General features: G+C 39.6%; 3 protein-coding genes across 11 annotated transcripts in view; 1 reads left to right on the top strand and 2 right to left on the bottom strand.

Moving 5' to 3' along the window:
- Window positions 1-5,122, bottom strand: part of TMBIM4 (transmembrane BAX inhibitor motif containing 4) — an 11,506-nt gene extending 6,384 nt beyond the window's left edge. The window contains exons 1-2 of the mRNA XM_042469933.1: window positions 4,805-5,122; window positions 743-851 (exon numbers count right to left, since the gene is read on the bottom strand). Coding sequence (XP_042325867.1) covers window positions 743-851; window positions 4,805-4,901 — 206 coding nt within the window. The 5' untranslated portion in view covers window positions 4,902-5,122. The remainder of the gene's footprint in view (window positions 1-742; window positions 852-4,804) is intronic.
- Window positions 5,123-15,845: 10,723 nt separating this feature from the next.
- Window positions 15,846-46,066, top strand: HELB (DNA helicase B). Of its 3 annotated transcripts, XM_042468144.1 has the most exons (15): window positions 15,846-16,131; window positions 19,555-19,929; window positions 22,080-22,270; window positions 24,038-24,094; window positions 25,999-26,883; window positions 28,459-28,630; window positions 31,832-31,973; window positions 32,464-32,594; window positions 33,362-33,446; window positions 34,853-34,912; window positions 38,220-38,466; window positions 39,370-39,504; window positions 40,717-41,169; window positions 45,061-45,159; window positions 45,802-46,066. In XM_042468144.1, exons 1-14 carry the CDS (start codon window positions 15,936-15,938, stop codon window positions 45,154-45,156), a joined length of 3,225 nt encoding a protein of 1,074 aa, XP_042324078.1. In that variant the 5' UTR covers window positions 15,846-15,935; the 3' UTR covers window positions 45,157-45,159; window positions 45,802-46,066. The 3 variants fall into 3 exon arrangements, with proteins under 3 accessions (XP_042324078.1, XP_042324079.1, XP_042324080.1); XM_042468146.1 differs by lacking the exon at window positions 15,846-16,131 and adding an exon at window positions 16,278-16,425 and having other exon boundaries at window positions 45,061-46,066; XM_042468145.1 differs by lacking the exon at window positions 24,038-24,094 and having other exon boundaries at window positions 15,849-16,131; window positions 45,061-46,066.
- A 498-nt stretch (window positions 46,067-46,564) lies between these two features.
- The window catches only part of GRIP1 (glutamate receptor interacting protein 1), a 308,504-nt gene continuing 282,979 nt past the window's right edge, over window positions 46,565-72,089 (bottom strand). For 3 of the 7 annotated variants that reach the window (XM_042468137.1, XM_042468141.1, XM_042468140.1), the window contains 9 exons: window positions 69,349-69,526; window positions 66,886-67,025; window positions 64,979-65,164; window positions 55,571-55,727; window positions 52,997-53,099; window positions 52,797-52,841; window positions 49,388-49,621; window positions 48,523-48,669; window positions 46,565-48,201 (listed from right to left, as the gene is read on the bottom strand). In XM_042468137.1, coding sequence (XP_042324071.1) covers window positions 47,965-48,201; window positions 48,523-48,669; window positions 49,388-49,621; window positions 52,797-52,841; window positions 52,997-53,099; window positions 55,571-55,727; window positions 64,979-65,164; window positions 66,886-67,025; window positions 69,349-69,526 — 1,427 coding nt within the window. In that variant the 3' untranslated portion in view covers window positions 46,565-47,964. Of the gene's footprint in view, window positions 48,202-48,522; window positions 48,670-49,387; window positions 49,622-52,796; window positions 52,842-52,996; window positions 53,100-55,570; window positions 55,728-64,978; window positions 65,165-66,735; window positions 66,739-66,879; window positions 67,026-69,348; window positions 69,527-72,089 lie in introns of all 7 variants that reach the window. The other 4 variants (XM_042468138.1, XM_042468142.1, XM_042468143.1 and 1 more) reach the window with 3 other exon arrangements.

The raw sequence follows: 72,089 nt of genomic DNA, 5'->3' as shown, positions 1-72,089 counted from the left end.
AATTTCATTCTGGAACATAGCTAAGGAAAAGAAAAACATGACCACAGAATTCAGTGGAAGACAATGATTTATATGTGAGAAAGTAAATGTGCTGCAGTCCAGGGCATCTTCATAGTAGGAACAACCTGGTGGTCTTTTTGTTTCATTTTTGTTTTGCCCCAACACAAGTATCAGGACTGCACCCAATGCCATATAATTTGTAAGGGTCCAACTTAGTAGTGTTTCTTTTCTTTACAAGTGTCAGTCTCTTGACTGGAAAGAAATAAATAGTTGCTCTAGGGTTTGACTCAAGTGGGCAAGATCTTCCTTCCTTCTGCCCTCTTGAACATGACTTGTTGGGGCAGATTCCTGCTTTCTCTAGCTCAAATATATCTAGCTTGAAAGCAAAAATCTTACTCTTATGTTTTTAACAGTATCCTGAAACAAACACTAATACATCATAGTTTTATATGCCATTAAAAGATAGTAAGCAACATGCAGCATTAAAACTTCCTTTGGCAGAATGGCAGAATCCAGTGGAAACAAAAGGGTTGGTCGTTCCTCCCTCCAGTCAATCCTGCATGCACCCCAAATCCAACTTATATGAGAGCTGAGAAGAGATGGTGCAAAGAACTGCAGACATGGGGACTGTCCCATTGTGCCAAAATTGCAGCACCAGGACAATGCTGGATTTCAGTCATTCTGTCCATACTGATTGTACATTAAAAACGTAAAAATAAGTAGATTTGCTAAAGGACTTTACCTTTCATGCACAAATGTTCGAATCGTACTAGAGTACAGAAACACCGCAGAGGTCACTGTGGTCAAGAAAATTTGAACTGAAAGTATGCTGTACACTTTGCGCAGGAAAGCTAAGATACAGGAAATAAAACATATCAATTTAGTTTAGTCACTGATCAATTTCCTTTTAAGTGATTTATAAAGACAAGATGTTGTTGTCGTCATTATTTTATCTATTTATATCCCACTGTCTTCCAAACAATGGGACTCAAGGTGGTAAAACAATACAGATTAAAAACGATACCCAAAAAATTGATAAAAGTATCTACAAAGCTGACAATTGCCCAAGAATGAGATGTTGGAGTATGACCTATAGTTATCCAGTACAGTGAGATCCAGGGAAGGTTTTTCAAGAGGTATTGCAAACAACTCCTTCAGCCAGTTAGGACTGTGTCCTATTTCAAACAGGCATTAATCAGTTCCTTGCCCACTCAGTCAGTCCTCCCCTGGCCTGTTTAATAAGCCAGGAAGAGCAATGGTCTAGTACACAAGTGATGGCTCTAACCACTCCAAGGAGTCTGTCCAGATCCTTGGGCTGCACAAACTGGAAAGTATGCATTAATACTGGAAAGAGAATCCTGGTGGCCAAAACTGGGATTACAACACATACCAAGTCAGCATAGTCATCCAGGATCAAGTCCTGAATGGCAACTGACCATTCACCAACCTGGCATTAAGCAGCAGCATTTTCAGCCCAGGAGCTTGAGGTCATGGCTATTCAGATTATTCAGAATGGGAGACAGTTTGAGGGTAACCAACACCCTTTGGTCAACTCTATTCCCAGGGTAGTGCAATAATCTGTATCTTGAATGAAGCGTAGAACTGACTGAGCAGGTCACCACACAGGTCAAACCAGAAGGAAAATAATTTTAACACAGTAGTATACACAGTTCCAAACTGGTTATTACAGGTTAATGCTAACCTTGGTTAGCAGTGATAAAGTTAAGCATCAGCGAGGCTACATGACTGGTTCAAGTCATTATTTCTCTGCTCCATTAGTTCACTACAGTGGTACCCCGGGATACGAAAGCACCGCCTTACGAAATTCCCGGGATACGAAAAAAATCCATAGAAAAAAACCGTTCCGGGTTACGAAGGTTATTTCGGGTTACGAAAAAATTTTTGGTGCTTTTCGGCGCTTTTTCGCACGAAATCACGGCTTTCCTGCGCTAGCGCCTATGGCTTTTTCGGCTTGCGAAGGTTTTCGGGTTACGAATGGCGCCGCGGAACGAATTAAATTCGTAACCCGGGGTACCACTGTACTTGCTAAAGAAAATGGAAGAGGACACAATTGCTACAAGGATTTACTGTTCTCATTGGCCTGTTTTGCTTCTTTGTTTCAGTTCATTCAGTAACTTCAGTTATACTCCAACTGTGTATTAGTTCTTTACACACACCTTCTACCAAAACTCATTCATTAGGAGTATAAATACTATAAATCTAGCTTTATTCATAAGTTACAATTCTACAGAAGAATGTGGTCTGAGCCTTCCCTTAACTGGCTCTGCACGGCCCAAAGAACTTCTCACTTTAAACTGATTTCACAGGACGATTTCTGTCCTTCTAAAACCCCTCCTTCCTATATGGCAGTGGTTCTCAACCTTCCTAATGTCATGACCCTTTAACACAGTTCCTCATGTTGTGGTGGCCCCCAACCATACAATTGTGGTGTCTTGGTTCCTAAGACCATCGGAAATATGTGTTTTCCGATGGTCTTAGGTGACCACTGTGAAAGGGTCGGTTGACCCCCAAAGGGGTTGCGACCCACAGGTTGAGAACCGCTGCTGTATGGGGATCTAAATCCCCCTCAAGGCTTAACCCTTACTTCCAACTGCACTGCTGGCAGTTCTAAGATGCATTCATACCATCACAATGGCTCCTACTCCTTTTTATAGCCACTCATCAGGCAAGCCCCCAACTTTTTGCCAGCCTAACTCCGATTTGTTGCTCAGAACATCCCATTTGCCAGTGTCTCTCCACAGTGATCTCTGGTTCTCCAGGTATTTTGGACGTCAACTCCCAGAAGCCCCCCAGCCACCTTGGCCAGTGTCCAGGAAGCTTGAGAGCTGAAGTCCCAAACACCTGGAGAATGATAGTTTGGGAAACCACCACTGCTCCAGGTGTTGCTTAAATGAAACTCCCAGCATTCCTCACCACTGAATATGTTGGGAAATGCTGCCGGGAACTAGAGCCCAACAACATCACAATGGATGAGTCAGATTATGAATAAACAGTAACTGGCTAAATCTGCTATTGGTTCAAAGGTTCTCTGTGCCTGCGTAAGAACGCCTTGCAGGTTTATTGTCATTTTTACTAGTTCTGGAAACACAGAGGCAGCTTTTCGTTCCTGCTTTGATCAAGCTATTTGCTTTAGCTGTTTACTCTGTGTGTTGGAGGTAACACTTAAATGTTACTGCTTAAAGGAGATGAGCTAGCTTTCTTGTTTTCCAAAAGTGACAGACATGGCTCCTTGTAGCTTTGCCTCTGACTCATGTAAGATATTTTCTGTATTAATGAAAAAAGTCCTCAGGGTTTAAAATCACCATTTGAATTATCAGGGCATTTGGAGTTTCCTGACAAGGCAATGATGCCAGGTCATTTCAAATATCATTTGTCATATTCATTATACGCTCGTCCCCCAAATTCGCTGGGGTTAGGGGCGCAGGAACCCCGTGAATATGGGAAAACAGCAAATAACAAAAATATTGTGTTTTTACCTGAGAGGACGCCTCTCTAGGAATCTCTAGGTCCTTTGGTGCAACTTTTGGTTAAGGCTGACCATAGAATTGCGCTGGAGGACCTAGAGATCCCTAGAGAGAACATACTAATACAATCCATGAATCAAATCCGCAAATGTGGAGGGACAAGTGTACTGTATTACAAATGAATAAGGTACACAAAGGAAACATAACTGGATATTGTATGAACCCAAGAGATCCTGATTTAGTGAGATTAATACATAGAGACATGCTAAATAATCTTTGGACATCAGAGCCGGATGTCTAAAAAGCCAGATAATGACTGTCACAAATATAATCTGAATAGCAGGCCCAATTTTTTCCCATCCTTTTTCTGTTAGGGCACTTCTGTCCTTTATTATTATTATTATTCCACTTTTCTCCCAAGATTGGGACCCAAAGTGACTTACAGTCTAAAAAAACATAGTACTGTACAGTTAAAAGCTTGGAAAGCCTTTAAGTGTTAGGCAGCAAGGGACAAATTCTGTTTTTCCTTTCACTGTCGCATCTTTGTGCCAACAACAGGACCTTTTTATCAGTTTAATTTCTGATTAAAAAAAGCACAAAAATGAAAGTAAAAGTATTTAAGGCCAAGGCAGACACTTGGGTTGTAACCTCCTCAGTCAACTTGATTAAACAGGCAGCGGGAGCAGCAAAGGAGGGTATGTTGGGGCAGGGGGACTACATTGAATAGGCTGCATCCACACTGTAGAAATAATCCAGTTTGACACGATTTTAATGGCCATAAAATGGTGTCAAACTGGATTATTTTTACAGTGTGGATGCAGCCTTGGTCAGAAGTTAACTGAAGAAAAGGGCTCACGTATAAAGCCAGGATTCAGGGCGACAGAGCCAACCTGGCTTAGTGGCTTGAGTGTCGGACTAAGACTGTTGTTGTTGTTGTTGTTGTTGTGTACCTTCAATAGCAAGTACAGTGGTTTCAGCACTGGACTATGGCTCTGTTCGCCATAAATCAGGCATGACCCCCCTGGGAGACGTTAGGACAGTCACACTCTCTCAGCCTCAAGAGGGTGGCAACTCTGGAGAAACCTGCCAAGGAGACCCCATGACAGGGTTGTTATAAATTGGAAATGACCCTCTGAGTGCCTTGGGCAAGTCACACTTTCTCAGCCTCAGGGGAAGGCCATGGCAAAGCCCCTCCGCCTCCAAACGCCTCGAAGGCACACAACAACAACAACAACAACAACGCCTCCCCCTGAACGCCGCCCCGAGGAAGGGGGCCTCCCTTCGAGGCTGAAGAGGCCTAAAGGAGGGGGGCTCTTTACCCAGGCGGATGTGGACGCTGGCCGAGGCCACGTTGGTGCCATAGTTGAAGTCGTCCTCGATGGAGGCCCTCGGGTAGCTGGGGCTCTCCGCGGCCATGGCTACTGACCCCGACGCCGTTGGCACTCGGCTTCCCTGCTTCCCAAGGAAGGCTTCTTCTTCGGCCGTTCTAAGAACGTCACGCCAACTGTCCTTCTTTTTTACAAAAAGACTACAACTCCCACAATCCTTTGCCTCCTCCAGAAGGCCTGAGGGGAGATTGTGGCACTAGACTCTTATAGTGCTGCTGTTCCACTTTAACTGCTCGGGCTGCCTCCTCTTGCATTCTGGGGTTTGCAGTTTAAGGAGGGGCATTTAGAATACTCAGCCAGAGAGCTCTTAGGCCTCACTGGACTACAAGCCCCAAAATGCAACGGGAGGCAGACAGGGCAGTGACAGTGGAATAGCTGCACTGTAAGAGTCTAGTGCAGTAATCTACTGTACTTGGTCTCTCACCATTTCTGTATGCCAGTGGTTCCCAACATTTGATCCTCCAGGTGTTTTTGACTTCAGATCCCATAATTCTAGACTGTTGGCCAAGTCTGCTGGGGCTTCTGGGATCTGAAGTCCAAAACAAAGAGTTGGCCCAAAGGTTGGAAACCACTGCTGTGTGCTGTATTCAATACGTTTCAATCAGAAGCACTATGTCCAATATATAATTGACCTCCCAGCAACTGAAGCCTACCTCCATCTTCCTTCACTTTGTACCCTCCAGTTGTTGGGACTTCAAACTCCATCAGCTCCAGATGCATCCACACTGCAGGAATAAGCCATTTTGACACCGCTTTAACTGCCCAGGCTCAGTGCTATGGAATCCTGGGATTTGTAGTTTGTTCTAACACCAGAGCTCTCTGGTGAAGGAGGTTAAATGTCTCCAAAAACTATATTTCCCAGAATTCCATAGCATTGCGTCATGGCAGTTAAAGTGGTGTCAAAATGGATTATTTCTGCAGTATGGATGCAGCCTATACTGGCTGGAGGTGACACAGCAGTGCTTCTGACTGAAAGCAGTAGACTTAGGTCCAAAACACACTGCAGCAATAGTCCAGTTTGAGGCTACTTTAACTGGTTCAGTGCTAGGGAATCCTGGGAATTTTAGTTTTGTGAGACATGTAGCCTTCTTCATCAGAGAGTTCTGGTTCCACAATAAATTACAATTCCCAGGATTCCCTAGCACTTAGCCAGAGCAGTCAAAGCAGTCTCAAACTGGATTATTTCTGCAGTGTGTTTCAGGCTTTACAGTAGTTGCACTTGAAAAATACAAAGGGACACATAATAGAAGAATAGAAATATAGAATTGTAGCATTGGAAGCAACTGCAAGGGTCATCAAGTCTTAACCACTCAGAATTGTATGGAATGTGAGCTTTAACCAAACTCTTGGTTTAATCAGCACATCTCAAGATGTGCTGGATTTTACTGCACTCTGCTCAGGGCTGGTAGTATTTTTACAACCAGTCAAATGGAAACAAAATGAAAACACAGCAGTGTGATGAAGAACTGTTGGTTTACCCAACGGATCTCTTCAGCAAGCCTGAAACAACCTCACACTTGCTTTATGTCTAGTAGTAGTCTCAAATCAGGCATTTTGGAATATGGTGACACCTTCTCGTTTTAAAATGTTAGGTGAAAATGAAACCTTGCCATCTCAACACTTTTAATCAGGAAATCCAATTCAGTGCTAAGCAAAGCACAAATTAGAAACGAGACATTTATTGCTTTTTGAGAGCTACTTGAAATAATAATTTTCGTTATTTATTATTTTATGAGAAACTGGATTCCTAGCTCATAAATTCCAGATAATCAGTTTCTCTCAGCTGAGTTGGGAAGGAGAAGGCTTCTTCGGTGCTTATACAGTACTGGCTCCTAATTATAGGAGACAACTCTTAATGTATCTTTTCAGAGCTATGATTTTGAATGCACCAGCCATGGATTTGCATATTATTTTAAAATGTATTAGTGTATAGAAACAACAGTGTAGAGGTAAAGATAAATAGGAAAAAATAGGCATTCTGTCTGTGAGTGGGTATCACACATTTCCAGATGTTGGACTTCATGTTTCAGCATTGGTTATTATGCTGGTTGTGGCTATGGGTTCTTGCAGTTCAAGATATGACTTGTTGTCCCATTGAGTTTAAGATGTTGTTCATGAGTTCCCATTTCCAGCCATAATACCAGCTTATTTTTGTTCTGAATACAGTCAGCCCTTCTTATACATGGATTTTTTATACATGGATTCAAGGATCCATGGTTTGAAAATATTCAAATTTCAAATATCAAACCTTGATTTTCCATTTTTATAAAGGACACCATTTTGCTATGTCATTATATTTAATGGGACTTGAGCATCAACGGATTAGGGGATCTTGGAACCAAACCCCAGTGGATAACAAGGACCCACTGTATATCTCTAGGGTTAGGAATATGCTTGCCTTCAGATTTTTCAGGCTTTTATATGAATATCTGCACTGAAATAGACAGTGAAATCTTAACATTATCTAATTACACCAAGTCACACAAAGTAAAAGCATGAAGAACGACTATAGTATTTTAGATTCAGTCACTTTCCTTTAAATACTGTTTTTTTTTCAGACAACAAAACAAAAGAAATATTTTTAAAACAGGTATTAATGGACTAGAAATAGCCCTTCCATTAATCAGTGCACTTCCAAAATGACTAATCATCACTAGTGAATATTTATATTGCATGATTAGAGGTTTTTTTGTAATTTTAAGTGTACTTTGCTTTTTAAATGGGAAGCTTTTAGTATTATAGAAGCATAATTATTCTTTAATACATCCTTTTAAATTTTAGGAGTTAGTATTTACATATTTCAATTCCAGCATCAAAGTATGCATTAAACAATAAAAACATTGGAACTAATGGAAAAAGAATAGTTTTCAAAAACTGAATGCAAATTTTGTTAAATGCTGTTCTTAGTAAGCAAAAGATGGTTAAATCTACCTTTTTAAAATTCTATTTTCTATGGATTAAAAAGACTATAAACATAAACTTTACGTTTGAACACAAATTACATCCCTTCTGTCTTTCTGTCCTAAAAAATCCCCTTCATGTGTCTTACTCCCAAAAGCATAGCAGCGTACTTCAAAGGTACAAGATGGCTTCACTTGTTTCTATGAAGCTTCTCTCCCCTATATGTGGCTGCCACGTACCCTACTAACTGACCTGCTGAACCAATATGGAGCACAATTGGGTCCACTGAGTTACTGGGGGACCCCAGTGGCAGGCAGTGGTCGGGTGTAGTGGTCAGGGACCATCTTCCTAAGAAACACATGTTTTTCACAGGCTTTGGGAAAAGGTACAAGACTTGCAATAACAAGTATGTACATTTCAATACTGCTTATCAGTGCATTTAAACATTCTCTAAGTGTACGCTAATTGCCCCCCAATAAGCTGGGTTACTAATTTTAGCACCCTATGAAAGGATGCCAGGCTGAGGCAACCCTGGAGTCCTGCCTGAGGTCGAATTCACAACCTTGTGGCTGTGAATGGCTGCAGAACCAGCATTTAACGGCTGTGCCACCACCTTGGTTGGCTAGTGGTGGGAACAGGAAAGCTAAGGCATAGGCTTCACTTAAGTCTGGGCTTGGGCTATATAAGCCAGGTTCTGATACTTCCACCAGTCTTCTCGGGAGTAGGGTTGTTGTGTTCCACTTCTTCAAATCCAGTTACCTTATTTGCACATTATGGAAAATAATCTAATTATGCAAACCACTTTGATTTACATTCTAATTATGCTAGTTCAGCATATTAATTGTTGCACTTTCTCCTCCACTATGTTTAACTTTCATATCATTTTAACAGTTGCAACACTTATCTGATAGAAACAGTACAGACCAATATTTAAATTATGTTTTATATTGAGTTTTAATCCAAAATACCTTAATGGCAAAATATATTTTGGATTAAATTCCTTCATCTCTGTTGTAGCCATGCCATTTCTTTCTGATATTTATTTGCTAAGGACACAAAGCTTGTCTTTGGAAGAAATTAGTAGGGGATTGTTTATGAGGACAGCTGTTTCTGATGCAGATGGAGAGAGAAAAGATAGCTATACCACTGTGATTTACTGTAGCTGCCATAGCTGGATCCTGTGGGATCCTGGAATTTTTAGTCTGGTCAGGCACTGGAGCTCTCTGTCTGAAAAATCTAAATATTCCTCTATGCCAATCTCAGGATGCCATAGGATGGAACCATGGCACTCAATGTGGAATAATAGTACTATAATTGTTTATTGTGAAAGGATCATAGGTCAGTACAAGAATTTCTACATATGAGTTTCAATAGTCAAGGACAAGCAAAACTAAAATGTGCTTAACCTGGGAGAAGATAATGACACTGAAGGATCCCTTCAAGAGCAAGCTATTTGTCCTTAAGCAACAAGCAGTTAAATGGCTATTATTAATGTTATAGAAGAGGTTTCACAGAAGGGAGAAATGTTCTAAAAAGCTGTTCAATTTTAATTTTGTTCTGTTCTTAAGATTGGGATAGCTGTCCCATATACTGATGGACCACAACGTCCATCATCCTTGACCACTAACCATGATGGCTAGGGCTGATGGGAGTTGGAATCCACCAATAAATGGAGGGCCTCAACTTCCTCACCCATCTGTTAAGTAAAAATTGCCCAGGCCAGAGAGACAGCAATATTTATTAAAACACACGTTATATTTATGTTGCAAGGCTCAGCACACTATAATAAATACCTCAGGAAAACAGAATAATACTGAACTATTGTTTTCTTTAAAAGTTCAATGTGAGAGTCACAGTGATTTTCCTTCATTACATATAGTATAACAAGATTGCTAAAGAAATATGGCAGAGGCTGAAATGCAAGATAAATAGTCTAGGAAACAAAGATGGGGGGGGGGGGGGGCTCATGCACTTTTGAACATGGCTCCGACCACAGAAATATGTTTTGAATTCTCAATCCTTACTTTATGGTCCATCAAAATTTCCATTAGCACCCAGCAAAAGGGCACATTAAAATTACAGTTTTAAAAACAAACATAAAACATTAATGAAACATGAATAAGAAATTGCTTCTATTAACTATAACAATGAGTTCAATTTTTTAAAGCAAATGACTGTGTGTTTTATTACTTTATTTCATTAAATCTTTGTAGAGGAGTTTAATGTGAAGCTAAATAAGCCAATCTAGCAAAGCATATTTTCACGGAGATCAGCAAATGTTCTATAATAATAATAAAAAACAGCATACATCTCCATACTTGCCAAGACTTTTCAGGAAAAGGTTACTATACTTTGGCATGAATGTTTAACCATCACAAGAATACCTGTTAACAAAGCCTCTGACAAGAAAGCTCCTTTTTACAAAACTGTTAAACATTCACTCAGCCTCCTCTTTTCTTTCTTGTCCTCTGTTGAGCTAGAAGATATTTAGAAGCATCAACATCAGAAAGATGGTGAAGGAGGGCCAGAGAGAAACATAAACTTTTGGTGTCAGGTTCCTGCAATATGTCTGTAGTAAACAATGCAATAAAATTTGATCTGGGAAAAAATGGGTTCTTCAAGTATACTTTTCTCTGTAATTAAATTTTTAATTTTGCTTCTAATTTTATTTGGTTTCAATTGTGGATCTTAATTTTTGTTTTAACTGCATTATTACATCCCATTTTTGGGAGAAAGTTTGAAAATAAATCTAGAGTTTAAGAAAATTTTATATTTTGGACTTGAGTTCCAATAATTCCCCCAGCCAACATAGCCACTAGGGGCTTATGGGAGCCATAGCCCAAAAAGTACTTCTGTATTAAATGAATAAATAAAACAAAATGTATATGTATAAATAAATAAATGGTAGTGTATGGAGGAGGGTGTTAACCTCTTTGTGCACATTCCCAGAATTGCTTTTCCTCTAACAGCTGTTGCAGGGGAGAGATTCTGACTGGGACCTTAGTGAAGGAAAAGTGTTGTTGTTGTTGTTTTGTTCATTGTATCTTATTTATATAAACCCTCTATAAATGCTACAAGGATTTCCACCCCACGTTTCTAGTCCCTTTGCTTACCATTTGAATTTGAATTGCCATAAAGTGCTATAAGATACAAGGAAAACCAGCCATACAAGTCTAAAGACATTAATAATGACTAGCAGCATCACAAAATAAATGCACTTTTGTGACTGTATTGATTAGTTATAAGGGCATTCCTAAATCGAAGCAGAATGTCTTAGGCTGACAGGAAAGGGATGCCTTAGATGAAAATTATAACTGTGAAACGGATAAATAGTCATTAAATGTGTACAGCAGTAGCCTTGGATTAGAGGTTAGAATGAAAAATAGCCAATCTTCTGACTACCTCTGAGCATGTATACAGTTCTGTGTAGTAGTCATAGCTCGCTGCTAGAGCACATGCTCTGTGGACAAAAGGGCTGAAGTTGAGTCCCTGGCATCTCCAGGTAAGACTAGAACATAATCCTCCCTGCCATTGGCACCTCCTGTGACTATTGACGATGCTGAGCTGGATGGACCAAGGGTCCAACTCAGTATGAGATAGCTTCCCATCTTCTAGTATTTGTACAGAAAACTTCAGAAGGGTTATACATAAGGTTGGCTTGAACCTTTGTGGCAATGTGGGAAAAATGCTTAAGGCAGCAATCCTGTACTCAGATTATTGAGAGTAAGCCCCACCGATATTTGAACAGTGGGACATTTTAGCAGAAATGTATGGGCTTGCACAATAGTATGTCAAAAAGAATGTCTGCCAAGTAGCTTTAAAGATCGTCTGATACAAATTTCAATGTTATTAATGCTGGGCAATAGCACATAGTTAACTCTCTTGAATTATAAAACAATGATTTTAAAAGTACTTAATCTTGGCTGGATTGTCCCCATAGCTTAGAAATGACATATTGAAATATACCCATGGAAAGTCTTTTGAAGAGGGAAAAATTATGAAGATTTTGCACATAAAAAAACTATTCTCCACTTAAAATTATTAGAACATAATTAATTTGGATAATTATACCATTTTAGCTGTCATTTTGACATGCCCTTTTAGAAGTCTCTAGAAATGATTAACCACTATTTCAGCATAATATTAATTTGTAGCAAATGTATTAACATGACCAAGTGTTTCAAAGTTATTGCTAAACATCTGTGAAAGACTATATTTTAACCAAATAAATGATCACAGCTGGAGGGCTGTAGAAATTACAATGACCTTCATGAAAGATAGCCATGATCCAACTTGAATATTCAGATGTCTGCATTAGTTAACCACAGAGTCACTATTACTCATGGACAGGGCTGTTCAGCATTATTATCCTCTCTGTATACTGTACGTTTATTTTCCTAATCCGTGCATTGATAATTTATAGACTAATGTATACTCTATGTGAGATTGACTCTGAAGGTTAGGAAAGTACCAGAGAACCCGTTCAAAACAATTACAATGCTATCTTCTGTATTTAACGCTAGACATTAAAGATACCTGGTTATCTCTTTGTTTCCTGGTCCTCAGATCAAAGTCCTGATTCTGAGGTGCTATTGTTATAGGGCAGTGAATATTCTGCTGCCAGTGTCTTGCCCTGTTCATATAATTTTAAAGGAAAAGTAGGCCAGTTACAGACGGGCCTTTAAGTACAGACTCAGTCTGTACTAGGGTTAAAAAGGGGCGTCACTTCCGGATGCCCCTAACCCTAGTACGGACTGAGTCCGTACAAAATGGCGGCGCCCCTTCCACATAGGGGCCGCCATTACGACGTCACGACCGTGCCGCCTCTGCGCCAGGGCGTTTAGTGCGCCCTTTCCACGGAGCAGGAAGGAGCTCCATTTCGGAGCTCCTTCCTGTTTGTGTTGCTGGGTGCAGCCTTTAGTGGCCCCTTTCTCTTCCTCCCCACCGCCGCGGGGTGTCCTTGGGGCTTGAAGCCCCAAGGACACCCCTTTCCAGGCTGCAGGGAAGCGGCCTTTTGCCGCTTCTCCGCAGCCTGCAAAGTGGCGGATCGAGGCCTTGGAGGCTGCCGGTCTGGCAGCTGAGGCCTCAATACACCGGGGAAAGCAGTGCCTACAGGCCGCCTCAAAGGGGCAGTCTGTAATGCGCTGTAGTTTTGGAACATGTGATGCTTCTCGAAGAATGAATGGATTGCTTAACAACCATACAATAATGGATTCAGACCACAGGACAGGACAGTGTTTGATATACCATGAGAAAGAATTCCACTGTCTCCTAACTTTAAATGCCTATGCATCATGGGAAGGATAATGATTACTTTTGGCTAGACCTATCAGTTATGGTAATTTGAAAAAGGAAATCATGCTTATTGATAGGTGGCCTTAAGAAGTTGGGTTACTTAAAATGACAAAGTTTTATTTATGCAAATGCATGTAAAGCACTAGGTTTGATGATGATGATGCTAGATACTGATGAACCAGAATGCATGTTTAATGAATAATATGTGTAATAATATGTTACAGCAAACAGCACAGATGTGTCACACCAGATGAGCAGAGCAACCAGAGCTGGCAGCACTCTCCATGAACACAATGGAAACAGGATAGCACTCTTCCAGACCTGATGGGACACTGAGACTGATGGTCTGTTCAACTTCAAAGAACTGAAACACACACACACACACACACACACACACAGAGAGAGAGAGAGTGAGTGAGTGAGGAGTCCACATGACAGCCACAGCCACAGAAAATCCATGAAATACTCTCCATAAGAGAGATTTTATATTCCCATTCCTCAAGGTTGATTTTTACTATCTGATTTAACCACTATCATGAGTTGGGCACAAAAGTGAGCATAAATTGATGGAGATGATTCCAGAGAGAATCTAGAACTGACAAATGGAAAGAAACACTGGTGGGGAACCACACCTGTTTCACTTTATGGTCTGATGGAACATCTGGCATATATTCATACTTCAGATGATCTTTTAGCTACAGCAGATCTGTAGTGGTGCCTAAATTATAGAGTTCTCTGACACAGAAGATCACGCAGCATCTTCTATGATTTCAATTGAAATGTTTTTTGCTGACATTAGATTTTAAATGGAGGAATTGGATTGAATTGTTGTATGGGAAATTGTCAGAAGACATTATAATAGTTATCATCCTCAATTAGCCTCCATGCTCAGGCCAGCTGAGCCTTTTCAGTTGCTTGTCTGCTGTGTTTATATTAAGCAGGATGAGAGAACTTTGGGAGCATCTGACTAAATAAGCCAGCTAACACTAATAGGTAGCTGATGAGCTATGGAAATTTTCATCAACATTGACAGAAGTGGAGAGTCAGCCCATCAAAACTGTTGCAATTAAGATTTGTGTGCAAACACACATGTAGTCCAAAGACAGGTATGTCCATCCAGACTCTTCAACATAGATACTGATGGTGCTGTGTACTTGTTACCCCACCGTACACTTTGTGTGTCTCCTGTATGGAGTTCCTTAAAAATAGAAAGAAGAACACAAGATCTTTGCTTAGGAAGTACAGTACTACCATGTTAATAAGATGAGCAAGTAAAAACTGTCACATGTTTACTCTTCAGGAAGACCACTACTAAAGAAAGCAGCAAAGTGCACCTCTGCAAATGTTATTTACAGACATTTTAGGCAGAGCTTCTGTGGAACTGAATCTTAGGAAAGTACTTTGGCTTTTCCAGGTTGCTAAGGCGCCAAGTGATACCTTGGGTATTAAAGGCTGCGTCTATAATATAGTCTGCCTCCACTTTCACTGCCATGACTCAGTGCTATGTAAATCTAAGCATTGTACTTTGGTAGAGCACCAGAGCCCTCTGACAGAGAAGGCTTAATCTCCCATAAAACTACAGTGCCCAGAATCATAGTAGTTAAAGTGTTGTCAAATTGCATGAATTCTGCAGTGCAGGTGCAGCCAAAGGCTTCAGATTCAGAATCTAGTTATTCATGATCTGACATATGAGTTGTGGGCATAGATGAAATATTTATTAAGTACAGTACTCAAAGCTGGTAGGTGATATTTAGTACTCTAGACTCCTATATTATTGGTATGAGCTGGGCTTTATTTTAGCCCAACGCTGAGGATAATGATAAACTAGCTAAGACTGGTACTTTCTGATAGGAAAATACGGAATTAATTCAGATGTATTTTTATGATGCCGATGACATTAAACAAGCATTTTGGAATATATGTTTGCTCATTTCACCCTTTTAACATCAGTTCACTGACCTCTGTGTTTACAGCTATAATAGCTATTGGATTTATTTTCTGTCAGCCTCAAAGCTATCATTTTGGGAAGTTATTTGAGAGGCCTTTTCTCTGATAATGAGCCAATATAAGTGTCAATTGGATGAAGCATGGGCACATCTTACTAGCACTTCTAAACTGAAGCAATCCATTAAAAAAAAGGATCTAACTTAATGTTATCTCAAGTTTATGAATTACTACGTTTGCTACCTTGCCTAGTACTGAATCTGATTTTAGCACAGAAACAATTGGGTTTAAATATTAATTTGCCTCATGTTTGCATTTCTCATGTGGTGATTTTTGATAACTTCAAACATATATTAAATACAGCTGGAATACAGGAGGACATTTTATTACATTTCTTTCACTGCTTTGTTTCCAGCCTCCTTATAGCCAAGAAACAAACACTGTGGCTTCGACTGCGTTGCTTCTCCTCCATGGCCACCATAAACCCTTGATCTAGACACTGTACTAATATTGACGCAGCCTAAAATCGCATTGGCCTTTTTAGCTGCCGTGTCACACTTGATAGTTCAACTTTCGTTTCCAGACTTATTAAAGCCCTTGCTGCATCCACACTGGAGAAATAACCCGGTTTGGTCCCGCTTTCACTCTTTGTCTGGCTCTTTGCTATGGAATTCTGGGAGTTGGAGTTTGTTGTGGGGCCCAGGGCAACTCCAACTCCCAGAATTCCATAGCCTTGAACCAGAAACAGTGAAAGCGGGACCAAACCGGGTTATTTCTCCAGTGTGGATGCAGCCTCCCTTGCTCTCCTTCCGTCGCAGAGTCTGAGGCGGAAGAAACGTAACAGGCGCCATTTTGTCGATGAGGAGGAGGAGGACGCTTTGGGCGGGAATTCTGAAAACTGGGGCCTAAAAGAGAGCGAGAGATGGCTCTGCAAATGGCGGCCTCCTCTGGAAAGCGTCGGCCGCCTTTCGAGCTCAGGGGGCTCTTGCTGCCGGTGAAACAGGACGAAAGGGCCGCCGAGGAGGAAGAGGAGGAGGACGACGACGACGACGCAGAGGCCTTCGACGTGGCCTCCGAGGACTACGGCCAAGTCCTCCTCCGCCCTGCGCGAAAGACAGGCAAGCCTCCCTCCGACATTCGGGAGTAACTAACTACAGTACTGTGCCCTTTAAGAGAGTGTTTTTGTTTTTGGACTTCATCTCCCAGAATCCCAAGCTATTGGCCCACATGGCCGAGGCTTCTGGGAGCTGGAGTCCAAAGCCTCTTTTAAAGGGCGCCGTTTGGAGACTTATGGCCATATAGATCCTTAATATGGATGTTGAGATTTTGTATGGAGTTTTAATATGTAAGCCGCCTCGATTATCTTTGATAGAGAGGCGGGATACAAACTAAATTTATTTATTTATGCAAAGGTGGGGTATAAATAAAATTTATTATTATTATTATTATTATATAGCAAATCCAATAGCATCCAAACAATGATACTTTTATTGGGCTGACCAAAATGCAGTTTTTACCTCCTGCAAGCTTTCCAAGTCTCCAAAATACTATATTTCCAAAATATCTCATATATATATATATTATATTTATATATATATAATATTATATATATATACACTGTGTATATATATATATATATATATATATATATAATATTCCAAGTCACACTGGTTTATTCATCAGGCAAACAGGAGAAAGGAATGGAAGATGTCAGTCACTTTGTATCTAATGCTTTTGTTCTAATCCGCTTTGGTTTCGCGAGGAAAAAAAAGCGGAATAGAAATATATTATTATTATTATTACTATTATTATTATTATCATTGGCTTGCATTTTTCTGTTTCTGGCCTGATGAAGAAGAAGCCGGTGTGACTTTGAAAGCTTGCGACATATAATTGTGCATTTTGGTTGGCCCAATAAAGGTGTTGTTGGTCCAAAACACACTGCAGAAGTAATCCAGTTTGAGACTGCTTTAAATGCCCTATGTGCTAGGGAATAATAATAATATAATAATAATAATATGATTTTATTTATATTCCACCTTTTCCTTGCAGAATCAAGGCGGATTACAAAGCAAAAGGAGCAAAATACAAAGTAATGGGAGGGCACCAATTACATCCCAGCAAACATAATACAGTAGATTAATTATACAAGACGTAAGTCAAAAATACATAGAAAAGTACAAATTACAAAAAAATCCAAAATACATGACATACTAACTCAGTGCTAACTAGGGAATAACTAGGGAATAATAATAATAATGGTAATAACTAATAATAATTATAACTAGGGAATAATAATTCAGTGCTAGGGAATACAGGGAATTGGGCTCTCTCTGACAGAGAAGCCTAAATGGTTCACAAAACTACAGTTCCCAGAATTCCCTATCATGGAGCCAGGGCAGTTAAAGCAACCTTCAACTGGATTATTTTGTCAAGATGTAGCTGTTCTCAGGTACATTTTGACCAAATGCACTCTTGTGACTAACACTGTCATATTTTTTTTAAAAATCCTATATGATTTTTAACACCTGTTGAAGAAGCCAACGGATATAATACAATATAATAATATTTATTTACTTATACCCCGCTCTTCAGCCAAGGCTATCAGAGCAGCTTACAAATTGTTAATTAGACATTTTCCTGCCCTTGAAACATGCTTTTTGTACATTTTGGTTAGTCCCATAAAGGCATCACTGCTTTGTGGATTTTGGATGTTATTGTACTTTGGCACATGGCATGTTGTTGTTGTTGCTGCTGCTGGTGGTACTGTAACACAGCTTGTTGTTGTTAGTACTGTACAACTATAGGAATTCATATAAAAACACAGCATGCAAATCAGGATTTGGTAGATTCTTTCAGTTCACAAATATAGCAGCCTAAGCCTATAGTCGATGTAATAGAATCAAAATCTCCATCGTCTCATCAGCCTAGTTGTGATATATTATGGCAAAGGTGGGCAACTGAAATGGGAGAGGGACATGTTCCAGTTCTGGAAAAGTTTACAGAATCACTCCTGCCACATTTCAGTTTCTGTGCACAGGCACACACCACTGATCATATTTGTTTTGTTTTTTCAGGGTTTTTAGTGAGTAGTGGTGTAAAAGTGTTTGTGTAATTTTTGGGGGTATAGGTGTATTGAAAAATGGGCAGTTTTGTTTAAAGGTTTAATTTCAACAGGCTTTGGAGGCATCCTTGGAGGGTTTCAGGGTTCACAAAATGCACAAGGCCCATTGGGCTGCATTTTCGCCACTTTGGATTACACCTTTGTGCAAGTGCTTATACATCATAGTACAAGCTCTTGGTTACCATGTCTGTGCTAACTCTGAAAATGCACAATTGCCAGTTCAACAGCCCTTGCATTTGGACAGTGATTTTATTAGATACAGACCCTGGTTTCTACTCATACATTAAATACAAATGTAATAGTTACCCCTCTAACTGAGCAGTTAAGGCTAGTCTAGTGAATAGTTTCACAAAGCCGACTGAGCAAAATTAACAGGCATTCAAGTCATTTTATATGTTTCTGTTAACGAGCGAGCAAGCATTTGCAAAGCACTTTACTGGTTAGCTACTAATTTTCAAGTCCCATCTGGTCTCCTCCCAAGCGCCTCTGAGCCAAGTGCAACTATCTCTTCTACTGCACATGCCACACCTTGTGCCAATATCCATTAACATATTTAGGGGTGTTTCAGTGGGGTGGTGGTGGTGGTCAGTCAACCTGGCTGCAGCTTTTTTGACCCACTGAAATTTCAGAACAAAGGCAGCCCAACATAAAGCACATTACAGTAGTTCAAACAGGGTGTAATCAAGGCATGTGTCACCATAGACAGATCTGGTCTCTCTAGGAATAGATGCAGCTGGACCTCCTCAACATTAGGAGGAACTTCCTAACAGTAAGGGCTGTTCGACAGTGGAACACACTTCCTCGGTTTATAGTGGAGTCTCCCTCTTTAGAGGTCTTTAGACAGAGGCTGGAGGGTCATCTGTCAAGGATGCTTTGATTGTGATTTCCTGCATGGCAGAATGGGGTTGGACTGGATGGCCCTTGTGGTCTCTTCCAACTCTATGATTCTAAGAAAACCCTGTGATAGGTTCACCATGAATTGACACACAACAACAGTACTGAAGTAGATGGTTGCTTTAAACATTTTTGGAGGTTAAAAGTCATCAATAACAACATGAAGTTTTGTCTTAAAATAATCCATCATTCTAAAAAAAATTCTCATGTTTATAGATTTCTGAACATTTGCAGTTTCTCCATTGGAAAAAAATAAAAAATAAAAAATAAAATTAAAAAGCTGAGTTGGGTAGGTGGAAGTAGAATAAAGATGTCCCTATTTATTCACATTTCTTGTCTGCATATGAAAATAGCATCAGTTTATGTCAATTTGTTTTTTCAAATGTTTCTTAAAAGTATCTGGTTTGTCCTGAAGCTGCATGAACAATCGTAGATTTAAAAATGAGTCAACATTTATTATTTATTATTATAAAATCAGTATGATTCAATATTGTATTGATATTCTCCTTCTACATAATTGCAGTTAAAATACAAGAGGAAAGATCCAAAAAGGAGTATGAAGTGATTGGACGGTTTCCCTTTGTTGGCCCTTGGTGGAAAGTGAATGTTAAAGTTAAACAGTTTGGATCAAAGTATTACATGGACGGGTATCCATCTTACTATCTACAGACGGATGCTGGGAAAAATCAAAAGGCCATCATTTCACTTTTCTTTAAGAAATGTTGTGTTCCAGAAATATTTCGAGATGAATTTTTTGAGTGGCTTCCTAAAGGGTCTCCTTTAAGCTTTATACATCTGGAAGAAATATCAGAACAGTTTAAGCTGTCAAAACTTAGGAAAGAACAAGTATCTAAAGACACCAAAGATTTTGACATTTGGTATTATATTATCACCTCATGTAAGTATAAACATGTATCATTTATTATTTGTTGATTATTATTGTGACCAGTTCATGGTTTTGATTTAGCTATAGAAATCTGAACTGATTTAACTGTGGTCCGAAACACATGAGCTGACAGGGATGGCTTCTGGCTTCTCTGGGGGGCGTGGCATTTAGAGAATGCATGCCCCCGGAAGCCAAGCCAGAGCCACCTAAGGTGACCCAAAACCAGCACCAAAAGGAGCAGATCTTTTCTGTTCCTTGCCTTGGTCCGTTTGGGACTCCCGCAGGAGGCTCAGTATGTGTTCATTATGGCCCTGGGGCAATCGGGCTGGGAGTGGTTTCTGGTCACTCCTAGATGCCTGTCTGTTTTGGCCCTATGTCTATAGTATGATATAGAGCCCGTACAGACAGGTCAAAATAAAGCTGATTTGGATCACATTGGAGGTGTGCCTTTTAAATGATGTATGCATCTTAAGAGTCCGGAAGCTGTGCCAAAGCCACGCTCCAGTCCTTAGGACTTGAGCGTGGCTTTGGCGTGGTTTCTGGACTCTTAGGATGCATGTATAATTTAAACAGCATACCAAACCTGCCCTTGACTTATACATGAGGTTGACTTATAGTCAAGTATATACAGTATGTTCCTTCAAGTCACTAGTCGACTTATGGTGACCTCAGGAATTTCATAGAATTTTCTTAGGAAAGAAATACTTACAGGTTGTTTTGCTTGTTCCATCCTGTGAAAGTTACCTAACTTTGAGTGAACAAATACACACACACCCCTACATTGTAATTTTCCAGACTGACCTATATAAAGGTATTGGGAACAAGGAATTGGGTTCAAGGTAGAGGCAGTAAAGATGGTAATTTCATAAGAATAAGAATATATTGGAGATGTTTAGGAATAACATGAAACTTCTGAGGACAAAGCCTATTTGTATATGATTGTCATTTGTTTTCACAAATTTAAGCACTGAGAGCATACTGCTTCTGATCATCATATGTAGGATGTTTTTCACCTTTAGCTATCTTTACATGCAACTGAGATGTAGAACTCCCTTTAAAGGAGATACACAAGTTGAGTTTCCCTTATCCAGAATTTCAACCCCCCCCCAAAACAAAACTTTTTCATCGATGGTTGAGATAGTGACACCTTTGTTTTCTGATGGTTCAGTGTATACAAACTTTGTTTCATGCACAAAATTATTTAAAAATATTATTTAAAATACCTTCAGGCTAGGTGTATAATGTATATATGAAACATAAATGAATTTTGCGTTTTAACTTGGGCCCTTGTTCAAGATATTTCATTGTGTATGTACTGTTGGCCCTCCTTTTGTGTTGCGGATCCGTTGCAGACATACACACCCCGTGAAAATGGAGGCTCGCGCATATTTAAACCTCAAAGTCTTGAATAGGGCGTGCCCCTGGGCACATGACCCAGGCATGCATCATTAGAATTAAGGGAGATTGCCCCTCTGCGCATAATCAAGGTTGTGGATCTGAGATCCCTGAATTTGGAGGGGCAACTGTATATGCCTACAGATCCTCCAAAATCTAAAAAAAGTCTGAAATCCCAAACACTTCTGGCCCCAAGCATTTTGGATGAGGAAGTCTCAACCTGGACTTGAGTATCAGAACCAAACTATACTGGCTACTTCTGTAATTGTATTCAAAGCACATCAGGTGTTAATCGAAGGATTAGTGAAATTGGCTTAGTAGCTAGTCTTGAGATACCAAGAATTAGTCCTATCACACAGATTCCTTATGTTCTCATCCTTTTAAGCAAAGATATGTACAAGCCTTTAATACGTACATTGGGTCATCTTCTTGTCTTCTTCCATTCTGTGGAGTTTGTTTAATATTACTTATTTATGAGCATTTTAAACTAGTTACATTTAAGATTTAAAAATGATATAGCAAGAATAAAATAAAAACTGAAATAAATATTACAACATTTACTTTATCCATAAGAATAAAGAATGCCATAAAAAACGCACCAGGAAGGCTTGCAAAAATAAGTATGGTATCTATTTAATATATACCTAAAAATAAAAACTGTTGGAGCTTGTATGATATGAAAGCAAGGGACTTTAAAAATTAAATGACATACTAATGCCCTGCATTCTGTAACTTTTTGTTTGGCTGTTTGTTTCTTGTTCCTATAGGTGCAGGAAAAGCTGTATTCGCAGCTTTACACTTTCCAATTGTATTGGAATACTTGCCCAAACTTCTGCCATGTAATGTTTCTGATTGTATTGACTGGTTCAACCACAGCGAAATAAAATGTGAAGATGATCGATTGACAAAACTGGATAAAATCTTAAAGAAAGATCCATGGAAACTTGGATTCAGAATAGTAAGAAAATATATAGAATATGGCACAATATTGTAATTGATTAAAAAACAACAACAAGGTAGCTCCAATCCAGTTGGAATGGATGTTACAGTTCTAAAAAAAGTTGCATTTTACTATCAATAATATAATAGTTTTGTAAACATACAGAAGAATATTATTTATAATGACCTTTTTATGCCTTGCTTATACAGTGGTACCCCGGGATACGAATTACCCAGGTTACGAATTTTTCGGGTTACGAAAAAATCCCATAGGGATTTATTGTTTCGGCTTACGAAGGTTTTTTCGGGTTACGAAAAAACCCCGGCGCTGTTTTCAATGGAGCTGCGGCAGAGCCGCGGCTTTTTTTCCATTAGCGCCTATGGCAATTCGGCTTACGAAGGTTTTTCGGGTTACGAAATTAGCCGCGGAACGAATTAATTTCGTAACCCGAGGTACCACTGTATTGACATTCTGGAGGAGAATACATAGTGTTCTAAAGGCCTAGTTCAGGTAATTTGCCTTCATATGGACACAAAAACAGGGTCAAGACAGAAATATGTTTTCTTTAGTGCTTGTCTTATCTGCAGGAAGTAACCAGCTGCAGAGGGAGTGGATTTTTTATATTACAGTGCCCAGGTGCCAAATCAGTTGGATGGATCTTCTACCTTGTCTCTATGAACAAGGACGGAGTTAATAGGGAAGAAAATTACTTCTCTTACTGCATGGTAAGATCTGTTGGCAAGGGGAAGGCAACTCCTGTCACAGTCTGGGGATAGGTTACCCACATGCAGCCAAAACAAAAACAAAAAACGTCTGGCTATTGGTATTGGCAATGCACTGACCACATTTCACACAAGTAAGAAGACAGTTCACAGACATAGTTGATTCATCCAGAGTTCTGGAGGCTTTTATCTTCAGTTGCGTTGTGTACAGTATGATACATTATGTATACACTCCTCTCAGTCAACCTCCAATCAACTACACCAATATCTATTTCAACCAACTCCAAAGTAACCCACAACTGCTCACACTCCTGATCCACTTATATAGAGTGTTGGCTCTTAGTCATCACTCAAGGTTACATATCATGATGCAACCTTGCAGCAACCTTGCATCATGCCATGTGCTCTGACAGCAGTATGTAGATGTCCCATGGAATATGTGTCACTTATCAATCAAAATATTTTCCTTTTTGGTCTGTCCCCCTGAATCTCTCTTGCTTTGCTCTTTGCAGCCAGCCAAAGAAAAAGAAAATTTTCTTTCACAACCCAAAATATCCCCACTGTATAAATTAAAACAATTGATCGGTATCCGGGGAAGACCCAGTCTTTTGCCTTCCAGTTAACATAAAACAGTCACGCAGGTAGATGAAAGGGGAGAATCAGCCTAGAGAATCTATAGATATCAAGAGTTTTTTGGTTTCTGTAGCTGTTTTGCCATGCCTGTTAAATATTTATAGAAAAGCAGGGGGTGGAGAAGAGGTTGGATTTATCAAAGAAGCTATATGCCATTGCCTGGATAATAGCTAGAAGCTAGGATACCAGACAGTATACCATCATATATAAGCAATATTAATTAATCTTCCTTAATAGTAAACGTGTTAACTTTATTATTGGGGAAAAGTATTTTAAGACAGTGTTAAATTTTATTTCAGACCAATTCTGTTCTAATGGTGTATTAAAAGATAATGTCGATTTTTGTCACCATTTTATTAAAAAGAGTTTGGAACCTGGGAATGCATGGGAATAATGCGTCTCATGGATTGCATGTTGTTCCCTCCCCCAGGATTTATTTTGGCAAGATGTGTTGATGGAACCGTGGTTCTGGAAGCCTCTAGGGGATGTGAGTCTAAAACAAGGCATACACTCATGTTTCAAAAAGGAAATTAAAAAAAATACAAATCAACCAGAAGTAGCCTTCTGGTATTGTCTGGTAGGGTTGGTATCACTTGCAGAGGGTCTAATATGGGGGGAAATGGCCCCTTGCTTCTCCAAGGTTGGGCACCCTAGTTTGTAGCTTCATTATATAGTACAGTGGACCCTTGTTATATGCTGCGGTTTGGTTCCAAGATCGCCCGTGAATAACAAAATCCATGGATGCTCAAGTCCCATTAAATATAATGACATAACAAAATCATGTCCCTTATAAAAAATGGAAAATCAAGGTTTGATATTTGAAATTTATACTTTTTTTAACATTTTCAAACCGTGGATGCTTTAATCTGTGTATAAAAAATCCATGTATAAGAAGGGCTGACTGTATGTTGTGGAATGGATCAGCCACAAAGAAAGCCCTTTGAAATGTTATAACTTCTTTAAATTCCAACAATATTATGGCCTGTTACAGACAGCCAAAATAAAGCTGCTTCGAGTCACAATGGAGGTATGGTGTTTCAATGATGCATGCGTCCTAAGAGTCCAGAAGTCGCACGAAAGCCACGCTCCAGCCCTAAGGACTGGAGCATGGCTTTGGTGTGGCTTCTGGACTCTTAGGATGCATGCATCATTGAAACACCATACTTCCACTGTGACTCAAAGCAGCTTTATTTTAGCTGTCTGTAACAGGCCTATGTATTTCAATTTTGGTCCCCAAACATTCCTCCAAAAGTGTTGGACAGAGAGTAGTCTCCCCAAATGATCTGAAAAATAGCAAGTTTGTACATTTGAATAAGAACCTCCAACTAGCTAGGAACCAAGGCATCTAAAGATTTATAGGTTATTACTGGCATTTTGAGTTGTACCCAGAAATATGCTACCAACCAGTGAAACAGCAAAACAAAGGAGCTGTGTGATCCCCATAGACAATCTGGTCAGCAGTCTGGCTGTAGTATCTTGGACTTGCTGAAGTTTCCAAGTGCTTTTTGATTGAAAACTCAAGAAGAGTATGGCCCAGAACAGACAGGCCGAATGTGCCATGCTGACGCCGATAATAGGGTTAGGAATTATGCACTAACTGCACGGTCCCTAACCCTAGCATGGTGCGGTGGCAGAGTAATGGCGTCATATCCATATGGGTGGTGCCATTTTGATGTAAGAGATGTGCAGCGTCTGCACATCACTGCACATCGCTTATGTTGCGAGTGCACCAGTGGCGCACTCGCAACGTCACTCCGGCGCCGCCAAAAAAACCTGGAAACACTGGATTCTTTTTACTCTGGAGGGGGCTGCACCATCCCTCTGGGGTTAAAATGGGCGAATACCCATTTCATGGCGTTTCACGGCGGTCTGTACTGCCCCATATTAGATAATCAAACAGGACGTAACTAAGGCATGGCTCACCATACCCAAAAGGCATCTCCAACAATAGGTGTAGTTGACAGACTAGTTTTAACTATTCACAGGCAATCCTGGTCACTGTGCATTTTTTTTCGATTAGTTTTAACAAATACTGGTACATTTCTTTAACTGAGGTAGCAGAGCCCTACCTCAGTTAAAAAAAACAAACCTTCCTTATTTATATGTTAAAGAGGTATGCTTTTTAACATATGTAACAAATTAATTAAGCATTGGGTGTTCAATAGTAAAAGGGAATGCATAGCAAAATACAGGTTTTTAAATTTTAATATTTTGACCAATAGATTAGCTAGTGGAATTTCAGAAGGTTGTTTGAGCTTTTAAGAACTTTCCTTGCTTTTTTGAAAGTAGCACCCTAATGCTCATATAAAGTTACATGTTTTCTACTCTTTAACTTGTAATAATCCCCTTAAATATGCTGTAAAACTAATAGTATTTTGCTGTCTCCAAAAGATCATGCACAGAGAACTCGGTACTTACCTTGCTGAAGCATCTTTGAAGAACTTAAGTGACTGTGGACCTCTTTATCAGAAGATTCCTCTTTTACAGAAAAATGCATTAATACTATATGAGAAACTCAAGGAACGCTGTAGACAAATGGGACATACTTATGAAGAACAGGATAAGTTAACAGATATGGTATCAAAGAAGATGTCTGTGGAACATGCCTGGCAGTCTCTTAAATTTTTGAAGGATGAGGAGATAGTAATTACTGAGAAGAAGTGTGTGTTCCTTCCCAAGCTATACAAAGCTGAGAAGCAGATTGCAGATGCTGTATATGAGCTCAGAAATAAACCTCCATGGCACTTGCTTGCTGATGTAAAAAAGGTTCTTAATGGTGGTTCATTTATTATGAACATGAGTGACTCAGATGATGAGAGTGAGTTAAGTGATGAAGAACCTTGTGAAAGGGATTCAAAGAAACCTGACAATACTTCACATGTACAGGACAATTGTAACAATGATTTTGATTCTGAGGAGCAAACTCAGAGCAAGGAATCAAAATGTGAAGCAGAAGTAGATCCATATCAAGAGAGTGCTATTGAACTGATCTGTTCCAATCCAGTGACAGTTATAAGTGGGAAAGGTGGTTGTGGAAAAACCACAATAGTTAGCTACCTTTTTCGCTATCTGATGAAAAAAGAAAAAGAAGAAGTAAGAAATGCCTGCAAAGATTTTGAAGCTGACATGGATGTATCTGAGGAATGGCATACTTTCAGTCATTCTTCTAATGTGAATATAAATAAATCTTTAAATGTTTTATTTACTGCACCTACAGGGAAGGCAGCTGCTCTTTTGTTCAAGAAAACCAAAATTCCTGCTTATACTCTTCATCAGGTATGATTTATTTTAAAGACCTCAGTAAGGTTTGAAATTTTTAATGTGTAACATAGGCCCGATACAGACAGGCCAAATAAAGCTGCTTCAGGTCACTTTTGAGGTATGCTGTTTAAATAATACATGTATCCTAAGAGTCCGGAAGCTGCGCCAAAGCTGTGCTCGAGTCCTTAGGATTGGATCATGGCTTTGGTGCAACTTCCAGAGTCTTAGAATGCGTGCAACATTTAAACAGCATACCCCCAGAGTGACCCGAAGCAGCTTTATTTTGGCCTGTCTGTATGGGGCCATCGTTCACACACTTGTTAGAAAAACCTCTTGAGAGTTTTGATAGTTTAAAGGCAGATTTATGTTGAGTTTCATTTTGTCTAAATGCCATGTACTTTGAAAAATCCTGAACTTTAAATCTGAAGCGTCAGGCTACAGAATACATACTGTTCTTTCATTTCTTGGATACTTTTTTTTATAGAAAAGAGAGGCACAGCTTTTAGTAAGTGAGTACACTGATAGCTTTCATGTAAATGAAATTATACAAAAAGCAATGGTTTACTTCTTTTGTAGTCAGCCATACAGCCTGTTAAATGTCACCACTCTGGACCTAGCATTTCTTGTGATGGGAAATGTGTTTGTTGTTGAGTACTACTAGCTAAAAATTAATGCTCCAACTGCCTCTAAGAAGTAGCTTCCATTGCTCCCTTCCACCCACTCATTTTGAAGGATTGGTTTGGAAGGAGGAGAAATGTGCATTTAAGTTGAACCTCTTCCCACTTCAGAATTGCTTTAGACAATTGCACCTGATGCTCCAATCTGTTTAGTCCCAAGAGAAACATAAAATGGAAAGTATGCATTGTTAGTTACCCAAATGGCTGTTGTGCACCTTCAGAACGTGCTACCTAGCCCTGTCTATCTTTCCCAAGGAAAATTCAAGATGGTGAAAAGTTAGCACGGTTGGATACAACTTCCTCAAGACACAGAATGCTTTTGTACAGTGGCATTCAGGGCTATAACCCAGCTATTTTTCCCCAAGGCCAAGGACATAGAACAACATCTTCCACAGACGGCATAAGCAAAATAAGCCTTTGCTTTATCCAAATGGTTTGTAGACCATTTTAAGGAGTGTGCGTCTGGGAAGGTTCCTTTACAGAGTACTATATGATTTTGCTTTAGATCATTAGATTTGTAGGGTAAAGGCTATACCTTGAACTATGGCTTCAAGGATAATTTTAAATTTTGCAAGGAGGGCACCTCCAGAGTTTTCAACTCTGGTTTGCAAGGCCAGTGTAAATGTAGTTTGTGACTCCAAACATCACAATAAACTATGGTTTATAGTATGCATGGAACTGAAGGTAAAGCTGCATGTGAAACGGAGGAGGAGTGAGGCCCCAATTCATGTCTGATTCTCTAAGCCAGAGGTGGGACTTATACAGTCCTCCAGATGCTGTTAGACTGTCATTCCTGGCAGCCCTAGTGACCCACTGACAAGGGGACTTAGAACATCTGGAAGGCTTCATGATTCCTGCCCTTGCTCTAAATCACACTTTTGCACAGTTCTAATTTTTAATTATTTGCTTTCAGGTCATGTACAGTTATAAAGCATGGAAGACAAAAGGGGAAAACTCACCATGGAAATTTTCTTCAATCAGTGTATTGGTTGTAGATGAAGGAAGCTTGGTGCCTGTAGGAATCTTAGCCAGTGTTTTAAAGTTTTTGCTTCGTGATGCCCAACTTACAAAGCTCGTTATTCTTGGTAAGTATAAATGGTAGTGAAAGGTTAGAACAAAATTGAAACTGCAAACTTGTGAGATATCCAATTATATTTCATTTTTATTTTTTATTAAGACTGGTAGAGAGAGGTAAAAATAAATGCATATATCTGGCAGGACTTCAAAAGTAATCTCATGCAACATACTCTAGTTTTAGGGGATGCTGTGATTCATAATATGAAATAACAAATGTGGGCCTGCAACAAAAAAAACTACAGTGATTCCCAAACCCATTACAAGGGAGTATTCTTCAGTCTCTGGCCAATCTAGCCATCAGGAGGCTTAGGCACTGCTCAGGGTTTGTTGGAATTAGGGAGAAAGGTGTTTGTTCCACTGTTTTATATGTCATCCAAGGGCTTGGGTTTGGGCCTGATTGTTGGTCCTGAGCCTGAGTACTTGTTGCTGTCACTCTAGTTATTGCTGAAGACATTAACATAGTCAGAGTCTTGATTTACAATTCAAATTAGACACACAAATGGAGCTGAGGTAGAACTCAATGGAGAATAAAATGGTATTGCTTAGTAATGAGGTAACTTTATATTCCTTCTAGTTATTTATATAATTCCAGTACACAGAAAAGAGATGAAGAGAAATATTTCTATTGTATATGTTGTCTTTATGTGTGGAATATATTTGAAGTTCAAATCAATCCTATTCTCCAAGGAAAGAGTTTTTTTATTATTGCTTTATCAATGAGAGAATAACAAATATATTCCTCAAAAAGATTATTTTTGTTTTTTAATCATGCCATAGTTGTTGACTTTACAATGAATTGGTGCAAAAAAAAAGGGGGGGGGCGGGGAGGGCAACATTTTTTTTGCTTTCAGCTTAGATGGTTCATACATTATAGACATTGAAATAATACCTGTAGGGTGCTATATATGCTAGTTCTGTTCCCACTGTAATGTGTGGCTATGCTTTCTGTATATTGGAGTGCACAGAAAGAATTCTACACACATACCGATATATGAGTTTAAGTTCCTCTATTCAAGGGGTGATCCCAGTGCACTCAAAATCCCTGTCACATGGTATATGTGTGTAATTCCCTTCCAACATAGTTTGAATGGTGCAAGATGTGACCAGCAAACATGTACAGGGAGAGGCACCTTCACACAGCTTGGTGACTCCTTTCATATAGCATCTCATCTCTCTCTTAAAACTATTGAATACCATATATCTCGACTATACATCGATCTCATGTATGAGTCAAGGGCAGGTTTAGGCGCCAAAATGTTTTGCTATGACCTGTGGATAAGTTGAGAGTAAGACTTAGGGTCATGTAACAAAGGATCTAAAGGATGAAGCAAGGGAAAACAATGTCAAAGAATTTACAAAATTGCAGGAAGCCTAACTGTTTGTGTTCAGATTGAAAGATAGATGAGAGAATAGAGGAAGGCTAGTCCTTCCAGGAAGATTACACTCTTGCATTTCAGCAGGAGATGGTTTCTATTTTTATGAGAGTTAAAGTACAGTACTTACATTGACTCATGGATAAGTCAACTCAGATTTTTTGGGTCAATTTTTTGATTAAAATTTCTAGACTTATACAGGAATATATACAGTAGTCATTCCACAACTTTGGTGCAGCAGTAGAGAAGGCCCTTTGAGTGACAGACATTAGCCTAGCTTTTTTTGGCTGAAGTAAGTTCTTACTTGAGGACCTCAATGTGTGGGATGGACAGTACAGAAGAAGGCATTCCCTTAAGTATTCTGGACCCAAGCCATGTAGGGCTTTAAAAGTAATCACCAACACTTTGTACCTTGCCCAGAAACTGGGTATGCTTCCTGGCTTTGGGAAAGAAGGAAGAACCCAAAAGGGCTTCGTGGGGGTCGTTCCCACTTGTAGGTTGAAGTGAATCCTGATTCGCTCTTGCTGCCTTTTGGAATTTGATTCTAAAAGGACCCTAGTTCTCACTCTGAATGTTTTTTTTCCTTACCTCTATGACATCGTTTCTTTCTGTGGCTCACTTGTCATTCCCACTAGCTGCCCCGCTTCAAAAGACACATCAGTCACTGTGACATAAGCTGCCCAGACTTACAAGCCTGTGCGCGGGGGGGGGGGGGGGGGGGCTGAAATGGAGGGCATGCCCTGGAGAAGGAAAACCCATGGGCGGAGGTGGTTTTCCCCTGACATCCCTGCCTCCTTTCCTCCATGGGGTACTGGTGGGTTTTCTCCCCGCTGCCCCTGTCGCCTTAGGGCATGTCAGCTGGGCTGCTCCGTGCCTCTCCCTCCTCTCCTTCCTCCTCCTCAGGAGTGCTGGTCAGTTGACTGGCTAGAGCACCCCATTTTGGGTCCGGCAGCCATAGGAGCAGAGCTCACCCATGTGCAGCCACTTGGCCTGGCCTGACTCCAAGCTACTGCTGCGCCCTTCGCCCAGGGTGCAGCGCCAGGGCTGTGCAAGAAGACCAGGAGGAGAGGAAGGGACAGGGGGCAGTGAGGAAGAAGAAGGGGAGGAGGAGGAGGAGAGGGAGCCAAGAAAGGATGAGGGTCCTGAGCAAAAGGAAGAGGAGGAGGAGGCAGATGAGTGGAAGGCAAGGCAAAGTGGTATGCCATTTAAAAAAAAAGAGAAAGAAATTGGTCGCAACTTTGATAGAATGATTTGGCAATTACTTGCCTTTGCAAGTAATTGCCAAATCAAACTATCAATTTATCGATTAACTTCTATTTAAAAAAACAAAAACAAAAAGGCAGCACAGGATGTGTGTGACACTTCCCACTCCTTCTGCCATTCATCATTCCCCCTCCAGAAAGAACTGATCCTGATCTGTAGTTCCCACTTGCTGATCACTCTTTGGAATCTATTCTTTCGAAAACAACCACTTTGGAATAGTGTCAGGAAAGATGGGGGTTTTGCATTTGCCCTGCTTTATCGCCATTAAAATCAATCAAATAAGGATTGGGATCAATTTCATGTGGGAACTAGGGTCATATAGCCCGAATGCTGATTCAGTCTAAATTGTAGTGGGAATGACCCCCTGGAAGAGTATTTTGGAAAGCAGGCTTCTCAGATATCTGGATGTGAGCATCCCAGTACACTTTTGTTACAGATCACACATGTAAAAAGACTGGATTTGTGTCAATGCTGTGCTATTACTGAGGTGGTTTGGTCTTACTATAAGCATTTGCTTAAGAAGGAAGGAGAAATGTAATTTTACTGTTAAATATATCCTTGTGTTATGTTTAGGTGATATTCGGCAGTTACCCAGTATTGAGCCTGGAAACATGTTGGCTGACATTTTTGCAAGTTTTAGATCAAGAGGTTGGTCTACAGAACTAAGAACTAATCATAGGTCTGAGTCTCAATTAATTGTGGATAATGCAACAAGGTAAGTTTTTTTTATTGACACATTTGGTTGCTGCAGCTCACTTTTTCACAGTGTGAAAAGTTGAATGCCACTAATGTATCATTGCACTTTCTAACAGCATATACAGGGAGGAAAGGCATGAAATAAATAAAAAATAAATATTTGTATTTACTTGCAATTTTAAAAAATAATCTTGTGTCTTGTATGATTTTTGGGTTTGCATCTGTAAAAACAATTTCCCATGTTTTTCACCTTAGTTTGTTTAAAATTAATGTATTTGGATAACACAGTCCAAGCCTAGTTCTGTTGGGACTGCATGGTTTGGAAACTGTATGTGTATTGTATAATGGGAAAATGCATCTGAATATTTTTATGGAGGGAATGAAATTAGGCAGTTGCATTTAAAAAAACTAATGAAGCAATTAGATAACAATATCAGCAAAATGTTCTGCTCTGACTAAATAATGTCTAAACAGTCTGAAACATTTATATTTGTTCTTTTTGGATGCAGAATCTCTCAGCAGAAATACCCAGTGTTTGATCAAGTGCTGAAATTTTCCAAAAGCAATAAAATATGGCCAATGCCAAGTCCTGAGAAGAAATTTATTCTTGTTGTTTTGCCTGCTGAAGATGGTAGTGGCTGTAAGTTTTAAACATTAAAGAGATCATTTTTATCTATTGCTCATGTATGTTGGTTTTTCGATATTCAATTGAACTTCAGGTAGAAGTTTAGTTTTGGGTTAATACTAGCATAATTCCCTTGTTATGAAGTTATTTTATTTTTATTTTTTTTTGGTTTCAGATAACTGGCACAGTCTTATTTGCTTCTCTGGTAAAAGATGGAGCTGATTTAATATTGTACAGTGTGCATTATTTACAATCTACAGTCTAGTTCTAGACTAGGGACAGGTTGCTTGTAGTGCTGGAAGATGTTGTTGGACTGCGGCTTCAGCCATCCGTCTCCATTGGATACGACAATAGGAAACAGCAAGTTGTCACTCCTAATATAAGGCAAGGGGAAGGCAGTTGGTTTGTTCATAATGGCTTCATGCAGCCTGGATGCCACATAAATGTTATCATGGTTGGAATCAGCATTGTGTGTGGCCTTCATTCATGTAGAGATTCCCACTGGAAACCAGTCTTTGCTCTCCCAGTTGGAACTTGCCATTTTCTCTCCAGTCTGCCAAATAGGCACATGATCTGTGTGGGGATGGAAAGAGCATGGGGAGAGGCTTTCACTGTATACCTGTTGGATTTGGCAGTTGTGGATCACTACGTATTGGCACAGGTCTATAGACAGGGTTTGGACCAGTCAATAGTTAGTAAATGCCATTTTAATCATAAGCAGTTTTTTTAAAAAAAGTCATTTGTTCTATCATTAGTCCTTGTCTGTGTTATCTTGTAATTAGATTTGCAGTCAGCCATAATGGCTTTGCTTGAAAAAGGTCCAGGACTGGAAGATCCCAAACAGTCACAGTTCATTACTTTCAGAAGGTAATAACTGCATGTGTATAGACATGGAAGATCTTCTGTTGCCTGTGTACTAAAATGTCCAGAGATGATGGAGATGTTGCATGTCTTTTAATTATTGAGAAGTGAATGGGAGCTGGCTGTGTGAATGGATACTTATTTCCCCAGTCTTCATTCTGTCTTAATTTTGGTTTGTTTTCACATTGTTAGGAGTGAACCCTAGTTAATATTGGCCATTGTCGATGCAACAACAAATAGTGACTAAAGGCAGAAACAAGTGAGGCTAGTATTTTCATAGAAGAGGGGAGTACAGAGGGGGAGAAGGTGCATTCAGAACCCTTATAATGGTTAAAGAAAGGGTAACGTTTTACCAACAGAACCAATAGAAGCTAAACTGGGGTTGGGAACATTTTGCTGGGACTCAGGTGACGGGAGGCAAAATAACTATTTTCTTCTCTACTGCTGCCTGAGTGCTTCCTTATTTTCCTGTAGGAAGGAAAGGCTGCCATTTCCTTCATTGTGTGAGAAGGAAATACATTTTAGGACAGCCCTGTATGTGTAGGGAAGATGCTGCCTATGAGCCTGGTATTAGTGGCTCTTAGCCCACAGAAAAGGTGCATGAATAGAATCCCTGCAGAATAATGAAAGTATTCTGTTAGCTTTTATAATCCAGAAAAGGGTATGGAGCATTTTTATTAGGTATCACTCTGTGCTTAGACCATGATGGCTTAAGTCATCTCAAATGCATTTCTAGAATGAATTGTTGGCACAGCTAATTTCTCTTTCCTTTGATCAAGTCAACAATTCTTCTGTTCACTTACAGCAGTCTGAGATTCTGTGTATAATGGAGTAGTAATGGTAATGATACCTAGTGGTATCTTCCGTGTAATATTTTTGTCAAATCCTCAAAGCTCAAAACTAAAATGCTTCTAGTACTTACAGTTTATAATAGAGTAGCTATAGTAACTATCATTAATTCAAGTCCTCCACTTTTCATTGGTTGTATTCGTTGCCTATACAGTGGTACCCCGGGATACGAATTGATCGCGTTACGAAATTTCCAGGATACGAAAAAGTTAGATTGGAAAAAACTGTTCCGGGATACGATGTTTTTTTTGGGTTACGAAATTTATTTCGGCGCGAAATTCAAACGCAAAGCGCGGCTAGCGGCTTTCCAGCGCTAACGGAAAGCCTTTTCGGGTTGCGAAATTACTCGGGTTACGAATGGAGCGGCGGAACGAATTAATTTCATAACCCGAGGTAGCACTGTATTGCTTTCAGCTTATACAGGTCATTTATTGAGGCAAAATAAGCTGTTATTGTGTAATTAAAGACTGAAATCAGGAAATGCTTGGCTTTTTGCTGTTCTGAAAGTATTGCATATTATTCACATTTAAACTAAATACTTTTTTTTTTTACCTTTACCTCAGAAAAGACTGTGACATCATAAATGAAATCTGCTGCAAGCACTATTCAGGACATCCAATGTGGTATGGTGTTATTTCTGTTTCGGCCAGAATCTGGTTTGTTCTTATGGCATAGTTACACCAATGGCAAAGGCAATGGTGGAAGCAAGAGGAGGAAGGTCATAATCACAAGTAAAAGTTAGCAGAATCAAGAAGGGTGGTAGGCCTGTAAGGATGACTGTAGGTTCTGAGATGCCTGTTGCCAAATGCCTGACTTCAGGTCTCCTTAGATCTGAGGCACTCTAGTGGGTGAGAAAATTGCTTGAAACAAGCTGTTTTAAGCCATTCTGCCAGAGTGTCTTTGTTATGACATTTACTTATCTTTTAGTCGTGATGTTCCTCATACAAAGCTCACTGCGCTAAGTAAACCCACTGTGGTGCATACAGTTGCCAGGAATGTCTTCCATGTGTGCACATGAGAGAGGTGGAAAGCAAGATAATGGCCAGTGTCAGTGACCAGCAACTTGGTGTAATACTGAGATATGTATGGTTCAGTCCTGTGTTTGAGTTGGAATCAACCCAAGAAAACTCAGACTTGCCTATTGCGAACACCATCCGGTAGATTCTGGTGTTTAGTTTCAGTTTCTGTCTATATCACATTGTTATCAGCTTTGGCTGATATGCCAGCTACGACCCTACCTGGCACTGGATGACCTAGAAACAGTAGTTTCTAGGTAACCTCTCGATTGGACTTCTGCAACGCACTCTACATGGGGCTACCCTTGTACCTAACTTGGAAACTTCAGTTAATTCAAAACATGGCAGCCAGGTTGGTTGCCGGAAAATCAAGAGGCGACCATATAACTCCAATTCTGAAATCTTTACACTGGATGCCAATTGGTTTCCGGGCACAGTACAAGGTGTTGGTAATCACCTTTAAAGCCCTTACATGGCTTAGGTCCAGCTTACTTAAAGGAATGTCTCTTTCCATACATTCCACCTGCACACTCAGGTACTCTGGGACAAATTTACTACAGACTAAGAAGACCAGACCTGCTATGGTTACCCAGGGGACCTTCTCATTGGCCTCTCCTAAACTTTGGAATGACCTGCTGGAGGAGATCCATCACATAACATCTCTTGAGGCCTTTAAAAAAGCCATCAAGACAGATCTCTTCTAGCAGGCATTCCCAGACTAATACATGGACCCTCTCTGCTGTCCCACAACTATGCCTTTTTTTTTTTAACTCTCCCTTAAACTGCCTCATTGCAATGGGGATTAAATTTTATTGTAATTTTTATTGCAATTTTAATAACTGATTTTTATGCTGTTGTATTTTCAATTGTGGATTAGGGATTGTGTTATTATTTTACTATGTTTTATTTTGATTGTTATCTGCCCTGATCCTCTGGGGAAAGGCAGGCTATAATAATAATAATAATAATAATAATAATAATAATAATAATAATAATAATAATTATTATATTGCTTACAAATAATCTATCACAAACAGGTAATTTTCAAACTACGCAAGCTTCTAATAACAGGCTATGGAGGCTATGAGTAACCAGACTTTACGATAAACCAGTTTGTGGTATATATAAAAACCAAGATTAGGGAAAATCCTTTGCTTGGTCCTGGGATGGGAGAGAGATGAAAGCTTGTAGATACAGCACTAAACCAAGATTTAGCATTTTATCTGAATGTTGCCAAGCCTCACTTTTCTGTGCACATACCAGATTTTGTTACTTTATTTTAAGTTCAAAACAAGTCTTCTCAAATATCTTTACAGGGTCACACTATACCCCTTTTCCAAATTAAAGGGAGGAATGAGCAAGTCCTTTCAAAGCAGGATTGAGGACTGGTTATTTAGCTTTTTGTTTACAAGTTTAAAAAATTGCTCCTCATTTTATATTTTTTATATTAAGAACACATGATTGTGGTGGTGGCACAGTGGTTACATGCCTTTACTGCAGCCACAAGATTATGAATTCGATCCCAAGAGCTCCAAGGTCCACTCAGCCTTGCATCCTTCCGTAGGTCACTAAAATGATGACCCAACTTGTTGTGGGCAGTTAGCTTACAGATTGTAAACTGTTTAGTGAGTACTTAGTTTATTGATAAGAGGTAGAGAAATGTACTTGTTATTGTTATTGCTATGGTTCTAGTATGTTGTATACCACCCTATCATTCTCAAGCCTAGAGCTTTATTATACCCATGGCTGTTTAATCTGAAAGGACCATGTGAGTTTGTTGAAGATTTATTAAACTACCAGTTGATGTTACAGATTCCAATAAAGAAAAGTATATGGAACTTTGCAGGTTAACATCAATGAGGAGAAATGAGTTAGTGGTGGGGGGGTAAGACAATGGGTGTTAAGAATAAGCTGGGGACAAGGAGCAGAACCATGGCATAGAAAATAATGAAACAACAATGTTTGAGGTGTGTGTTTTCACTAGTTAGTTCAGCTGCATTAAAGTTTAATTTTAAAGTCTATATTAAAATGAGATACAAGTGCAATGTGAGAAACTTAATTTGCCAAATGTATTTATGGCTTATTCCTGCAGACTTTGGGATTCTTCAAATTACTGTGTATGAACAGTGATATTTAGGCTACATAGCTGGTATTTGGAGAAGTGATGTCACTGTTTTACATTGTGATTTAGTGCAATTCTATTTTTAAAGAATAACAGTCTTTAAAACAGGCAATGTGCCCTCCCATTTTTGCAGAGCTCTAGCTTTCTGTGACTTTATTTTTTGTATGTACACCTGTTCATCTCTTCAGATTTGCAACACAGTTTGATTAACTTCTATTTTACAAAAATTAGTTTAGTGGAGTTGTTTCTCTGTATGGCATTTCTCATCCATTTCATGCCATGACTCCAGTCGTATATTGGACATGTTATACGAGGTCCACTCCAGATGATTTCAGGGTGTTTTATAGTCTGAAAAGGTCCTTAGTTGTGGTTGTTTGTCCTAGCAGGAGATTATAATGTCCAGATTACAGGAATTGTTGCGCTATTAACAGAATTATATTCAGAATAGAGTGTTTGCCTTTCAGATAATAATAATAATAATAATAATAATAATAATAATAATAATAATAATGATGCAGCCATGTGGTTAAGTTGCTTTGTAAATTTTCTGAAGAGTGTTCCAAAATGTGATACGGTATACTTTTTATGCTTAATGCTAGCTGATGTTGTAGAGCTGCTGGATGTGTTCAAAACCTCTTGGTATCTTTTCTTGGTCATCAGATACATTGATACTTATGTTCTTCAGTAAATGAAAGAAATTTGAAAGTTGCTAGGTTATGTGCACTTACAAATAGTTTAACTGAAAGAGTGATGAATCTTTAATCTAAAATCTGTCTTTCGATTTTGATTCAGGGACCATAAGAACAGACTGCAGTTCCTGTGTGGTGACAAAATCTGTTCTACAAGGAATGAGTATATCACAGAGCTTCTTGCAAGAAAGAATATTATTTGCACAATAAATGATCAAAACTCTGAAGATTCTGGTCCATGCACTTGCAATGTGTGCTTGCGGAGAGAAGAGCGCATCTTTGGTCATAGATCACGTTCTCATGATGATGATACACGGTTGTGCAATGGGGAAATATTCTTCATTACCGAGGTATGTAAATGATCAGTTGATTTCAAGAATCTGCCTAGAAGAAGACAAATTCTTCTTCATTCATATATGAGAAGATTATCACATATTCATATACAGTAGAGTCTTGATTATCCAACATAAATGGGCGGGCTGATAGTTGGATAGCCGAAAATGTTGGATAATCCGGAGGGTCCAAGAAAAGTTTTGAAATCACTATGAACTGCAAACCTGGAGGTACTTGTCTTGCTCACTGCCACTGCTGCTGCACTTGGGACCATGTTTTGGGGCGAGGCTTCACTCATCCTCTCCTTGCCCGTTGCAGCCGCCATGTTTGGGGGCGTGTCTGCAGGCATGGAAATGCCTACAGTCACGTGCCCAAGGAGCCCCGACGTCGGATAATCCGGAATGTTGGATGACCGAAGGAAGGATAATCGAGACTGCTGTACATATTCCTTCAGTGTGTATCTGTGTTTGGGTGCTTAAAATCCCAAATAGATGTTACTTTTCTGAATTATAATAAAGAAGTGAAGCGGGTGTTATGCTGTGTGAGGAAATAAAAAACTGAGTTAGTATGTTAGTTTCTCTGAATATTACTCAGTAAATGTTGGGCTGAAAAGCAATAAGATTAGGAAGGAATAGAGGAACTTAATGTAAGTGTAAGCTCTCCCCAGATGCTTTGCCCAAATTTCCATTAGAAAACACTGGTAATTGTGAGAAAATATTCTAGCTTCTGACCACAGTGATTAAGGCATCTCTTCACTTTCCAGCATGTAGTTGGGTGATCAGTGGTTTAAAAATAATGCTCTTCCTGTGTATTTATTTTGTAGAGCTGTAAGACAAATCTTAGGTAAGGATGCAACCATCTGATTATCGTGTACAGTTTATTGCCTTTTAAAGTGGTACATTTGCATATTGAATTTCTAGGATAAAGAAGTTGATGATGTCCGTATACTGACCATTAGCATTACTGATGGACCTGAGTATACTGTGAAGTATCAAAGTCTCCGGAAAAAGTCTAGGATTAAGCATGCCTGGGCCAGGACCATTCATACATTTCAGGTGAGCTGTGTTGTAGTTCATCCACCCTGAATCAAAATTATTCAATTTAGGGACCGAACAGACAGGCCAAAATAAAGCTGCTTTGGATCACTTTGGAAGTATGCTGTTTAAATGACACATGTATCTTAAGAGGCCAGAAGCTGTGCCAAAGGTGCGCCCCAGTCTTTAGGACTGGAGTGTTACTTTGGCGCAGCTTCCAGCTTCTTAGGATGCATGCAGCATTTAAATGGCATATCTCCAAAATGAGCTGAAGCAGCTTTATTTTGGCCTGTCTGTTCTGTCTTCTAATAAGAGCAGCAACATTTATGAGTCAAAATACCACATTTATGAGGTGTTGATGGTGTAATTCCCCAGTTTAAACTATTGTGCAGTGGAAGCAAGCCTCAGTGAGATCTGCGTTACATTGTTTTGACCTTGTCACAATATAAAGCTAAAAGGTAGTGATCCATATAGCTTGTATGACATTTTAGAAATATTATTTGGTAAGTCACTGCCACAGCTGTTGCTCTATTGTCAGATCAGCAGTGTCACTGTGGAAAACCAAGAATTATGTGTGATCTTATCCAATGACTTGTAAAGACTCATTTGTATCTCTTTAGAAAAATCTGAGAAACTGGATAGCATTAAAATAAGATATTTGTTTCTGTGGTGAACATTTTTGTGTAAGGCCATTGGAAACATCAGAGAATGGGTAGTGTCAGAAGCTGCATATTCTTTTGTCTTGCCATAGTGTAGTAATGGGATATGTAGTAGTGACAGTATATTTTAGGAATGTTTTAGAACTGTGAACACAGGTTCCGAGATAAGCTAGAGAAGGAGGCAAACTCATTCAAGGTCATTTGAAAGAAAGCCTCTGGCTGTAACAACAAAAAGAATGGAGTGGTATGGGAATGGAAAGAGCAATGTGTTTATTAATTTAAACGAGTAATAATTAAGCCAGCCTGAACTTTGAATTATTTTTAATTATGTGGTTTTAATGTCTGCTGGTCAGTTCTGATAATGAAAGTCACCAGACTGGATGTCTAGTTTCTTAATAAAAGTTTCTAAGTTTTTACTACAGAGCCTGAGGTCCTGAACTTTGATATCCTGCTGGACTGGAGAGGTAGTCAGAGAAACCATGCAAAATGGAGACTTAAGCATTTTAGCATTCTTTCCTTATTTCCAGTCTGCTTTTTTTTTCCTCCAGTGATTCTTTGTCAATATTGTTTTCAGGGTTCTGAGGAAAACACAGTTGTCTATGTAGTTGGAAATGCTGGTCGCCAGAATTGGCAGCATGTGTACACAGCTGTCACCAGAGGCCGTTGCCGGGTCTATATTGTTGCAGAAGAAGCCAATCTTAAAGCAGCCATTGCTAGAGAAAATTTCCACAGAAAGACTTGTTTGCAAAAACGTTTGAAAGAGGCACTTACAGAAAAAATGAGTAGTTCTCAGCCAACATCTTCACAAGAGAGGTTGCACAATCAAGATGCTAACACTTCAGCCTTCACTTCTGCTGCTGAAACTAGTTCCATTCATAAAGAGGAGTCTGTGGTTTCTGACAAGATGGAAATTGACAGTGGACTCAAGATAACTGACATGGTTGATGCTGCAGAGCAAACTGCAGGTGAACGGAAGCGGCAAAGGGAATTTTCACGTGATTGTTCGAGTCCTTCAAAAGTAGCTTTGGTAAGAAATTGAAAAGTGATTTGTACTTTAAGACAGTGTTGCATTTAAAGTTGGCACTATAGCATATTATAATTTTCTTTTCAATGTAGAGATAACTACAGAATATATTTTCTCTACTCACTGCCCAGGAAGGCAGGGATTACATGATAACTGATTTTTGATGGCAGTCTGGGCCCTCTATTTCTGTCACTTAGTTTATTTCCATTCCTTGCTTAGAACATTTCTTTACTCTTGGAGCACCCTCTTTCTTGTGGGTGTCTCTTCACTGTGTGTCTTCACTGTTTATTCTGCTAAGAACACACTTTGTCCTTCAGGCCAGGACTGTTCTACTGCCCTGTTTTGCTTGGAAAACCATGGCTTCTTGGTAAATATCAGGAAAAGCTACCTGCTTTCCTCCAAGATAAACATCCTCTGAGAGCAGAGAAAGAGAAAATAGGCTTGTTTTCTGGTTTCTGGGACTTAAGATTTTCTATATTCTGATGGTCTTGTTGGTGAAGTTTTATTTCTGCTCACTACCAGTAGGAAATTATCATGAGACATCATCAGCTAATTTATATCCCACCAAAGCTAAAACCTTTTCTCTTGCACCAAATGTTCTGACACAGCTTCATTTTATCATCCTCCTGAGGTGCCATCTGTCCCTTGAACTTAAAAGCTTTAAAAGATACCCATTTCTAATTTTTCCTGGCCTTAAAGGCCTGGCTGCTTCTGAGTCTTTGCTCCCTATTATTGTGTGGCCACACTGAGCCTCTGCCTGTAGAGGTTTCACATGGCTGTCAGTTGACACCTCATCCTTCAGTATTTAATCTCACAGCTAGGATCTGTCTTAGTTCTCAAGAAGAACTTTAGGTAGGGCATCAAACTTCAACCATTGAGTCTTTCTCCAGACGCTGGGATGCTTTAGTCCCATGATGAACATGTTTGCTTCACACTGCTTGTGCTTTTGGACAATCAGCATGCTGTTGTACAGATGGGACAAATATGTTGTAAAGACAGGCCTTTTCCTCTCATTAGGATCTCATTAGGAGCATATCCTTACCAATCATCATCATCATCTTAGTGATGTACTTGTGACTGCCTCAATAACAAACAGATTTCTTTCCTGGAGTCCACAGGTAGTATAGTTTTCACCAAAACCATTGCGTGTAAGCCATCTTTGTCTGGCTTCTCTTGCTTAAGGTGGCCTTCCTGGTTGCTAAGAGTTTGGCCAGAAGGGTCTTTTAACTGGGATATCTTTCCATATGAGACCACTATATCATCTTCAACAAAGACAGAGGTAGACTCTCGTTGGTCTCTGCTTTCATGCCAAAGGTTAACTTCTCTTTTTACCATTTCAAGAGCTAGTGCTCTCTCTTCTTCTTATCCAAATCCTTCTCAACTCTCAGAAAGGTCATGGCACACATTGGATGTGCAATGGAGCATTGGGCAGAAGAAATCACTGTACTGCACAATGTTTGTATCCTTCTAGTCTGTATTCTTAGTGCAGAAATGATTGCCTTCCAGGAGAACCATTGCTAAATGGCTTAAAGCCTGCATCACCATGGCATATGATTCACATCCTGCCCCAAGGCCTTCATACCTTAGCAATTATTCTAAAAGAGTTGTAGTTACCTCAATAGTTTTCTCCACTAATATTTCCTTGATAGAAATCAGCAAGGCAGCTACATAGGCTACACTAAATTCTTTCACTGGATTCATTCACTTTTGTAAATGCAGCATTTGAGAGACAGCTGCTATCAAGTGCATTTTCTCTAAATAAATCCAACCATTAGCACACCCATCATGGGGAGAGGGTTAGTTTGGATACTTTCTTTCTGATGGTTCAATTTACACAAGCTTTGTTTCATGCATAGTACTATTAGAAATACAGTACTGTATAAAATTACCTGCAAGCTATGTGAACAAGATCTATATGAAACATAAATGAATTTTGTGTTTAGACTTGTAACCTGTCTTCATATTATCTCTTTCTGTATATGCAAATATTCAAAAATTTGAACAAAATCAAAATCCAAAACACTTTTGGTCCCAAGCATTTTGGATAAGGGAGACTCAACCTATGTCCCATTCCCTGGGTGTCTCTGGCACTCTGACTCAGGATAAACTTCCATGGTAATAAATCAACAGTTTATTCTGCTAAAACTGTCTGAAGAACTTAAAAACATTATTCTTTGTTGTTTTCTCCCTATATGACTTATTGTTGTCCTGTTTTTCTGTTTAATGTGTTTGTGTGAGGGCTAAAAGTGGGAAGGGAATGAGGACACACATGCAAACCCTGCCCCCAGCGCTTATGTGCTTAATACCACAGCCTTGAGAAAAGTTGTAAAGGAGTTGTCGTTCTCACATTCAATTTAACACAAATCCTCCTTCAGACCTTTCTCACCATTTGAAGATTTGAAACTGGAGCTGGACATCAAAAGCCCACAGGCAACTTCCGCCTCCATGACCCAAACATCTTTAACAAAATATTGAACACTCCCTCCCTCGGTTCCTTCTATGAGCCATTGAAGAGGATTTCAATAGATATTTCAATCCTTTAGTTTCCTTTTTTCTAGGGCTAAAACAAGCCAGGGGTACCTCAAAATGTAGCAAAATTAGCCTCGCAGCCTCTAGTGTTGGTCTTTATAGTTTAAAACAAAACAAAACCCAGCACTCGGTGAAGTTGACCACCCTCCCTTGGTCTCATGTCTTAGTTTTCTGATTGTCCCATCTGTGTTAGTTCTATAGGCTTAATGCTACCATTTCACCCAGCAGTTACACTATAGGCTGCAGGGGAAGTAAGGCAAGTAATGTAAGGTAGGCCTCATCTTTGGTAATTACAGTGCGCCCGCGTCATACACAGGCACGATACATGCGGCTTTCAGCATATGCTGAAAGGTGCGCCGGAAAGCGGTGCCGCGTGCCGGAAAGAGTAATGGGACGCATGCCACTGCAGGCACGAGCGTATGCAGAATTTCCTTTACACGGGGTGTGTGTGTTCCGGAATGGATTCCCCTGCATAAGGGAATCTCTTGGAAGGCAAAGGTGCTGCTGTGAAAAAGAGTAGGTAGGCATGACACGTTTTGGCAATATTGGTCTTTCTTAGCATTTGGAGAACTTTCCCAAATCTTTGCTTGTCTTATTTAGATTTCTGGTAGTCCCAAATAATTTTCTGGAAGCCAGTCTCATTTCCTGGGCACTGCTCATTTTAAAGGTTTCACCATTTAAGAGTTGCTTCAAATTGAGAATATCACAATTTTTCCTAGAGTTTGGTAAAAGGGAAAAGAGCATCACAAAAGATACAGGAGATAGCTCTGTTTGCAGTTGTGATAATTATTGATTGCCTGGCATGTGAGTCCTAAAACACAAGAGAGCAACCTGTGGTACTCCCGATATTGGCTGGCATCTTCTTTAATAATTACAATGTTGTAAGCTTGACTTATTCACAGTCATTGATCATTGCAGTGACCAAAATTACCCCTGAAATCTTTTAAGCCATGCAGCCCCTCAGCAGAGGAATTTCCAAGGTGCTGGAGAATGGTGCAGTGAGCGATGACATGTCCAGCCCTTCCACAGGAGTAGGGAGTGCTGTAACAGACAGCAGTGACAGTGCTTCACAGTGTGTGAGATTGTGCTGTCATGGTTAGGTCCCCTGTCTGTATGAACAACATGTAATGGAGTTCTAATTCATATGATATTGAATCATTGTTTTCTGCTTGTTAGTATGGCATGACATTACTTTGGTAATTTTTTAAGACTAATGTGGAGATGGGAATAGGATATGAAAGTGTACATAAAGTTGGCATCATTTTGCATTATCTTCAGGGTTGTCATGAGGATTTTTTTTCTTGCTCTCTATCTTTCTCAACTAGCATCTTATTGTATGATGTCTTTTTTTTAACTGTTTCACAGATAACTGAAGAGAACAAAATATCCCCCCTTGGAACTAACTTGCTTCAGCGCATGACACTGAAGAGTCCGACTCCCAAGAAACTTTTTTCTTCATAACAAGTATCTACTTTAGTTATGGTTGTGCTGGTCTGTGACTGTAATAACTATCAATCTTAACTATCCTGTGTATCTGCTTTAGTTATAGATGTTTTATATTTTTCTTCTTCCCTTTCTTTTCTTTTAGAGCAAGAATTTACACTCAATTTTTAATTTTTTAAAACTACAAATAATTTTTTTAAAATAAACATTTAATATTACTTTTATTATATTTATCTCTTTCAAATGGCAGATATACAATTTATTTTTAAAGATGGACATTTTCCTAGTTATAACAGATTTTAAATCCTTGTTTGTTAGGAGGCCTTAATTCATATAAGAATGTGTATTATCTATATAAGAATGTATTATCAAATTATTCAGTTTTGCCTGAATATAGCTTTATGTGGCTCTCATTTCTGGCTTTATGCTTGTGTTTCTCTCAGAAAGAGAGGATAAATGGGCCTTTTTTTAATTGTTGCTGTTGTTTAAAAACTCCTTTATCAAAGTCTGGGCAATTACCTGCTCAAATGTTGTGTGCTGCTACTTGAAAGAGCTGTCCACCACTGGGTTTTGTAGGGATGTTTTGAAGGTGCTACCAGAGCTCCTTCTGGTGAAAGTCAGTAACAGGATCCATAAAACTTTCCTTCATTGTATGTTTTTCAGACTCAGTCCTTCAGTACAGTGCACCCGCATCATACGCGGGCGCACTATTCCCGCACCCCAGAAGGAACATTTAATGGGACTTGAATTTACATGGTATTTCCCTTACGTGGCGGGGTCCGGAATGGGTCCTCCGCAGAAGGAAAGGGCCAACTGTATATGTTTTGCTATAATGATAACAAAATTGGTTCAATGCCTGGACATAGTCCAGGAAAGCCTTTTGATGTTTGGCTCTGCTTCTGAAAGGGAAAATGATAGGTCATAGCAGATAACATCAAAATCTAAAGCAGCACATACAGAACAAATGGTGGATATTCTGTTAATCAGGTTGGAATAAACAGAGTGTGGCTTTTTGAATTGTGTAATTCAAGGTTTTAAATGTTCTTCAATTCTGTGCAGAGTTGAGTATAATTCAAGCTGCTTTAAGGAATGGAGAGATAGGTGTGCTTGATCTATAACTCCTATTAGCCTTGGGCAGTATAGCAAGTGGTGAGAGATCATGGGAATGCACTGTTTAAGAGAATTCCCCTCAATCATACAAGTGAGGCGGGAACAGGAAGGTCTCCTTGTATATGTTTCTCCTGCTTGCTGTTCTCTGAATCCAAGCCATTGTCTTTAAATCACTGTTTATTTGATTTTTTTACATTTTCCATACAAATTTTGTAACAGTTTGAATTTGCAGAAACCATACAGAGACGATAAATATCATGCTATTAAAGTATTAAATTTGTACAAAAATACTTTAGTTTAATACTCATTTGTTTCAAATAAAAATACATATTAAGTGGTTCATGATCTGGGTTTCAATTTCATTTTGAATGAATTTCCTCTGGCAGTGCTGAAATATGAATAAACCATTTCACATGTGTGCATAGGGTTAGGTAAGCTTGCTTATGTAACAGGTAAGGAAAACAGCATTAGGGATAGTTTGACAATTCAAATATATGAAAAAGTTGCTATTTAGGATGATATGAGGACTCTACAATTATAATGGACAAATCCAGTGTCTTTCCAGTCACCAAGTAACATTAATTACCATGACAATACAGTAAACAAACCAAAGCAGCTGCTGGTGAGCCTAAAAAGCAACTGGCATTTTATTGCTTTGAATGGGAAAAAGGGAAGAATTTGGGAGTGTATGTGCAAAATGTATTTACAATTTTGAAATTAATTGCCCAAAATGATAAGGATCAAGGAGAGAGATTTAACACATCTGTTTAAAGATACTTTAAACCCATGAACATACCAGTCATTTTAATTTAAAAATTTTCTGTAGTTATATAAGTTAACTTGTGTATGCCCTAAACTGGGCAGTTTGTATGGTTTTTGCATCAGTATTCTGTTGCTATTACAGTTCAATTTAAAAAAAGAAAGAAAAAATCCTACTTGAATGTTTGTGATATAAATTGTCTTTGAAAATTTCGCTAAAACATGTTTAAATGTGTTAAAACCAGTAATTCATCATAAGTTCCAAATATCTAAATGTTTGAAAGACCATACAGGCTGCAAGACATATCCTGTCCAATACATCATTGCATAGGGAATAAAATAATTCCTAATAAAATTGTACTATAGCTGGGCAGTAGAACTTTACCCCTTTGTACTTCAGTTTCCTATGTGCACTTTTGCTAAAACAACATCATTTTTGTCTCTCCTGCCTTTTCCTTATAGCAGAGGCAACAACAGTACAGGTCTCAGAAAAGCAACTACTATGATACAGTAATCTTCTAGATACAGCAGCAATATTTCAAGGTTCCTTCACTTAGTTACCACTTGTCGTCAGATATGTTCTGTGTTCTGAACACCATACCAATGTTCTAATGATCTACACTTGGGGGGTGTCTTTAAAAACCCCAATGAAGTTTTAGAAGACCCATCTTTCATTTAGCTGTCTGAATGATTATAAAATGCAGCCATTTTCACTGTTAATTTCATTTGAGTTTTTTTTTTTTAAGGTCAGTTTGGAATGGCACTATTTGTGGTCATAAAAAACAAGAGCAGAATGAAACTCCGTTTGGGAAGCAAGTAACAAATAATGAGCCTTGAGAAATAATAAGACTCCCCTGTGCTTCTGAATGCCACATAATAGCTGTGTCTCCAGTATATCCGAAATCTGAAAGGGAATTAGCACCATTTAAATGTCTTATACAAATACAGTTTTTTTGGCTATAAAGTATTTGTAGGTTCCCGTTTCATCTCTGAACCAGTGTTGTGTCCACTCTGTTGAAGAAAGGCATTATTCTGATCACTCCATTCTTCAGCTGTGAAAGTCTGATGCTCTGAACTGATCTTTTGAGAAGCTACAGGATTTCGACTAATTACCAGTTCTAGTTTGTTACCAGACTCTGCTATGAGGGGCACTACTAGACAGCAGTCAAAGTCTCTTGTGCGAACATGGTTTACCTGAAAAAAAGCGGGGGAAGTACTTTTAGATTAAAGACAAGCCAACAAAAATGTTTTTGTTTTTTGCTCAGAAGCATTACACATAAAACAAGCCAGCACTGGATTCTGATAATGTAAAATCAATGATTATTTCAGTAGCTTGTACCTTCTAACTTCCCTAAATTTATAAATGCAGTATTCCACAGCACTAGAGAGGAAAGAGGGTTTCAGAATGCTGAGACTGGCTGTGTAAACGTTGCTTTATTTCACAAAGCTCCCTGCAATCCTACACTAGCCCTCCCCTCCCCCCGGCCCAATAATAATTAAAGATTTCCACCCTACCTGTAGCAATCTGTCGTATGGCTTCAAACCACCTACATCTCCAGGTCCAGCTGGCCGAATATTTTTAACATACACACCTTTTTCCAATAAGCCATCTGAGACACTAAATCCAAAATCTTCCATATCAGAATCCTTGAACAAGGTTACCTATGGAAGGAGAAATTCTCTCAGGTCTGTGTTACACCATTTTAGACACTGTCCTGTCTAGATTTTGCACATTCTCTCTGTCTCAGTCATGAATTTTTGTGTTTTGTTATTTTTTAGGAGTACTCCCTTTCCTTCACAAAGTTTGATGTTTTAAACAATATTTAAACATAGCTAGCTGGTCCTCATATTGCATGGTTTCCAGACCTTTTACCATTTTGGTCAGTCACCCTCCGCTGGGCATGCTCCAGCTTGTCAACATATTTCTTGAACTGTGGTGTCCAGAACAGGACATAGAATTTCAGGTGAGGTTTGACCAAAGCAGAACAGAGTGTCTACTACTGACTTAATAAGAGGTAAAAAATGCTTAAAGATTTTTTGGGAGAAAACCAACAATCTTAACAGATTTCTAACTTTATAATTGATAGATTTTGCTAGAACTTTATTTAGACTTTGTTTTCTTTCCAAGCACATTTTACGTGGGTGAATGCTCCACCATGCTATAAGCTTTAATTATGGCAGAGATGCCTTGCAGAAAAATGCTGACTGGAGACTAGGTTACTAAGGGCAGATGTGGATATATTTCCCTCCTTCCTGAAGAATACATCAATAGTGGGCTTGAAAACAAGGCTGTGAACAGCATCAGAACTTCAACTTTCAGCAGCTTTTTAAAATATGACATTCAGTGGAAAGTTTATTGTTAGAGGGCATGCCCACTTACCTTGTGTAACTCCACAGGAGTTGGTGACATAATTTCTTTCATCTCTTGCTTCATTTTCCGCAGAGCTATAGATTTTCTCCCTACATCTGAAGGCAATGTATTGCTACGGGTTGTCTGGCTGTAATGTGGCCTTGAAGTGCTTCTTTCCTGGAAGCTAGCTTGCCTTCCCAGATGGCCACGATGCTGTGGGTTGTCATGGTTCAGACTCATTGTGCTCCCTGACATAATTGTTGCCTGCAGCATTAATAAACAGATTCTTTAAATAATATGCAACACAGTAAAAATGGAATATTCACTTGTAACAAAATGGAACACCATATTCTGTTGTCATTGCCAAAACACAGTCACTGGGGGCAGGGGGGCAGAGCAAATGGCTGGAGGATAGACAGTATGTGTCCTTAGAAGAATGCTGGACAAAAGTTTACTGAATTACACTTTCACCCCAACTGCCAAAGAAATACTAAAGGCACTAAATGCTGAGCTGCAACATTAGACTGCAGCCATTATGTCAGCAGTGAGAAGAATGAAACTAAACTGGAAAAAAAAATTGCTGACTAATCAGGAGGTTACTATATGAAACTTTAAAATAATTCTAGCATCTACAGAATTAGTTTAACCTAAAATATAATGAATGTGTACTACAGTGGCATTTTTAAAGATTTGAAGTGGGGGGAAAAATGCAAGCTAGCAAATATGTATCTCTCTTGGAGCAGCAATGTCTTTGATCATGACAGGACAATATCATAAAATGTCAAATAGCCTAGAGATTAGAGAACAACCATGCTTTTGATGAGAAATGGGAAGAGAAGCCTTTTTATTAGAACAATACAGTTGGAACAGCATTTTCCAGAATATACTACAGGATTTTGTGTCTCGTGATACAAGCAAGTATTGTTTTAACAAGACTGCTGAGAGCCAACTACACATTATTTGATTGTATATCATTCAGGTTTGGTTGGGCCTTACTTCTTTGGGGACCTGTTCAGGCTGGTTCTATTCCTGAAATAATAAAGAGTGCAGGAAAAAAATATTGGCAGAATTCTATTGGTTAGAACACACCTATTTAACTGTTGGGTGGTGAGCCAATAGATAGGTAAAATCAATGACTCAATGAATCTACTTTTGTCAGGATTCAATGATTCAATGAGTCTACTCTTGTCAAGACAAACAAAGGAGTTAGGTTCCACAGCAAGAGTTTGCAGCCGGTTTCTAAAATGTGGCATTTAAATAAACAGGTGAGAATTTGCTTTTAAAGGTCTTACTGCATAAGTTTTATGGCCAACAACAGGCTTGGGGGCTTAGATGGAAAATGAATGATATTAATGTGATTCAAATAGGCTTAATTTTTTATAAAGCAAATGGAACATTGAATCTCCACAGTGGGAAAATGAGAAAATTATGGCAGCTAAAGAAATTTCTTTGGGTAATTAATATTATGTGACAAAAACACTGAAAACAAAAGAGCTATTCAGGAGAAATGTGTCCACTAATTCACTATCCTCGCCTTCTAATACTTTGCATCAAGGGATTAGCCATCTTTGATCAAGAGTTTTTACTGAACCTACTGTGCATAAAAAGTATCCCAAATGAGAAATTAGTGCAACACCTGAAGGACCACCGATTCCCAAACCCTGATGTAGGCAGTACAGAACTAGATGGGCCAATGACTGAGTCTAGCACATCCTCAACATAAAGACGCCACCTATTGACAAAAAGCAATGTTAATCAGACTTAGAGTAGATTGACTGAAATGAGTATGACCTGTTACTTACAACTTGGGTTTCAGTGATTTTAGTGGGTCTATTCTGGAAAGTTTTCAGTGGGTCTCCTCTGGAAAGTGCTTATTTCCAGTACTTGTTTGACATTAAATATGCAAATAAGCACTTCAGGATTACATCTGTCTACCTACCTATCTACCTACTACTACTGTACTGTACTGTACTGCAAAAGGATGTATCTTTTCAGTAGCTGCTCACAGACTTTGGAACACCCTCCCTAGGGAGACTTGGATGGTTCCTTCCTTGGTTTCTTTGAGCAACTGAATGTTTTCCTACTCACAGGCTTTTTCAAATTGGCTACAACAGGCTCTTAATGATGTATTGTCCCGTTCATTTTTATCTTCTATTTTAATGGCTTTTAAAATGGGTTTTAATTCTATAAACTGTTTCATTGCATATTAATATAACTTTTATATATGTTACTGACAATTTTGTATGTAATTGTTTTGTTTTTAATATTTTGTAAACCACATTGAGCCCACGTTTTGGAAAAACAGGTGGTATATGGCATTCACAAGCATTTCCTTCTCAGTGAGAATTTAAAATAATTGTCTGCATTAAAGAAGAGCTGTACTTTGAGTGGGGTACAAGCATGAATTGACACATGAAAAACAAGTATTTTGTTTCTACAATGTAATTTATCCATCTGCTTTCTGCTCACAAAGGTGCTGATTCTACAGCTAAGTATAATGAGGGTAGTAATTAACTTTTCACTTTAAGAAGCAAGTTATGTCATCCATAAATTGGAGATTTACCAACCTACTGAAACATACATTCATTTTATCTATTTCCATATCCATTTGCTATGCTCTCAGGAAAGAAATCCATAGGTACCATGCCTTAAAACTAAACCAGAGTGGCATAACATTGTTTCCCTAAGTTCCTCTGAATGGCAATTAAACATACATCAGATCCACATTAAAGTAAACAGACATGCAATACGGAAGCCATAAATCTGAGACTATGCAATCAAGTTGAGCTGCATGAGTTTTACCCAGTTATGCCATTCACATTCCTTGTGGTTGTTCAGGGACTTCAATATGACATAAAATGAAAATGAGATTCTGCCAATTTTGCAAAGCAAGGAATTTAAAAGAACATAAAAGAAAATTCTTGAGGACTCACCCTTCTTTCCCTCCCACCTATTTTTAAGGAGTAAGCAGGCAGCTTTAAACAAGGAGATGTCTAGTTACTTTGTTTTTGAAATACACCACACAGCATGAAGTTAATGTGGAGCTCATAACTGTGTTAACATCAGGTTGCCGTGTGTAAGGAAAGTAATTGCCTCTACAAATCCTTTGTAGTTATCTTGGTTCATCAGGTGAATCCAGTTTTTGAAAAACATTTGAGGTTCACTTTTCGTTTATGTTCCCCTTAATTCAAATTCAGTTCTGTTGCGAGAGACACATGCCAAGAAAACCTTTTGTAAAAGCAGCTGGAAGAGAATGAGATGTGCTCCTGCAAAGGCAAAATAAACCTGCAGACAGGTGCAGCCAGCAGTAGCACAGGAGAAGCTTTTGAGAACACAGCTGTATCATTTCAGCAGCAGCTCCATGAAAGAAAACAGCTTGATTAGGGCAGTCAGAGAAGGCAGCTGCACAAGCAAAAATAGAAACATAAAGGGTAGGTACCAAGAGAGTCATGTTTCTCAAACACAGACGCCTGTCAGCCTTGTCCTGTGGAGAGGGGGGTGGGTTAAAGCTTTAAAATGAACTTGTGATATTAATGCAAACTTAGAGAAAAGGAAGAGGGGTAGGGGGAAAGCGTGTTAATTTATAAGAAAGAAAGGAAAGAAACTAGTATATTACAACAGGATTAAGATTGCTTCTACCTCTAATTCCCTCAGAATTCCTGACTGTCCACAGGTTTCCAAATCCTCCAGTGCTTGAGACCAAAAATTTTCCTCATGATCATTCTCGGGGGGACCTGCAAAGCTGAATTCACAGAGAAAAGTTTGCTTAAAAGTGAAGGCAACATGGCAGCGAACTTCACAGGAACGGCTCACAACATGCAAATAACAATACATATGGGGCTACTAAGGGATACACATGAGCAGAAGGAGAGTAAGCCGTGGCTGTGGCTATGGACTACGATCATGAGGACAATTGCTAAAGTAATGCACAGTGCTAGGGATTTACTGGCAAAAAGAATTTACAAGAGTTCTGATGGTGAACTTCACACAGTCATCAGCTTCTTTTTTCCAAATCTGCACTGGGTGAAAAAAAAAATCAATGTAACAATGTGACATCAGGGGTAAAATAATTGCACTTTTTGAGGGAGGGTGGCTCCATTGGTTAATAGCATCCTTAACTGTACAAGCAAGAAATATTCAATTAAAAAAAAAAACCAACACAGATAACATGCTTAATGTTGGCACCTGATAAAATTTCTTGCTAGTTTTCCCTTTCTGCTTCACCTGCTCCAAAGCTAATGTTCAGAGAGCACCTGAATAAGAGTGGTAAGATGCAGCCCAAGTCATGCTGATTTCTAATTAAACCTCTGGTTTGTGTCATATGTATTACTCTTCTTAGGCCTAAAGTAGACGGGCCAAAAGGACCATGCCAGGACCACGCTAGCCCCGATCGTGCTGGGATTGTGGTGACTGCACGGTCCTGATCCCAATCCAAGCTGCCACTGTGGTTCTGAACTGGGCTACCAGAAGGAGTGGATCTACAGCACTATATAAATAAAGCTTATTGCCACTCCCTTTTGTCCCAGCTCATATCTGCTCCTTTTTGCCAGGTTCTTCTTGCTTGGCGCGGTGTCAGCACTGCTTCAGACCATGTGGGGTATGTGTCACCTAAACATCATGCCCCCAATGCGGCCTGAAGCTGCGTCATTTTGCACATGTGTTTCAGGCCTTAATTACTTTTTAGTCTAGCAATAAGGAAGCATGCCTGAGTTGCACAAATGAAGATGGAACCATATGAAAGAGTCTAGAGTTGCTTGGAAATCTCGGATGCAATGCAAAAGCACTGTTTGGGTGTGCTCAGGCTAAATGGCATCCATTTTTGTCTCCATGTTTCTGTGAGTCTTTAACAGAATTAAGCTGGCAAAAGATTTGGAAGCAATAGCAGGGAGGGCGACCCAACACTTGGCTTAATGTTATTTACCAAGATCAGATTCAGTTACAAGGGAGCAGAGATTGAACTAGGGAGTGTTTCTTAAGGCTCATCATCAACTCATGAGTCCAAAGTGATAAAAAAATAGTGCTTCCCATGTGGGCAATAGAGATAAAAGGAGCAATATATCTGGGGGTGGGGAGCAAATCAGCACAGAGGCCAGTAATCACTATCAACACTTCCATGAGGCCTCTGACATTATTGATTAGATTGCAGGTCAATGGAGAAACTACCAATAATGATGTTTCTCTGGAAGTTACAGAAAAAACTCTTTGAGGGCCAGGAGTTTTGGTAGATTCCTAAAACTACTGCAAGAAAAGTAGAAATTAAACTACATAAAATCTATGAGAATCTAAAAAACATGAATCACATGTGCCTCAAAATGGGTTTGCTCTATTCACATGGAAATGAGGTGCAGTTTAATGGGCTGAAGGACAGCATAGGTATGGAGTCCTGAACTTTTTCTCCTACACTGGGTTCCACCCACCACTTAGCTACACTGGCCTTTAATTGGTACTTTTCCTACATCAGAGAGCTAAGAAGAATCACTCCAAACCTTTGGTTTACTATGAAAAGGAGGAGTCACAATATGAATAAATTCTGGTCTGAGTAGACACTTGTTCTGCTAGCTGGGATCATAAGATGTGTAAGAATTGCTTCAAGGTTTGTGATACCTCTGGAATAATGATGGTTATACTGGGATCAAAGCTTCTCTGAACAAATTGTACAGTCATAAAGATTAGAAGAGGGATCACCACATGGAATGGCCAGTCTTAAAGGACAAACAACACTGGCGGTTGGTGCAGGATATTCCCTGCTTGACTTACCATGGGACCCTTTCCTAAAAGATTGTTAGGACCTCATGCTTACGAGCCATATAGCAACTGGAATCACACCACATAAGTAATGTAGAATGTGAGTGACCGGCATGAAACTGTATTAAGTGATGACAGAAGGCAAACTAAAAGCTCTTATAGCATCTGAATGGGGCTGGTAAACAGGAGAGAACATTCTTTTGCATTAACATGAAGAGTCAACGATCTATCATTTTATGCAGAGAAATTCACCAAGTGCCACAAACCTTACTTTCAGCATCATAACCTTTCATGAATTCCACTAACCTTACCTAATAAATCGCATGCAGCATGAGCTGTAAATATGAAATATCACAGTAGTTAGAAAATAAGTTAGCAATTGGGCATTTTGAGCCCATACCAGGTGTATGCTAACAAATAACTTTCTGGCACTACAAACTTCAAATGGTAGGCTGGTACAGAACTTACCTGGTGGCTACTGGCTTATCCCAGTCTTCATCACCGAGGCCTGTTTCATGGAAGGGGTTGCTTCGGGGTCTGCTGGGAGGGGACAAAGTGCCCCTTTGTTTAGGACTCCTCCATTCAAAGGTATTGAAGTTATATCCTGAAGCCTGGAAACTGGCACCTAGAAGATGAATAATACATTCATTAGGGTTCATGTTTTCAAATACGAAAATATTTATAACCCGCAGAGCATTTCCAACTGGCAATGGGACTGATGCAAAACAGAGATTCTGCTCACATGTGAAGAAAGGGCAGGGAGGCAATCTTAGTGCTCTTATATCCTTAGTTTCTTCCATCTTGGGACTGAGGACAGCAGGAAAGGTGATTCTAGCTTTTTACCAATTCCCTCATTTTCCTGTTGGAAGCTTCTGCTCAGTCTTGCATGCTTTACAATATAATAATTATCAAAGGTCAGAAAACAGCCCAAAGTCTCTCAATGCAAATTGTTTTTATTCTTAAGGAAGAGAGTTGAAAGATTTTCTTTCATTGGCTCTTCTAGCAACTAAATGATTTAAGCGACTGTCTGCCCCCACTTATAGAAGTAAGATGTTAGAGCAACCCAGACCTATCATGAAGTTAGAGGCAGGCAACCACATAGGGAGCAGGGCCATTTACCTTCCCTGTATCCTCTGGTGAGTCACTGTTAGATTCTGGCTGCCATTTTGGCTGGTTTTCAACCTTTTTAAAGGGAAAGTAAACTGCTATGTTTCTGGCCAGTTTTGGGGTGCTTTGGGCTGGTTTTTTTTTTTTGGGGGGGGGGGGGGGAATATGCAAAAATTTTCAGAAAAATATTAAAATGGGGGCTGGATGGGTAAGGGTTTCTCGGGCAGCACTATGGGGTTCTTGGCACTTTGCCCATCCCTGCACTACATCTATGACTGAGCACTGATTTGGAACCCATACCCAGTTATGCTGTTCACTGAGGCTACATCTGCACTGCAGAAATAAGACAGTTTGACAGCATTTTAACTGCCATGGCTCAATTTTATGGAATCCTGGGCTTTGTAGTTTGTTATTGTGGCACCAGAGCTCTCTGACAGAGAAAGCTAGATATCTAAAAACAAAACAAATACAAAAAACAACAACCCACAAATCCCAGAATTCCATAGCATTGAGCCATGGAATTATAAAGTGGTGTCAAACTGCATTTTTTGTGCAGTGCAGATGCACCCTGAGTCTCAGCCATACAGCTCACTTTCTATTCTTCACTGGTAAAAATTCTTATTGGTAATTATCTGTCAGACTAAACTGGGGCATTAAATTATCTAAATTGTGTTCTCAAGTAATTTTGCAATTGAAGAGATTTCATGGAAATGAACTAAAAATGACATGTAACGTCTGCACGCAACTCACGAAGTACAAAACCTGCATTTCTTTGGACTCTCTGTACTCCATTAATTGCTGTGTTAGTCACCTTCTCTTCTGCAATTCATAGGCTATAAATAGTGGGTTATACTGTTGAGAACATTCAATTTTAGCCTGCACTGGGATAGACAAAGTGCTCTAGATGGACAGGACCTGAAGTTCTGTACACAATGTAACTAAAAGCAAAGATGTCAGGATAGAGCAGGCGAAACACAGTGAAGGACAGTTACACATGGGTAATGTTATCCTTTAGGTAACAGCTGTTTTAGCTACTTCTGTTGTCTTGCTTTTGGAACAGGTATCTGAGACTGCAGAGAAAATTACTGCCATTTTACAGTCTTTCAATGAGAAGGCTTCAGTAATTTACCATGCTACTGGTACAGTACTGGCAAGTGGAAAATGTAGGTGCTTCTTTTCTTGTAATACAGGTATCCTTTCCATGGTAGTGACTTTGTGGCTTGCTTTAAGCCTACAGTCATGCAGGGCAAGGCAAAAAAGCAGGATTGCACTACACAGTTATACCAATTTGATAACCCCTGAACTACAGCACTAGAGGTTTCTAGCTCAGAATCCTAAGTACTTCCTCAAAGTACTAATCCCAGGATTTCTGGGACAGTTAAAGTGGTTATCCAAGTCTGCCATGACAGCTAAAGTGGTAGCAAAGTTCTGTAACACTGTAATGTAGATAACACTCCCAGTTAAAGTTACTGTTGGCTGTAGAATGTAGGGATCCATCCAAGCCCACAACTTGGTTCCAATACATGAATGACACTTTCACCATCTGGAGCCATGGAGAAGAATACCTGGCTGTATTCCTGAACCATCTGAACAACATCCACCCCAACATCCAATTCACTATGGAAAAATAAAAGGAAGGAACACTGCCATTTTTGGATGTCCTAGTCATCCGCAAACCAAACCAATGTTTGGGTCACACAGTATACAGAAAACCCACACATACAGACCGATACCTGCACAAGAACTCCAACCATCACCCAGGACAAAAAAGAAGAACAATCAAAACACTGGTAGACTGCACAAAATGCATCTGTGAACCTCACTTCGTGGAAGATGAACTGAAGCACCTGGACCGGGCTCTACAGGCTAATGGTTATTCCAGCTCAGACATCAGAAGGGCTGCCAGTCCCAATAAAACCCAGAGAAGTGAAGACAAGCAGCCACCCAAAGGGAAGGTATTTTTACCATACATCAAAGGAGTCACAGACAGAATAGGCAAAATGGTGAGGAAGCACAACCTTCAAATGGTTTACAAACCGACGAAGAAAATCCAGCAAATTCTTCGCTCAGCCAAGGACCAGAGATACCCTCTCACAGCCACATGAGTTTACCACATACCATGCAGCTGCGGACAAGTCTACATAGGGACCACCAAACGCAGTGTGCAAACAAGAATCAAGGAACACGAGAGACACTGAAGACTGGGCCAGCCAGAAAAATCAGCAGTAGCAAAACATGCCACTAATCATCCTGGTCAGAAAATACTGTTTGAAAACACTGAAATCCTGGACCATGCCAACCAGTACCATGTCAGGATGCACAGTGAAGCCATTGAAATCCACAAACATCTGGATAATTTCAACCGGAAAGAAGAAACCCTTAAAGTGAACAAAATTTGGCTACCAGTACTGAGGAATAGCAAAATAAGGACTCTGCAAATGCAAATGGGAAACCATTCAGAGTCAGGGGCTTACCCAGCAGATAATGATCACCAATTAGCAGACTCTAATCCTCTTTTGCATTAGCCTCCCAGCCTGAGGCCAGCCATCAACACAGAACAATACACATGGAAATCACTCCTGCATTCCCAGGCTCACACAGTATATATACACCCAACTTTTTCCAGGCAAAGCATTCTCTGAAGATGCCGGCCACAGATGCTGATGAAACGTCAAGAAGAAACTCTTTTAGAATATGGCCACATAGCCCGAAAAACCCACAAAAAACCATCTGAGTATTTGCTACAAAGCCAATTCCATTAAAAACCACAATGCCGACGTGATGCAGTCAGGATCACAAAGGTAAAGCTACATATGCTTACTATGGCAAAATAGAAAAATGTTAGCAGTATACATTTTTTTAAAGTAGGCTTTTAATGTGTAAACGGGGAGCTTTTAATTGGGATGTTTTGTCTTTTTAAACTTTTGTATGTCTTTTCAATGATTTTATAGTGTTTTATATGGTGAATTTAATTGTTTTAATTTTTTTTTTATTGTGAAGAGATTTTTATTTGACTCTCTCTGGAGCTGCCTTGAGTCCCACTCTAGGAGAAAGGTGGCATACAAATGAAATCAATCAATAAATCATATTATCTGTGCTCTGAGATTACTTGTGAGATCATGAGACATAAGTAGCTGTACTGGAAGTGAGACAAGTTTCAAGAAATAATTTCTGGTGACTGGGATTTCAACAACAGCTGGAAACCATTTCTCTCCTCCTGAGACTGAGCAAGTACATGGTAAACAAAAGGTTGAGCAAGGGTGGGAATCCCATGGCCTCCAGGCTTTGTGCAGTACCTCCAAAGCCATTTTTGTAACTCCCCACAGAGGGTCCCCATTTTTAATTTTATCTACACTTGCAAACACCAGGAGAGTCACATCACTTGACACCAAGAGAGAATGTGGGGATCCTCTAAAGATGAGGGACCCCCTGCTTTAGTAAAAGAATAGAAAATACTAATTAAACAACAAAAGATGCAATGTTCCCATTATTTCTGATTTTGCTGGGAGGGCTGGTGCAGCACATGTCCATTTGGGATGGTGGAAAATGTCCCCTGGCCATTCTGAAGTTGCACACTTCTGATTCACATGAAGGAGTAGCTTGGCTCCTGTCCTTCCTAACAGTTATTTATTTATTTATTTATTTATTTATTTACAGTATTTATACCCCGCCCTTCAGCCCTAAAGGCTCTCATAGTGGCTAGTTCCTAGAACAAGCTGAAGCACTGACCATTTTGCCAGGCATAAAGGGAACAGACAGTAGCACCTTCCTAAGCTCTTCAGCGCAATCCACTGATGCTGTAAGAAGTTACTGTTGTACACATATTTTTCTGCCTGCCCACTGAATACTGCTGAACTCAGAATCTGGTAAAGATATAGATAACATGACAAACTATGTGGGTGTTCTAGCATTTGGTTCAGGTCAGGTTAAGGAAATCATATGAACTAAATTGTTTCTTCCTATACAGTACTGTAATTTTACTGCAGACAACAGTCTTGTTAACACCATTATCATTTATGAACTTTAGCAAATATGAAATTGATGTTCATGGCATTGGCTGGCAAACCAATAATACACAGATTCAATTTTAGATTGAAGTCCAAAGTAAATCACTCAGTACTCTAAACTGAAATGAAAACAGCAAACTGAGAGCTCCATCTTATATACAATTATGATTTTTGGGGGGGCAATCTAGATTTTAATGACTGACAGCAGAAAGCTTTGCATCTTAAGACAAACTTTGGCAATGAGAAACTGCTAATATTCTAAATGCAAGATCTAGCCTCTCCATTGGGGGGCCAAGTACTATTTACAGGAATAAGACACTTCCCCTCCTTACACTAAAAGCACTCAAGTTGCCAGCTAGACACAGTGTTAAATATTTCATAAGAAAAACAGAATAAGAGAGCGGACAGGGCTGAAAAGCCATCTAATGCAACTTACAAAACAGAGCTGTCCATCAATTAAATCATTCCTCCCACTCCCAACTGACTTGTATGTTAAGAGAAAAGGTACATTGCAGAAAGGTACTTTCAGGGCAAGTAGACTGAAATGATTTATCCAACAAGCGATGCATTGCATACCTTAAGGGACACTGCCAAACTCATCTAGGGGAAATTCTTTTCCAAGCCTAGATATCATCAGTAAAATTCTAAGTGTCAACAAATGCCATCTATGAAATCACCGAGGAGGAAATTTTCTGTGTGCCTCTCCATCTTACCCATCATACTGCCATGTTTAAATATGGTGGTTTCTACCACTCTGAAGGAAACAGGAATAACTGAAGGAGGAAGAAAAAGTACTTGATCCCCATAGGCCACAACTACTGGTAGTGCTATTTCACAAAGAGTGTTAACAAAAACAACAGAGTCCTGTAGCATTTTGCATGGGACCACAACCCATTTTATCAGAGCCATGCCATTATTGTTGTTAGCTGCCTTTGAGTCAACTTCGACTCATGGTGAACCTGTGAATAAGACCCCTTATCCCCTTCAAGGCACCCTTCCTCCAGATCCTTCCTCCTCCTCCTCCTCTGCCCCAATTCTGCCCTGGCCCCTTCAAGGCACCCTTCCTCCGGATCCTGCCTCCTCCTCCTCCTCCTCCTCCTCCTCCTCCTCTGCCCCAATTCTGCCCTGGCCCCTTCAAGGCACCCTTCTCCGGATCCTTCCTCCTCCTCCTCCTCCTCACGATGACTGGCGCGCGCACGTGCGGAGGGAAGCGGGGCAGGTGCGCGCGCGTGCAGCTGGAAGCAGGGCAGGGGGGCGCGCTGCCACTGGCCCCTGATGAGGCCTGGGCGGCGCGCGCTGAGGAGCCCGCCCTCTTTGGCCAGCCGGCCAATGGCTGGCTGGCCAAAGCAAGGGACGAGCTCCTGTTTTGGAGCCCCCCCCGCGCTAGCCCTCACACTGGAGGCGTGGTGGCGGCGGCGCTTCTGCCGCCGAGGAGGAGGAGGAAGGCGGAGCTGGAGGAGGAGGTGGGTTGGCGCTGCCCACCACGAAGATGACGAGGAGGAGGTGGGTTGGCGCCACAGCAGCCGCATTAGCGGCAGCGGCAATGGCCGGAGCGGGCCCCCGAACCAGGAACAAGGCACGGGTGGGGGCCCAAACTGGACTGGGACCGGGAGGGCCCCCCCGAAACCGTGATTGACACGGGGGCCGCCGGGTTATGGCAACCCTATTTCTATTGCCTTCCACCTTTCCTAGCATTACTATGTTTTCCAGTGATTCATGCCTTTTCAGGATGTGCCCAAAGTATGACAGTCTCAATTTAGTCATCCTGGCTTCCATAGACATGATAAAAAACATTTCTAGCCATGTACATTCATTTTTCAATTTATTAAGCTTTTTAATGTGTCAAAAGAATTCTTTGTCTTTTAAATTATCATTTAAATTTTAATGTACCTTCAAACAGATTTATTGCAACTCTATAGTAAAGTTTTCTAGTGAGATTTATTTATTCATAGAAGATTTGCCAGTGCTTTCCTGTTGGGATAAACCACCTGTGGTTTCCCAACCTTGCCCAAGGTTTCAAACCGTGATCTCTTAGGGTTCAAATTCTTCTAGTCCAACACTCAAACCTCTACTACACCAGAGTGACTCTCATTTTAGGTACTCATTTCTTTTTTGAGAGGGCCCAGTGCTATATCTTAAATGCAGCATTTTTTAAAATGGGCAATTGGAAATGGACATAGATGTGCTTGCTAACTGTTCCAGAAATGTCTAATTTATGTCATCCAAGAAAAAAACTACAGCTTGATTGCATCTGCATCATATTAGTGCACAGTGATCTTGTGATCAATCAATACTCTAAAATCTCACCCTTCTCCTGTTTTCCACTCGGTAAGTCATCAGGGCAGGGGGCAATAAAAATTGCTCATAGTTTGCTCCCTCCCATCATGCAATGCATGACCTTACACTTGTACTATTGAATTTCATCTCATTTCTATTATTTTGGTCTGTGTGCTGCAATTCTAGTGACCCAAGCCATAATGTAGGCTGCTTCCAATGATGGGTTGCCAAGCATTCCCTCAGATCTTTACTGGCTAGGCCTACTTTCATCTCAGAAAATATTCACAGTTCAATATTTCATTAGTTTTTTAGATAGGTGAACAAATGGGCCTGCTGGGAGTTGTGTGTGATTCATGTGCTCTTTACTGTCACACACACTAAATGATAGCCCACATGCTGAGACTTGCCTGCATCAGAAGGGACACAGAATGATAGTGGAACAGTGAGTGCAGGCAGACAAATCAAAACAAGCCAAATTACCACCCCTTACAATTAAATATAAAGCAATGTTTTATATTTGCAAATTCCAAGCTGTAAAATGCTTTTTAGACCAGCAAGATTAACCCTACTAAATCAAATAAAAAATGTGTTATCTAAATATGCCGGGGTACACACTGCCAGAAAGAGACGCTTCCCTGGCACCTCACTTTGCTCTGCAGGAGCGCTGCAGCAACCAAATTGTGCGGCTCTCCTGCGGAGCAAAAAAAGCTTCAGGAAATGGCTCCTCTTTGCGGCGTGCTGCGACGCCGCAAAGCGCAAGATGTCACGATGATGTTGCAGCTGCGACACCCCGTCTGGAAGCAGCACAGCTGCGACGTCACCGTTACGCATCGCATCTGCTGGGTGCGCCACAGCTGCAGTGCCCTCATCACGTGCGAGGGCTGCCAGGCATGTGGGCGCTCTGCCCACCAGGCAACCCTCACACATGATGAGGGTGCCTCAAAGGCCCATCTGTTCCGGGCCTATATTTGTGTTTAATCAGGGAGTTTGTCCAGAAATAAAATTAAGACATCCAGCATGATAGACTTGATTTCATTTTAATACTGCTTTCATTTTACTACTGCTGAAACAAACAAACAAACAAACAACAAAACCTCACCAATATATGGAATTACAGCTTTTGGCCTCTTTAAGTTCTTTTAATGGTATTAAAGGAGGGAAGCTACAATCTCTTGGCATACTCTTGTTTTTGCACAGAAAACATGAATTGGTGTGTATGGGCAGAAAATTTATTTCCAGTGCAAACAACAGCATTTTACACAGGAAACACAATGGGAAATTGGTGAAGTCAGTTTCTGCCAGTTCAATGAGCCTGAATTTTGATCCAAGCCACTGGATTCCATTTACTATTTTTTGGCCATTCACTTAATTTGAGGGGATATACTTGCAGCTCCTTGTGGCCTGCCATACACATATCCAAAATCATGCAAAATATAATAAAAGTATGGAACAAGGTTGAATGCAAAGCTCTACCCCTGACTTGTCTCCCTACAGCTTTACTATAGCTGGAAAAGTGCTGCTGTGCTCAGGGAAACAGCTATTGGGAAGTATCTATGCACACTTTTGTGTCCAGTTCTGTATTTTCAGATGATCATGGGGTCAAGAATGGACTATATCAATCTGCACAGAAAAACACATTTCTGTGTGATGGACTCTAAATTATAGTGGAAACAAAGGAAAAGGTTTCTTTTACAGCAACTCTGTGACTATTTGTGATTTAAATGCTGTTATGCAAACTGGTGGTTTGATATTGCAATTTAAAAGATCATAACAAAAAAAAATCTCTATTTTCAACCCAACATGGAATTTATTATTTTTAGAGCACTTCTATGGTTCAACATTACATCAATATTTAAATGAATGGTCAAATACAACAGAATGACCATTAAACTTTGCAGGAATAAAAGAGACTCCATTATTATTTTTCCTTTCTTTTTTTAAAAAATAAATAAATCCTAAAACCAGTTATTATTCTGAAAGCCCCCTGACATCTTAATGTCAAGGGATGAGGGAGAAACAAAAGGATAACAAATCACTGAATAATCTCTTTATGTTCCCCTCTGGCAGTTTACAATAAATCTTTACCACAGTCAGCTTAAAAATCACAATGAATGGGCCTCAGATGTTAAAATTAATGAACACCTTCAATGTGTTCTGCATCTTTTATTAATCTAAGCTTGAAGGATAAACCCATTTAGCTGTGGATGAGCTATGGACTAGCCATTCAGACATCAGTAAAACTAGTGGAAGGCTGTTAATGTATTGATATATGCTTAAAGACCTGTCACAGTGTCATGAAAGAGCAAAACCAAGGTTAGCTGAATGCAAGTGGAAGCATAATGTGCTAAAATGTGCAGTCTTAATCAGATGCATGCAAGACAGCTCAAAGGAGAGACTACCACTGAGGCATAGTACAATCAGCTCAAAGGTTTCATCCCTGACTTGTCTCCTTATTAAGTATATGTGATAAAATTCATGGCCTTACCTTGGCTTCCGTAGCTGGTATCCATTCCAGAACCATCCCATGATTCTACAGCACTGTCCACACTTGGGACAGTAGTGGAATATATTTCTGAGAGTTTGCCTGGTTTCTGTGTGGCAGCTGCATCATCTTCAGCATCACTTAATTCATTTAGGTGACCAGAGGCAGAAAACTTCTTGGGACTTGTTGCTGATAGCGATTAAACAGCAGGAAGAAGCATTATATGCATGCTCAAAAAATCTAACATAAACTTCATTTATGAATAATCTCTTCATTTTGCCAACAAGTAGCATAGACAAATGAATGGGCTAGACACAGATAACTGTTTGTATAAAGCAAAGTAAATGGCATCCTACTTACTGCAAGTATGGGAACACTGATGGTGTATCAGTATCTTCATTTCCAAAGATAAACAATATACATGTCTCTCCCAGTAGCACTGGTCATGCTTCTGCAGCAGGTTTGACCAGAGATCACAGCAGGATACAAAAATCAACACGGGCTCATACCATAAATAATGAATCACACAACCATAAACTTCTATTTTAAATTAATTAATGTGTCTAGCAGAAGTTTTGGATTATTTATGCTTGACTAATATGGCCTCTGCAGTGACAGCAGTCTTACAGAATACCTGTACAGTAGACAAGGTAAATCAATGACAGCATCAAATTTAGACCTAGAAAAGACCCCAAAGCATTATCTCTGAAAGTCATGGAGGAGATAAATTCTACAAATTTCCCAAGCATTTTGTATCAGCAGTTAACTGTTTTAACCTAGATCATTTTATGTAAATTAAATCCATTTGCCTCCTTTGTGAATGAGCAAACAGCTGCTATTTCCCTATAACAAATTTCCCTTTGTTTCCCTATTAACATGTGAGAGAAGGAAAAAATATCAGAAGAGTGAGATGGAATGATGGGGGCGGGGGGTGGGAATCATATGACTGACAGGAAGTGTCAGCTGAAAAACAGTCAGCAAAAAGGAGGACTACCATAGTTAAAAAATCTTGGGCATCAAAATAATTAGTGAATAGGGGACTCAGATAAGTTGGGTCAAGGTTTAGATACATATATCATTTCCTGTTCTTTAATGGATGAATACATGTTCTTGATCAATATGTTACCTAAATAAAATGCAGTAATTGATTCAACCACTTAATGCTTCCTGATTTGGGATAAGAAATGTCTTTTCCAAATCATGTTCTTGTCTTTATCTGCAGCATTAAGTATACTTAAAGATTGTCTGACCGATATGGCTGACTTGTGGAATGAGTTGGGGATGGCATACTTTCCTTAACCGTTTTGGAGTAGCTGCCCTCTGCCCTGCTCTTATGGACAAGCAGGCTGCCATTGCTTACTGCTCTATGTTTCAGTAGCTTAGCCCTTATCTTGGGTACAATTATGATGGGACTGAACTCAACAACAGTTTGGGCTAGTTACTGTAACTCACCAGGTTATCTACTGGGGTTAGATTGTGGGTCTCCAAGGACTTTTTTTTCTTTTCTTTTTTTATATCTCCCAATACATTCCATGTCTTTGTACTCTTTCAGGTTGCCCACATCCTTCATATACACAAAAGTGATTACAGGTGTACAAAAAGAAGGAGTACAATACTCCCCAAATGCTGATCACCATGCTGCTGTTAAAAACCAAACATATTTGGACTTCCCTTTTGTAGAGCTCCTTTGCTTCACTGGAGTCTTTTCAGCTTGCCTTCTGCCACAACCTCAAGTCACTGGAAACTGGTTTAATTCTAACCAGCTCACTCCATTCTTAACATCTTCATATTTGCTTCTAAATTCCTGTACCTACATTTATTATGGGCTAAATGTCATTTTCCTGAACATATGTATTTAAACATTGCTGATAGTGTAGAAAGGGCATCTATGTAATACCTGGCACACTCACCATCTGTTTGCTTTTTGATTTTCAAGGTGACTGTCTCTCCTGCCATCTGTAACAAATGTATGGCTTCACTCAAAGGTTTTCCTTTCAGGCTGCTACTATTTATTGCTAAGATTCGGTCTCCAATATGAATTGCACCTGTCCTGAAAGACAAGTTAAATAACACATGAAAAGTTTAGTTAAAAAAAAAAAAAAAGGAAACAGAGTCAGTCATTTAATGTTTATGAAATAAGCACAAATATCTTCAGTTTTACCTTTGGTATCACAGTTAATTTAAAATGTAAGATTAATTATGCAGTCAGCCCTCCGTTTTTGTGGGGGATCTGTTCCAGACCCCCCTTGTGAAAATGGAATTTTGCACATTTGTGCCCCACTCCTCAATCAAGTCTAACCATCTGGCATGTGGTCTTCCTATCTTTCTACTGCCCTCTACCATTACCAGCATCATTGCCTTCTCGTGATGTGGCCAACCAAATATGGCACCTTCTATTTAGTCATCCTGGCTTTCAGGGAGAGTTCAGGCTTGATCTATTCTACAATCCATTTGTTTGTCTTCTTGGCTGTCTATGGTTTCTTCAGCACTCTTCTCCAGCACCATATCTAAAATGAGTTGATTTTCTTTCTATCAGCTTTCTTCACTCTCTCACCTCCATATATTGTGATGGGGAATACAATGGTTTGGACTATCCTCATTTTAGTGTTCAAAGTTGCATCTTTGCACTTTAGTATCGTGTCCATTTCTTTCACAGCTGCCCTTCCCATTCCTAGTCTTCTTCTAATTTCTTGATTGCCATCTCTGTTCTGGTCTATATTTGATCCAAGGTATGGGAACTCATTGACTATTTTGATTTTCATGTTGTCTAAGATGAATCCTTGTAGCTCTTCCAAGGTCATTATTTTTGTTTGTTTTTTAATGTTCAACATTAGGCCTACTTTAGTGTTTTTCTCCTTTAACTTCGTCAGAAATTGTTCCAGGTTCTTGTTAGTTTCTGCTAGTAGTATTGTGTTGTCTCTGTATCTTAGGTTGTTAATGCTCTTTCCCCCAACCTTCACTCCTCCTGCCTCTGACTCTAAGTCTGCATTGTGAAGAATATTTTCTGCATACAAGTTGAATAAATAGGGTGATAGTATGCATACTGAATATCAGTTCAGTTCTTATGTTGTCACCTACAGCTAAGGTAATCCTTAGCCAGGCTTCTGGATGTTGCGCAACCAGCAACATCTCTTCCTCCAGCTGGCCAAATATATTATTCTATGGCCTAATTCCCACTTATGCAAGATTCGGCGTCCAGTCCAAATTGACAAATCAAATCAAATTCGTAGCATGGTTCCCACTGCATTTGCTCCTATCTGATTTTCTGGGATGGAAGTGATTCAAAATAATCCGCATGTGGTTCCCATTGACCAAATAATTGGTTCTATTTAAACTGGTTCCTGAGGCAGTTGGTTCCCATTGACAAAAAATCCATTCGAGTAATTTAAAACCGATTCCGATTAGGTTATGGTCTCACTTACGATAATTTGGTTTTGAGGAAAAGGAGCAGAAAAAAAAATCAGTGTCTTTTTTACGTGTGTTAAATGAGCAAAAATGAGCAAAAAAGATGCCCCCCTTTCTGAATTGCTTTCTGAATTTGAATTAAATGGGAATCATGCCTGTTTAAACCGAATCACAATCCAGTTTAAACGGTAGTGGGAATTAGGCCTATGAATTCATGGGAGAGTGCAAAGGGTAAAAGCTCCCTTTCTGCCTTCACAAACTCCCTTGCTTAGTCTCTCTTCCTCTGTGTATTCAGGTATCATTATGTTCTAGGTAATGATAGATACTGTCACAAAGTTGGACCATGCTCTCTGTCTGTATCTCTGACACATACACAAGGGCAGATGCATACCCACATGCACAAGCACACACACACAGAGCTGTCCAAGACATTTTGCTACTTGAGATAAGTGCCAAATATCAAGGTGCATAATACCCAAAGCCAGCCAAGATATTTTGACACCAGAGGCAGAAAATCGCTCACACACCTCTCTCCATCAGCAGCAGTATAAATACCAGAATAACAAAGTAATTAACTTTAAAAGCTGGCTTCTCTTTCAGGGCCCTGCACTTGCATGTGTCCACACACAGAAGAAAAAAATAAAATAAAAATATTTTACCAGTTTTGCTAACCAGAAGAAAAGCTCTAAAAAGCAAGATGTTAATAATATGCAACAAAGAATGGTTGCACCTTCTTTAGCTGATTTATTACAAGAATAACCTTTGCAAAATTATGCTCTGGATTTACTGACAGCCTCGTAATATACACCAACAGAAAAGATTGAAAATCATTAAGTATTTCACATGTGATAGATTGTGGGAAATATACAGATTCCTAAGGAAGAATTATTAGATATGACTGAATGAATTGTTACACATGACTGAACAAAGTAAATAGCAGAACTATGAATATCTTTATTTCAATTTACCTCTCAGCTAGTCCGCCTTTAGTAAGACTTGAAATGATAATGGGATCAAAGGGCTCTTCAGTACCAGAAATAGTGATCCCAAGAGGTCCTCCATACCGCTTGAGCTCGACTGTATAAATAATTGCTCCTGAGCTCTCTTGTTCATCTGCAACACATGCCAAGAGGATGCAATTGGTCTCTTATGAAAGAAGGAATGAAAAGAATAATACATTCAGAAAAATGACCAGAAATTGGGGTGTGCATCCTCAAAGTGCTATGCTTCAGTTATGTATCTTACCAGAGCTTTGAAAGGTTACATCTTCTAGCATACAACTCTCAGAATTCCCTGCCTAGTATGGCCAGTGGGATTCTGGTAGTTGCAGTCCAAAATGTAACTTTTCCAAGCTCTTTATCAAAGCCATTGCTTTCGTCTACTTGTAAATCTCAGTGGCAACAACAAATCTCTTTAGCATCCTTTGACTCAAAACCAAAATTTTAAACCTGTTAATAGGTCCAAATATACTTTTTATCCTGATGCATTTCTTTGTAGAAATGCAGTTGCAAGACAAAATTATGGTAGAATTGGGCTTCTGTGTATTTTCAGATGCCTTTAAAATAGGTTTAATTACCAAGCAGAAAATTTAGACTTGGGGAAATATTTCTCTAAGTGCACATTACCACAGTTTCTTGAACATTTGTAAAAAGGCAGCATTGCATAGCTTCCTTATTACAGTGCTGCAGGGCATTCATCTGTACAGATCACCATGGTGATGCAAATAACTAAGACTTGCTTGCTTGCTTTTGATCAGGAGGAAGGGAAGATTTGTAATATAAGTAGTGAAGTCTAATTCACCACACAAGAAAATTTGGATTTTAAAGAAGAATTATAACTTATTTGTTATATTGATATTTTGCCTTTCCATAAAATGGTGTTCAAGCAGACTACAATAAATAATAGAATAAAACTGAAAGACAGAACAAAGATAAACAAATAACAAAAGGAAAAAGTAATATAAACCCAAGGAAAGCAGAACATTAATAAAATCAGTTATCAACAACTTCCACCTATCTACCATTGAGGTTATAGGTAATAGTAGTATATGCAGTTCACTTGATGTAGAAATGAAATACAGAAAATGAAGAGCTATGAGAAATTGTGCTTTCCCAGTACATGTGAATATAGTGAAGCTGGTGTGAAATTAAGACATGTTGAGGCCTGAAGATATACCAAGTTTGAGTCTCCATGTTATTCTGTCCTTTCAAGTTGTTTTTGATTTACGGTGAGCTTAACACAACACTATCATGGGGTTTTCTTGGTAAGATTTGTTAAAAGAGGGCTGGCTATTGCCTTCTCCTGAAGCTGAGAGAATGTGGTTTGCCTCAGATCACCCACTGGGTTTCCACAGCTGAGTGGGGATTCAAACCCTAGACTCCAGAGTCATTGTACAATGTCCAGATCACTACACCACACTGGTTTTCTCAAGAGTCCTCATAGTATGACTAAAATACTGAAATGTTGTAACATAGACATGTTTTATTTTTTTTAATAATTTTTTTTATTTTTGGACCCCCCCCCCCCAATTTACTTAGTTTGCACATAAATGAGCCAGTGAATGTAAGATACATATAAATGACATATTACTTTCTATTCAGTGGGTTAGTACTCTTTTTAAATGTACATTTTTCTTTCTTGCAAGGAAAGTGCAGCATGCAAACCATATATGAGGGATGGGTATCAATTTATGTGAACTTTTAAAAATAAGACACAGGGGCCATTCAGGGGCTACCTTTTATCCCGGATCAGGAACCGAATTATGCACGCGAAGTTCATATTCGCCCCAAAACTCCCACAAGCGAATCCGAGGGAGGGCAGAGGGAACTGGAGAAAGGGTGCCAAGAGTGATGGAGGAGGAGGATGATGATGAAGGAGCCAGGGGGAAAGAAGGGGGCCATGGAGGGCAATCTGTAATGGAGCAGGAGGAGGAGAAGGAAGGAGCAGGACGAAGGGTCAAGTTCAGGGAAGGGAATTAGGTCAGAGGGAGGGAACAGAACAGAGCAAGCCTCCCTCTCACACCAGTCAGCTTTCTCTCTCTTTTTTATTTTTAAAATTATTTTTGACAGACTATGTGCATGTTTTTTTGCTACAGGTAGACAGATATATAGATATAATGTGCCTGCCTAACTGTTCACTTTCCCTTTCATTTCCTTGCTTCCAGTAGCAAGGCACTTTGCAAAAGGCTTTTGTTCTATGCGAATGCTACAATGCAAATGTTACAGACATTTCTCTTTCCTATTTGGCAAATTGATACAGAATGCTTTTGCTACTGTTTCTAAGGATTTCAGGGGTAGCTGAGGGAAAGCAAATGATGCATGGCATCCTTTTCTGGCATTCCGAGGTGAGGAATTAATTATTAGTATTATTATTGTTATTATTACATGTGTATGAGACACTCTGGGATGGCAAGGAAGGAGGATGCAGGATGCAGAGATGGCATTAGATTGCATTTTGGGGTTGAAAACGGGGCCAAGGGAAGATCCATAACCTGCAGTGACCCAAATACCCACAACACACACACACACACACACACACAGAGGACGTTTTTAAATTTGACAAAAAAAAGGGGGTGGGAAGCACACTTCTGATTGCCCAATGGGTGCAGGAAACGTTACCTATGATGAACGCGGAACTAAATTTGATTGACAGCAAAGGCGCCTTCATTTTAAACCGATTTTTCTGCAGGAGCTTAGAAGGCATTCAGGGT

This window comes from Sceloporus undulatus, chromosome 5 (assembly GCF_019175285.1).
Source record: "Sceloporus undulatus isolate JIND9_A2432 ecotype Alabama chromosome 5, SceUnd_v1.1, whole genome shotgun sequence".
NCBI lineage: Eukaryota > Metazoa > Chordata > Lepidosauria > Squamata > Phrynosomatidae > Sceloporus > Sceloporus undulatus.
This window is presented reverse-complemented; position numbering and strand designations above follow the sequence as displayed.

Excerpts from the sequence above, each read along its gene's own strand:
- HELB (XM_042468144.1), top strand. The coding sequence starts at position 15,936 with ATGGCTCTGCAAATGGCGGCCTCCTCTGGAAAGCGTCGGCCGCCTTTC. Across the intron at positions 24,095-25,998 it reads TCTGGAAGCCTCTAGGGGAT|ATCATGCACAGAGAACTCGG; the intron begins GTGAGTCTAAAA and ends TGTCTCCAAAAG. Across the intron at positions 38,467-39,369 it reads AAATATTCTTCATTACCGAG|GATAAAGAAGTTGATGATGT; the intron begins GTATGTAAATGA and ends TTGAATTTCTAG.